Genomic DNA, 72,089 nt, shown 5'->3' with positions numbered 1-72,089 from the left:
GTGAAGATTTCTGGAGAAGCCCAGTTAAGACTTGTCTGTGGAGAAAGGGATGCCACTTCAAAACTATATGAGAAGTTGATTCCCAACCATTTTATTTTCTGCTTTAACATTTATACATTAGGGCACTCATCAAATAAACCTGAATGTTGACACCCACACTGATATCAATAGAAGCCATTTGATGAGTAGTATTCTTATTGAGAAAGAAAAGAAGGAAGAACACCTGAGTAATAGCATAATCTAGATTTCAGATCAATGTGAAATATTACCTTGTGAGAGGGGCAGAAACCTTAGACCCTGAAGGAGTTAGGAACTTGACTGATGCAGGCATAAGGGAGGGCTGGTATTTCTGCTGCTATGATCTTCCCAGGATGTTTTCTCTGTTCTACTAATGCCTTGGTGCATTGGGTGGCAAAGTCAAAATAAAACAGGTCCTTGTTTGGGGGAGAGAGGAAAGCTGGCCTCCTCCCCCATGAATCACCCAGTTGGCTGTGAGGTTGAGGGAGCCCTTTTTAAGACTAGGAGAGTGGAGGAGGTAAGAGAAAAACTGGAAGGCTATGCAGAAATTGACTCTCCTAAATAGCGCATAGGAAGGTGCATATGTGGATTTGATGGAGGCTTGGTGTTGCCAGAATGTTTGTAGAAAAGTGATATTTGGAGAGATATGCACCTAAAACAGATTGTTGAGGACATACAGGGCTGGCTGACAGAACTGCCCAGGATCCATCTGTGCGCATCCTTTCCCAGCCTCGAGAATATCAGGACCTGCAGCCCCACAGACACTCAACAGCAGCTGCCATTACTGTCATGGATCCCTAGATGGCCTCAATTCTACTTTGGAAGGGTTGTGGCAAAATACAGTGAGCTTCCTCTTAAGAATCCCAACCCATGTGTATCCTACCTGCCTCTTTCCAATTGTTTGGTTTTAGAAAAAAGTTATTTAACTTCTCTGAGCCCCAATTTTCTTATCAGGAAAATGGAGGCAATGCTCATCCTAACTCTTCACCTGTTGCACGAATTGAATCCAAACAATGAGAAACTATGTGGCCATGTATTTTTAAAGAAATAGTACAAAGGTGGATGATAGTGATGATGACGATAATGATATCACTAGCTACCTCTGAAATCTTATTTATCAAGCTAAAAGGATTTCACTTAGAGTATATGATGCATCCTCAGAGAAATCTCATGAAAAGTATTTCACAGTTGAGGGCTTTGAAACCTAGAGAAGATATTCAAAGTAGAGCAAGTGGTAAATTAGGTGTTGCACAAAGGTTTGCACTGTATCTTGTGCAACCTCTCATTGTTATTAGCTAATATTTATTGAGCTTTTACTATAACCCAGGCACTGCTCAATGCACTCTGTATATTTTACTCTATTTAATTCTCAGAATGGCAGTCTGAGAGATCAATTAAATATTGTCATCATCACTTTACAGTTGAGGAAATAATATCATCACTGTTGTTATTCTATTTATTGTATATGAGGCCAGTTCCAGGCCTTGGAGAGCTTTCTTCTAACTGGGTCACAGAGGGTTCCAGCTGCCCACCCACTACTGGCCCCACAGGGATCCAGGAGATGCTATTTATGTCTCCTGCCCATCCCACAGAGCCTGGCACCCAGCTCCCTGGGGGAGGACTGCTCTTTGGAATTCCTGGCACTGACTCTATTCTCCTCCTCCTCATACGCTGCTCATCTCTCCCAGTAATGCCTCTGTTTGGTTTGTCTTTTAGCCCAGGCACAAGAAAACATGGCCCAAGCTTAGGAGTCCCAAAATGGCTACTGAAATCTAGCCAGTACCTCTGGTATTTCCTGCTTTGGAAAGGGGACTGGAAGTAGATTATCAGAGGCAAGATCTTGACCTGCAACCAGTCCTTTGGGAAGGTTTGTTCAAAGGATTTCTCTACCTGCAGAGACCAGGTTTTCTGTGCAGCTGGGTTTGCTGTCTGTGGGGCATTTCCTTCTCCTTCCTGCAGCCCTTTTGGTGTTGGAGAGCTGGTAACCTAGGGAATGATGGGGTGTGGGGGAAGAGGCTTTGGTAGTGCTGAGTTGCCAGTGTGATTGTCAGCCTGGTGGGCTGACTCTGAGGTGGTAGGTGTGTGAGAGGGTGGGTGAGGGTGCTGTGAGCGTGCAGGCCTGGGTTGCTGGAATGCTGGTGCAGGGGTGTGGGTGTGATTGCAGTATGAGTGATGCACACTGAGGATAATTGTCAGGCAGCTCAGGTTTTTTCCCCCCCCCTCTGTCTTTTTCCCCCCTCTAATTTATAGTAGGCAAAGAAATCCTCCTCTGCATCGGCAAGGTGATATTTTTGAAAAGTTTCCAAGGGGATGAATTATGTGCTGTCTAAATCCCTCAGTGTTATTGATTCTCCAAGGCATGGTGACTAATATTTCTTAATGAGGGGGATGAAGCTTAGGAGGCTGGCTTTGTCCACTTTTCACCATCAAAGGGATACAAGTTCAATGATTTTAGGGAGGATCACTTGTAGAAGTCAATGTTCATTTTTTAAAATCCAACCTCAATGCTCCATCCCAAACTTTTGGTCGCTCTAGATCCAAATTTTGTTTAGAAATAATATCCCACCCTTCTTCTCAATGCATGAGTTTATGTAATATCTGATCCCCAAACTCAGACCCAAGCCCATCGGTATATGTCATGTGACTAGAGTGCTGGTTCAGGATGGGACTGAGACTTCATCAGATCATTGAGGGTCATATTTAAAACTGAACCATTGAATAATAGGGGGTATTTTTTATGTTGAAAGTAAAAGATGTGATTTTAGAATTTTTGGCAATACTTTGATAGGGAAAGAGTCTTTAGAAATTTGGAGTTAGTATTAAAGCTTTCAGTAAAAAGGAGAGAGACTGAGTCTAAGCACTATCACCTGAGCCCCTGGATCCAGCTATTCTTGAGGCTGGTTCTGTATTTAATTTGTTTTCACCATATAAACCAATAAGCTTCTTTTGTGTTGCAATTAGTTCAAGATGCACTATTTTCCCCCCTTACAAAAAAAAAAAAAAAAAGCAGTGTTTTTCAACTGGGAACAATTTTTTCCAGTAGGGGACATTTGGCAATGTCTGGAGATATTTTTGGCTGTTACCATGAGGGAGAGGTGCTACTGACATGAAATGGGTAGAACCCAGGGATGCTGTTAAATGTCCTACAATGTAAAGACAGCTCCCCATAGCAAATGATCACCTGGTCCAAACTGTACCCACTGCAGATGTTAACAAACTCTTCCACACATGAAGCTGCAAACATCTACATCTGCTACCTCTCTCCCTTCTTCTCTTCGGGGCACAGTTCCTCTTGCCACAATCAAATCTTGAACTGGAGACCTATGGGGGACCCTGAGGCTTCTTTGATGCCCAGAAGTGATGCTGTGTCAAAACCAGTTCTGACCTTAGCTCCAATGACTTTGGTTTCCGTATGATACCTGAAAATACAGAGCCCCTGCACTTTCTATATCTGGTCTGATGATCTAATTTCAATGCTTAGAGTAAGAAATTCTGCAGAATTTTTATTCTCCAACCATTGTTCATTTAATAGATTTTAGCTTCGTGATAGGTATAAGGCTAAACAATTTACTAGCATTTCTAAGAGCAGGCTCTTTGTTTTCTTGATCAAGAGGGGAGAAGAAAGTTTTAGATGAGGAGATGCCCTCACTGTATCCCCATCTGGGTGGAGAAATCTAAAGTCACACACTTTTCAAAGTTCTGGGGAAGGTTTGTAGACTTTTCTGTCTTGATAAGCCTGTCTTTTGTCCGTTTTTACCGCATGCATGTCTCTCCTTGAAGCATACACACTTTTGATTCTGGTAAAAGTCAAAGTCACTGTATATTCTAGAAGTGGCTAGAGTAATGTTCTCAAATGAGGTTAGATTTGGCAGTGTGACTTGAGGGAGAACACTAAGGTGCTATGAATTGCTTTAATGTGTGTGAGTGTGTGGTAGGGGGGTGACTTTGCCCTCCCATCATCTCAATCAAACCTGCCACATGTTCTTGACATAGGAAAAAGACATTTCTTCAATTGTGTGCAAAACACACATTGACACATGTGTCAGTGCAGCTTCAAGCAGCAATGGATCCACTCCTATCAGGTTGTAACCTCATTTGGAGATATTTCAGTTTTCCCTGCTTAGCTTTTCAATGGCCTTTCTCCCACTCAGTTACTTGTGGAACACAGAGGGGAGAGGTGGACACTCAGGTTTCTGATCCCATTATTAGATGGATGGGTAAAAATAAGAATGACCTTATACTTTTGCCTGTTGCTAATTGTTTAATAAAGTAGCTAAAATTGATCATCTTACCACCACAAGAATTATTTTTCCTCATCTTTCTGTTTTACAGGTAAGAAAACTGTGAGAACAATTGCTACTTCTCTAAGTCATTTAAGTTTATCTAATAAATAATAAAGGCTAGAGTCAAATCCAGTTCAATCTGTCCCCCAAAACTGCATTGAACCCCCCCATTTTACCCACAGAGCAGTTTAATATTTCCTACTTACAGAACTCATAATTATTGAGAAAGAGATTGAGTGAAAAGAAAAGAAACATCCTCAGGTATTAAATATTTCTATGACTGATTCACTGAACAAGCTGGTCTTGGTAAAATACAATCAGGAAGCAACAGCATTTTAAAAAATTACCCTTTTATTTCTACTCTGTTGACTAAGTATTGCCCTGTATAGTTTATGTATTGTCATGCAACAAATCATCTCAACATTTAGCAGCTTAAAATTATAAACATGTATTATTTCGTACTGCTTTTTGAATTCAGGAATTTGGGAATGGCTTACCTAGGGGGTTCTAGCTCTGGGGCTCTAATGAGGCTGAAATGAAGAATAATTTCCTCCAGAAATAAAACTGTTTGAAGACTTGACTGGGTGGTAAATTTCACTTCCAAGATGGGTCACTCTATGTCTCTAGGTAGAAGTCCTTCATTCCTACACATGGGCCCCAGAGACCTGCTTCAGTGCCCTTGTGGCATGGCAGCTGGTTTCCACTAGAATGACTGATCCAAGAGTAAAAGCAAGGAGACATGATGTCCTTTACGACCTAGCCGTCCACTGTCACTCTGCAACCTTCTGTTCCTTATAAAGAATTCTCTCCATTTAGCTCACTCTCAAGAGAAGGGTAATTGAACTCCATCACTTGAAGGAAGGAGTGGCAAAGAGTCTGTGAACACAAATTTTGAAGCCATAACACACCGATTTCCTAAATACAGTCTCAGGCATAGTTCACAACTCCTCTGGTCATTCTCAGACAGGAAAAGTATTCTGTAACAAAACCTCTTACTTGATTTTAAGCTTCTCATTAACCTTAACTTAGGCTTGTTCAATAAAGAAAAGGAAGAATGTTAGTTTTTCCCTCTTTGTTTTTGCATCTGTCTTCTCGTTCCTTTGCTGTATTGGAGGCCCCCAGGGTCGGGCATTGGTGAAGTGGTGCAAGAAGATTTAGAAGGCATACTCAGCTTTGCTGATGTTTGTGTTTGGTAATGCCAAAGCTGGGGGATGTTTTTTTTTGAATTTAACCCTTTTCAGGGTCCTCAAGTTTTCTTCTCATAATACGGGCCTCTTCGCCTGCTGATAAAAACATATAAATGAGACCTCTGTATGGTCACTCTTAACTTGATCTCAGTTTCTTTCTTTTACTCTGCTACTAAGGCCAGTCTGGCCACAGCCAACTTCTTGAGCACTTCTCTGAAAACTCTCCTCAGTTAGCTATCAAAGCGAGAGAAGTAACATTTTTCCTCCCAACACTGGTACTGAAGGTTAGTTATTAAGAACATTCACATCTAGTATACCCAGCACAGTGGAAAACCTTCCAGGTAAATTGTTCTTAAATTTCTGACCTCAAAATGGATGAACTAAAAGTTAAAAATCCAATATTGCCATCTTTAACATATGAATTAGGTGGTATGCTGCCTGTTGATTTGTCTTCAACTGTTAAGGCCTGTATCAAACTCTTAATAAGAGAACACGGAAAAAAAATTATACTTGCCATTCTATTATACTGTTTAAGGTGTCTAAGAATTCCTCAGACCATCGGTTCCAAAACAATAGCTTAGATAATTTTTCTCCTTGAAATGGAGCTGAAGAATTTTATCTCCATGATAGAGCAAACCTCTTAGTGTAGTTGTTAATTTTGGACTCAAATTTGATCATGGCCATGGATTTGGTTGGGGATGTATAAAATGCTGTAACAGTATAATCCTCAAAACATCTCAGCTCCCTTCTTACCAGCACAGTGATATCCAGGCAAAGATAATCGTCCTCTTTATGAAGAGTCCTGTTGACACTTTGAAAACCCTGGTTTAATCACAAGCCATCAAGTATTCATACACATTCATTATTGATATGGTACTTATCCCTCTGGCCTCCCACACTTTCCCTGAGAGAAACCTATTACCTCACCAGTTATGTTTACTTTTCTGATGGAAATTAACTTTGGAGGTTGTCATGAGAAGACAATAGTAGACTCAAGATCCTTCTAATGACTTGTAACTTTAATTTCACTCTTCCTCTGAGATATGGGCCTAAACATACGGCTTATGGATAAAAGTGTGTATCTTTCTTTCTCTGTGCTGAAATACTTGATTGATCTACTCAACTGCCTTTCATACCACTTTCATCTCTTTATTATAGATTTTTGTGCACGTGGCTCATTTTTCTAATAGAATGTATAGTTCCATATTTCACCCCAATTTTGTTCTGCTCTTCTCACCCCCTCCCTGTGTGTAGACACAGAGCAAAAGGTATACACTGAACCATTTAATCATATACGAACTTGGATATATAAGATGAAGGGAAGAATAAAATGTCCTAAGCAAATATCCTTGACAAAATGTCCTTCTTATAGACCCAGCTTTGGCCTGTCCTTACCCTGCTTCATCAAAAGCCAAGGCTGGGAAGGTACATAACTGGTCACAGATGATTAAAGCAAGGATGGTCAGCTGGCTCATACTGGACCAGATAGATTCTTCTGGAAATTTGGATTTGTGAGATAGTGATTCTGATCAAATATCTGAATGAGCGTTTTTATCATGTGGTGCTGATACAGCTGTCTTACAGAGAAGAGTAGAGACAGTCTGGGCCAGCCCTTGAGAGAAGGCCTTAGAGTCCCCCGGGGCTTTTCAATTCTTGGTTTCTGAGTTCGGTATTTCTGCTCATAAGCAGTCCTGTCCAGGTCTGAACGTGGCTAACTCTTTTTGTCATTCTTGTCTCAGCTGGAATGTCACTTTCTAGTGGAAGCCTGTCTGTCATGCTTTTTACCTGAGGTTGCTCAGCTATGTCTTCCTCATGCTATTGAACATGATGTGAGGTTTCTCGATGGAGTTTTTTTTGTTTATTATCAGATTCCATTCCTAGAATTGAGTACATGGCAACAGATACCCTTTTATTTGCCTTACCACTCTCTTCCCAACAGTACAGAAAGTGGTTCTACATCAGAGGGTTGAGTAAATCATTTTTAAATGAACAATAGGTATTATAAATACTCCTAATCACTCTGCCACTTACAGGAGGTTTCTTTTGTTCCAACCATAAGAATGTCAACAGCTGGCCACAGTAGCTGCAGGGCTTAGTGTTGCCATATTGGTAAAGCGCGTCCTGTGATGACCATCCACTTCAATTTTTCCACCAGCTCCAAGGCAGAACCCCATAAAGGAAGATCTCAGTCACATCTATCCACACCTGGCTTGCTATTTCTGTTCTTTCTATTTCCATTTCACTTCAATCATGGATTTCTATATTTAACCAGATCTATAGACCACAGGGGAAGGTTTCCACATCTCTCTTTATTATTTTTCCCCTTCTAATTGAGTGCCATCTTTATTATTATCCTAGTGCTCTGTGAATAGTATTGGTGAGGGTACTGCTTTAACTTGGTCTGAAATCTCTTTTTACATAATAGGAATAAATGATCACACAGGGTGTGAGCACAGTTCTCTCCTGCTTAATGCTGAAAACCTTCTGAGGGAGGCTCAGGGAGGTAAAAGATGTGCTTCCACGTACACATCCCATCTAGGAAGCATGAGAAATCCTACCTTGTAAAGGTCTTCCAGAAGTGTGGAGTTACTCCGAGATCTTGGTATGGAAGTGGTGATGAGCTCACTATGTAACTCATTTGTGCAGTATATTTGGTCCTATCGATCTCCTATTGGCAGAAAGAAGCCCACACAATTCAGGAATGAGGTGTGGGAGTGCATTGTTCAGTTCTAAGGTACTGAGCACGCGGGGGCCATGTGTGCTGTGGAGCAGGCTCCAAATGAGTCATTTGTCTGTTAGGAATGTTCCTTTGAAACTGCTGCCTGTGTTTTCAGGCTTATGTTACTCCTGAGTATCTTTCCTGTGCTGACATCTCACAACCTGGAATACCCAGGCTCCAGATGACCAAGAGAACTGAGTAAAGCCTCCAAAGATGATTATTGAGAGAGAGCAAAATGTTGTCACCTTCCCTGCCCCCCTTTTTGTAAAATGTGTTACAAAGTGGCAGAATGAGTGAAGAGTGAGTCTCCAGGGTGAGATGAACTGGAATTTGAATCTCAGCTCAGTCATTTCCTACCTGCGAGACCTTGGACAAGATCTGTCACTTTTCTTCAAGCATTATTATTTTTTTTTGTGTCAAAACACACCAGAATCATTACCTCCTGAGGTTGTAGTAATAATTGAATTAAACAATGTCTCTATCACAGTGCTGATGTGAATATGGTGGATGCCCCCATTTTTCCTGGAGCCTTGGCTTCCTTATTAATAACAACAATAAAGGTATCTTGTTTTCTTGAGCACTTGCTATGTGCCAGGCACTGTGGTAACTACTTTAATTGTTGCAGTGGGTATGGTCAATTATTTTTCCTATATCCATTCTTCTGTATCAACAGGCTACTAAATCATATGCCCCTGTTGAAAGCTACTTTTATTAACCTTTCTTGGAACAAAGGACAGCCATGTGACAATGTTCTGCCTGAAGATTTAGAGTCAGGAGTCTACTAAGGATTTCTGGGAAAGTCTGCTCTCTTTTGTTGCTGCTTCTTTCTGTTTTCTTCCTGAAGTACATATATATGCTTAGGGCAGAGTAGCCTTCTAGGTTCCAAGGGGCAATGGTAAGGATGCAAGGCTCATATTAAGGGTAATGGAGCAGGGAGGGAGAAGTGTGGGGCCTCTGTAGTACCAACCCTGGAACACTATAGACTTTGGGTTTATGGGCTAGATTTCCTCTTTTGGTTGATTTTTTTTTTCAGTTGGGTTTTACATACGTGCAGCCAAATTCAATCTTCAAACAATGTATGTGTCTTTTCTTATTTATTACCAATTTTTCACATTGTTGTTATCAAACCCATTTTATACTACGGAAATTGAGACATAAAGGTTAAGTAATCTGCCCAAGATAATACGTTATGCACCTAGCCAGTGAAGCAAGGATTTGAAAGCAAGCTTTAACAAGCAAAATATAAAATTGGGATGGCGTTTCTAAGTACTTCAAGTCTGTGACCTGATAGTTCTATTCTGACAACTTGCTCTCATTGAAAAATTCACTTGAAGTCTTCTCAGACAGCAAAAAAATATAAAAAAGTAGTTGAGGTCACATGGGAATTTTGGAATCAACTAGCTGTATGATCTTGGTTCAGTCACTTAACCTCTCTAGTCATTTAAAAAAAAAAACTGGCATGGTTTGAGTTGATAGCTCAATTTTGAATTCCTTGTGACTCTAGAAGGACAGTCTAACATATTACTAGCTATCAAGTTAGTTGATTGTCAAATTTTTATGTTATCTATCTGACTCATATATCCAGTAGGTTCTAAATAAATATCTTTTCCCTTGATTGTGCAAGGGACAAAGCAATCTTTTCTATTTATTTACTTTTCTTTCAGGTCATTGGCTTCTTCTTTTTTTCTACTTTCCATCCAAAACTCAACATCTTATTAGGTGGTTTGCAGAAGCTCATCCAGTTGAGATCAAACTTCCACCCTCAGAAAACAACAACAACAAAAAATCCAGTGTTTCCACAGTGTGATGCTTTCTTCAGTCAGGGCAGAAGCAAAGGGAACAAACCAAAGGCCATAAGAAAGTCACATGGGCAGGGGGAAGGCGGGGAGGGATGCAAATTTTTCCTTCCTTGAAGTAATATGGTTGGCATGTAGATTCAAAAAACAGTGTTCACCTATAATCCCAGCTGAGGCAGGAGGATCATGAGTTCAAAGCCAAACTCTACAACTTAGTGAGGCCTTAAGCAACTTTGTGGAAACTCTCTCAGAATAAAATATAAAAAGGGCTAGGGATGTGGCTCTGTGGTTAAGCACCCCTGGGTATCAATCCCTGGTACAGAAAAAAAAAATCTTCAAATATGAAACAGAAAACCAAAGAAAATTTGCTTGGAAAGAAGAAGAAAGCAGGGCATTAGGCAACTTTCTTAGACAATAAACTTTCTCTGGGGTAGGTTATATCAAGAAGTAATCTTAGAACTTGCTCAGCAGTGCTACTTGCTGTGGGGCAAGGTCTCCATGAAGTCCTCATACTTGATTTAAAACTTGAAGACCTAATAATACAGAGAGCATTAGCACAGAGGACATCAGCATAGGATAACAAAAATAATATGGATATCAGCATCATAGTGACTTTCTGAGGTCTTTCTCTAAATAGCTTGCTGACATCGCTGAGACTCAATTTACCTACCTGAAAATGAAGCCAATAATATGTGGTGACAATTTGCACTGTACAAAAATAACATATATAAAGCTTCTTGTGAAATTAATTATATGAGGTATTTGTACAATAAATATCAATTATTTCTTTTATAATATGTAACTTTTCTTCTCCTAACTAATGGGAACTTCAATTTTATTTTATAAAAGTCCATTTTTAGGATTCAATTTTCATGCAAGGAGAATCTGAAGGAAGAGTACATTTTGTTCACTTCTATAATGAAAGTAGCTTTAAATAACGCAATAAATTTCTTTCTCCACAGCATTGGCTGACTGCTTGTGTCATTTCTATAACCAAAGTTTTCACTTTCCGAGGACTCTGTAATTCATTTAGTGAAATTCACTTGACCTCTTTTGGGGGTTCTGAATGAACCAGATGTGAGGTACAAACACTAGTTCTCCAGAGCAAACAGGATTATTATACTATATATGGAAGGGAAATAAGTTCTCTTATTAGTAGCATCATAGATGTTCTCTATTTAATCTAAAATATGGAATGGCCAGAGAAGTCTGATTGAATTTCTTAGGCACGCTGTAGCACAGAATGCAATTATTTTATTAATTGCTCCCCAGAACCAAAGATTTTAAACTCTGAACACAATCCTTATGAGAAAAAAAAGGTGTAAAACACTTGAAGAATCCTTTGTTTGCTTTGTGAATTTTTTTCAGAACATTTTAATGTTAACATTACTCAGGATTACTAATAGAATTCTGTTGCCTTCTGTTGTGGACAATTGTACAATTGCCAGGCTTGATTCTGGGATATAGTTTTAATACACGTATAAATGTGGAGAAGATGGGTGGGGAGTAAATAAAAGGGACTTAGGATTTTATATCAAAGATTCTGTATTCTTCAGTTCAGACTCTAACAGGAGGAAATCTCGATACTGGAAACTTCTTGGCTATGGTGATTTGTGTTCTTCATGAGTTTTTAGTATCAGCGGAGTTGGCCTCCCAAATGGTTTAACCAAAGAAAGCCAGGAGGTACTCCAGAATCAAGGTCACTATTGTTTTTTGTGTTGAGTTCTGTGGTTAACTAGATTTGAAGAAATGTGAAACATTCCTTATTTTTTTCTTAGATACACTTAATTTATCACATTTCTCTTTTGCATTAGACAATTTCTGAGTGCTGGCTGGCCTGCTGAGACCAAGATGGATGAGGGTCTGTGCTTTCACAGTGACCCCAGTGCAGGGGTGGGAAGTGACACTAATCCAGGAAAGAGATGCATAAGTAAAATCATTTCAACTAGTGGTATGTGAGGTGACAACAATTATCCGGGATGAGAGAAAAGTGATGGAAGAAAGCAGGCACTCCATTTTAGGCTGCCCAGAGAAGGCTTCTCTCAGAGAAGGGAAACAGACTTAGTTAAATTTTAATGATTTGAAAGAGGAAGAGACAAGATGGTGAAAGATAGTAGTGTTTTAAGAAAAGAACCAGGGGAATGTAAAGGTCCTGAGAGGATAGGAATTTGGTCTGTTCAAGATATTGAGAAAATGCTGGCTAAGAGGCTAACGAGGAGAGTGGAACTGTGAGCTGTCACGGACACTCCCTTCAATAAAATTAGTTTCATGGAAGAACACTCTACGCTGTCATGGGAGCCAAGGCTCTGGGCCATGGTCCTCCCCTATTAACATCATCTAATCCTCAGGACCTTACAGACCTTTGGAGGTTTAATCTAGAAGCCTCTATTTTTAAAGAAGCATCCCAAATAATTCTAATGTATATCTAGTGATAACTATTACTCTTGAGATCTTTCTAGAAATCCTGCCATGAGACGCCTTTGGAAGTTATATGGAGAGAGTTGTACTCTGAGTTCCAGTTCTTAAGTAATGTAGACACAGAGTTTATGAGATACACCAAAGGGACCATAAGGACCTATAAAGTCTATGAAATGAAACCCACATTAGGAGCCACTGTGCTTAGTCATTATTATCATTGCTAAAAGCAGATGTTGCTGTCATCAAAGGCTGCCAATCACTGGGACCACTGTCTTGAGGAGATGCTTTACGTGTTATGATGATAAAGATTTCTGCCAGATCTGGGGACCAACCAATAGGGAGACTCTTCTAATAATGCTCATATTAGCAGGAATCATCTTGGGCATAAGATGGACAACCATGATAATTCAAATGAAAAGATTTAGTAGAGTAGATAAAACAAAATTCTCCATCCCCTGGTTGTATATTGTGGTGGTAAAATCTATGTGAGTATTATGATTTTAGATCAGAAAAGGTTCTTTCATAACAAAATCATGTAAAGACTGGATATGCTTGCCCAGTAGGATACTAGGGTTTTAGCAAACACAGAAGTGGGAGGGAAATTCATAAGGATTCATGTAATTTATTAAATAGCTAAGCATCTTTCAAAAGAAATTGATCTGTAAATAAATCCCTTTAACTGCACTGGAAGCACAAAGAGAAATTCCTTTACATATTTAGCGCAAACATGAATCCTTTGATAATTGGAGAATGTTCTCATGGGCACTTTTGTCCTGATATTAGTAATATATGTGACCCCGAGGGTATGATTGTTGTTAGGGATGCAAAGTTGAAGAAGTTATGATAAGATACTGTTTTTATTTTTTGTAGATTTTTATTAGACATGTGTTATATTTCTTAAAATAAGAAAACTCTTTAAATCCAATTATTTTTTTCATCAAAGGGATATACTGATATATTATTTAGACATAGCATTTTCCTAGAGAGAATCCAGTCTTCATCACCCACTCCCCACAGTTCAGGTCTATTGACAACATTCTTTGCCTCACTCCCTCCCCCAGTCCCAAGCTTCTGTGGCAATGGATCATGGATCACAAAGCTGAAGCGGTCAAATGTGCAATGTCTGCTGACATAGCCTCAGAGGATGCTATCTTACTGTAATATTCAATCAGAGAAGGAGTACATGTTTGAAACCAGCTCCCAAAGCTCAGAGCAATCTTCCTGCTGCTTCCAGAAGATCTATATGCCTTCAGCAATTCTGCCTCAGCAGCAGAAGCAGCATGGGAGAAAGGATAGAATTCTTGTTCTTTAACCTCCAGCTGAATTTTATTTTAGGTCAAGCTAAATTTTTTCCTGCATTCTGAATTATGGGCTGATGTTAATTTGTTAAGTTAAGGTCTGGTATAAGCTAATGACTAATTCATGTCAGAACGACATTCCTCTCTACCTCTGATAACTCAGGATTATAGTGAGCGATTGCATGCATTAAGATGTTTAGCTCCCTCCTCTGAGGCAGACATTTTTGGCTACTAGAATACGCCAGATGTTACGGCAAAGGGGATGATGGGTGATGTTGGTTCCTCATTTGCATATAGAAATGAATTTCTGTAGACAAAAATATGAGACAAAACAAGAATAGGAAGAGAGATACCACTCAGAATCAGAATACTGAAGGTAAGAAAATGTGAATTCCCATTAATAATTGTTTTAGCTAGAATTATATTTCAGTCCTCTTGAGCTAAAATTTTAAGTAGAGAAAAAACAAAATAAGTTATTTTCTAGGTGGAAAATTATCTAGAAAATACTTATTTTTATTATGTTTTAGAATACTAACTGTATCTTCCACAGAGGCAACACACACATAGAAAGAAAATAAATAATTAGTAAATATGGCAAGCTCCCTAAACTACTTCCAACTTCTCAGTCATTCTGTGCTAGTTGTTTTATTAATATGGAGTATCTATCCCATTTTGGCTTGTGAGATGGATAAAACAATTATTAAGTAGTAGTCACCACAGGTGTATGCATGTTGGATGTATTTTTAGAGACTATATTGAGAAATCTATTTTGTTGGGAGCTTTTCTAATTTATAATTGCAGACAAAAGATTCAGGTCAATAGAATAAATAATGTCACTTCTATCAAAGTGAACTAGATGGCTGTTTTGCAGGTTTTCTAATATTCTATGCAGCAGCTGTGGGCCACTAGAGTTGATATATACTTCTTTGCTTATATTAAAATATATGTTCCCATTTAATGCTATTTTCATGATTTTAAAGTCCAGTTTTGAGCTATATGCAAACTGGCAATTTCCTTTCTTTTTTTAGCTAAACCTTTCAAACTTGTGTTTGTTTATGAGTGGATTGAGAGGAAGGCATAACCTTCATTGCAGGCTAGATTTTGAGTTCATTGTTGACTGCCACCAACCAATTTCAAGTGGGGAGAGATCTCTCCCATCAAGCTTCACACATATGCACTGCAGCCACTCTGATTTCTTGCCTTACTTTTCTCTATACTATCTACAGACATAGGCCCACTAGGTCAGTTCAAGGTCATAAGAAACTCATTCATTTCTAAGTATTTATTGAGTACTGTATTGGATTGAACACAGCCCTTTTATCCTACGAATTCATGTCCACCCAAAACCTCAGATATGACCTAACTTGGAAACAAATTATTAATTGCATAATTAATTTATTAATTGCATTTAATTAATAAAATGAATTAGTATTAGTTAGGGAGGAAACTAAATCCTATAAGAGGGAAATTTGGAGACTGAGACACACATACACAAAGAGGAAGGCCACACACTGATGGAGGCAGAGATGAGAGTGGATGTAGCCACAGACTGACATATGACAAGGACTGCCAGCAGCCACCAGAAGCTGGAAGGCACAAGGAAGGAGTATTCTCTTGAGCTATCTGAGGGAGCAAGACTCTGTCAAAACTTTGATGTTGGATGTCTCACCTCCACAACTGTGCCAGAATGAATTTCTGTTGTTTTAAGCTACCCAGATTATGGTAATGAGTTACAGCAACCCTCGGGGGGAACTAGTACAAATATCCACTATGGGCCAAAAGATCTTGTCAGGCACTGGCTATGCTACAGTGGACAAAATCAGCAGTCCCTGTTCTCATAAACCTTGTTGCTGGAAAATATCATATTCATTTATTTGGAACTGTGCAAGCACAATGCAAAATAATATCCAGTGTTTATTGCATAATTATTTTCAGTATTTTAAGAGTTTACATGTATTAACATTTAAATTTTATAACAGCGCTGAGTGGCGAATATTGTTATTCCTGTTAGAATGTGAAATCCAAGGTCAATTTGTTTCTGTGGTAGGCTGTATAATGGCCTTCAACGATACCCAGGTTCTAAATCCTGGAGCTTATGACTATTGTCTCAGATGGGAAAAGGGACTTTGCAGATATGACTAAGTTGAGAACCTTGGTATGAAGAGACCATCTGGATTACCTGGGTGGGTGTTGTGTAATCACAGGCACACTTAGGAAAGAGATGGAGAAGGAAATTTGCTGTAGATGAGGAGGTGTGATGACAAAAGCCGAGATGCCTATGAACGAAGGGATGCCATGGCCATCAGAAGTTGGAGGAGTCAAGAACAGATCATCCCTTGGGTCCTCAGAAAGAACCAGCTGTGCCATCCCTTTGATTTTAGCCTCATGATTCATCCCTGACTTATGGCCTCCAGAACTATAAGAGAATAAATTTCTGCTCTTTTTAAGCCAATATTTTGTGCTTATCTATCACAACAGCAATAGAAAACTAATATACCTCCCAAGGTATAACACAGTTCATAAATGGCAGAGCTGGGATTTTTGTCACCATCTGATTCCAATAATCTGTGTGTTTAACCACTAAATCTTTTCTCTCTGAATCAATGAAGTTGAGATGATTCACCATGGTTTACTAAGATAGGGTGGTTTAATGCCATGAACACAGGTTTCAGAGTTAGTCTATAATTCAGACACTGAGTTTTAAATATAGTGGTTGTTTTACTTTGGGCAGTTCACAGGCCTTTCTGTGCTTCAGTTTTTGTAGTTATTAAACGTGGTTATAATGTGACCCAGCAGTACAGTTTAGAAACATTGCATCCCGAATGTTTAGCAAAGTGTATCTTACATTACAAGACATCTGACTAAGGTAGCATTATTAATACCAACCCTTGAACATGCAAAACTGTTCCTGCATGGAGCCCTGTTTGGAAGTCTCTGGAATGCTTACTTTGGAATCGTGCTTCTTTTAGGCATTTACCCTACTTTCATTGTCCATTCTTGAAGGATGGGGAATATTTAACCACCTGGGTTGCTTTAAGTTTTCTGAATGCACTTTTATCTTGTTTTAACATCCAAATCCATGTGTTTGGATTCTACATTAATCCCCTCTCTTTCCTCATCACTCCGCCTGTCATTTTCCATTTGCTCTCATGCCTCTTACCCTCCTGATCCTTTATCTGCTCTTAATTTCAGAGGACCAGCCTTTGCCGTTTCACAGGCTTACTTCCAAGCTGACTCTCCGCTAGGTGCAGTCAGCCAATGGAATCCCTGGCAAGAGGTTTGGGGGTCAGAGGATGGGAGTGAAGTGGCATCACTGCCAGAGGTTGGGTTTCCTTCTGTAAAGTCTCTTCTGTCCCCAGACCCAGGGCTATGTTAATAACCCCTTCTAGAAACTGTTCTTTGTATTTCCATCCCTATGTATTTTTGTGGATCTCTAGCGATTTTAATCTTAGGGATAGCTTTCAGTATATTCTAGATCTTTCTAGCTAGTTCATGGTATTAAAAATCCCCCTCTTGAAGTAGTACTACTGTTTGGCTGCCTGCAGCCTGGCAAACAGAACCTTCTTCCTCTTGAGCCTCATTAGAATTCTAGCATGAACCACAGTTTTATCTCCATGTCATCTGCTCAGCAAGTACCCAGGCACTCCTTCTGCACATGCCTGGTATTACTTTCTGCACTCACCATTATGAAAGCTCCTGTATTCTAGTTCTTGCTCATTCTGTTTGAGTGGGCAAACTCAAACAAGAGAAGGATGGATGAGAACCACTTTTCCTGATCCATTTCTGCTCTTGAATTCATTCTGGTCTCAAAAGCTTTGGGCTGGCACTTTTGGGCTTTTGGATCACTCATTGTACAGGTAGCTCCACAGAGTTCCATCCTTTGTCTGTTCATTACATGGCATCCCACACTCATCCCAGTCCCAGATCTGATCACATTTAGCTGTCTGTCCCCTTACTAGATGGCAGACAACTGAAGAATGGAGAAATCCTTTCAACTCTATGTCCCTAGAGCCCTTCACAATGAGTACCCTAAGTAAATGAATCAGTGTGAAGGTAAGCGATGGTTTAGTTTAGAGAGTCTGAGAGTAGACTTAATTACTATTTTTGAGTTATATGGAAGGTTCTTTCTTTCTTTTTCTTTTGTTTTAGTTTAATAGAAGCATAAAATCTGATCATTGGAGAAAATTCTAGAGACCCACCATATATCTATCTAGCAGTTATTTTGGTGTTTTTTTGTTGTTATTGTTGTTGGGAATAAAAATTAGCATAAAATGTAGCAATTTTTTAAAATATGGTTTCAAATGGATACATGGAGACCCATTATGAGGACAACAACCAAACACACCTGATGGAAGGGTCTTTCATCCTCCAATTCTGGTTATCTTGAAATGAAATATCGTATTGATATGAAAATATCATCCCTCTCCCCACCCTGGATTCCATAGGTATTTCCTTCCTAGGAGGCTGGCTGCTTTTGAGCATTGTCATGGCACCTGCTGGCTAGAGGTTTCTATAGCAGGGCTGAGCTTAGTCCGGTGGGGGAGAGATGGAGAACCGAAGAACTTGATTAGTCTTATAATTCCTAAAATTCCTAAGCAGTTAAATAGAAATATATGATAATTAAATTGAAATGTGATCAAAACAGTTTAATGAGGACTAAAACCAAAAGACAGGAAAGGGGACATGGCCACTTAATCTGTAAATATCATTTAAAAATTTTAATAGCTTTTCCTACATGTTTATGTACTTAGCTGAGGGCCATTTGAGGTTAGAAATGGCTTTTTTTTTTTTTTAAACACAGCAGAGAGGCAACATTTATCTTCTCCTTTTCAGTTCCTTTCTCCTACTGCTCTGAGAAACCATTTTAAAATGAGGCCCTTCCTGTGTCCAATGCACTTACCCGGTTGTCCACTCAGCCACGAGCAGGAGGCGTGGAGTGGTTCCATCTGCTGTGCCCATGCCAGGGATATTGCCTGTCGTGTCTCAGCCTGCTCCCTGGATCCAGCCCTTCTATGCTGTTCTGAAATGGAAAACTGGTGTTTAATGAAAGGCCAATCCCTGTGCCCATTAAATCAGTACTTCTAGGAGGCAGAAGGAAACCCGAGATGCAATGGGAAACAAAGGAACTTAACTTTGACAGTGATGCAGCTCTGTGGGCAAAGAGTCTTTGAGGCTGGAGAGCTAGGTTTGAAAGCTAGCTCTGCTATTCATGAGTTGTGAGCTGTGTGGCATATTGAGCATCCACTGTGGGCCAGATTCTGCAAGAAGGGATTTAATCAGCTATTTCTGTGAAGATTTTCATCCTCTCTCCTATTCTACATTTCAATCTTGCTTAAATCACCACTATCAAGTACCTAAGTTGAGAGAAGCCCTAGAGAAGAAGGTTTCCTGAAATCCCAGTTAGAAGTAGTCACCTGCAAAAATCTATGCATGTTAGTACACAATTTATAATTCTGTTTAACATCTGTTTCATTCTGCTTCCTGTTGGAGTTAATTGTTTCTCTCGGTCCTCACTCCACTACATCATGTGTCTTTTGGAGAGTAGTACCTATCTTACTCACTTTTCAATTCTTAGCATAAAGCCTAGCACATAATAAAGATTAACAAATATTCAAGAAATATGCATAATAAGGACTGGGATGCAGCTCTGTGGTAGAGCATATTGGATAGCATGTGTGAGGCCCTGGGTTTGATTCCCAGCTCTGTTTAAAAAAAAAAAAAAGTATACAGGAGTATTAAGAACTAATTGTTATTTGGTTTTTGTCATATATTAGGGGTAGTTCTCACTACTTTACATGCATGATCATAATGCAATCTATATGATACTTACTACTATTACCACTTTACAGGTAAGGAGACTGAAACTCAAAGAGTTTCTAATTAGTACATGACCTTTGTCAAGGAATTAGAAACACATTACTCTTAACCACTGTGTTATACTGTCTCCCAACAGAAAGAATAAGTCATCAGTGATTAATCCATACGGATGGGAAAGTAAGTGGATATCATAAGCTCTATTTCTAGGAGCTCCAATGATAGTGATTGGTTAGAGATTTGACTGACATTCAGAAACCTGCATAGTAAGAACTATGATCTATTTTCTTATTTGGTTGTTTATTAATGCATTCAATATTTAAATTATCCTTCCTACAACTGTATCTTATATCTTTAAAATAAAGTGACTCACTGGGTAAATGGAAAAGCCAGCATCCCAGTTTTCATCTTTATCACCCTAATAACAGTCAAGAAGAATGTGAGAGATGGGTGTGATGAGCTTAAGGCGGGCGGTTGTAGCTGTTATGACACGGATGGCTTACTCATTGCAATGACAACTGAACTCTTCAGATACCCACGATACAGGAGAAGTATAGCTGTGCCCTTGGGAACATTTAATATCACATCCAAGTGACTGGGCATTTGAAAGGATAGCATGGCTGGCAATGCAAGTTTTAGTATAGATGAACACATGCACATATTGTCTCACGAAATTGATAATAACATCATACCAAGCCACTATGAAACTCAGGGATTGTCACCTAAACCTTTAATGTGTCAAACATTCCATAGTGGTTATAAATGTCATAATATGAAAATACACTCTCTGTCCAAAATTGTTCAGAAAGAAAACTAGTTATTTTGTTTGTTGTTTGTTTGAACATAGGATCAAAAGGGCAGCATCTGAGATTTATTACAACTAGGGCAGGTTGGAAGGATACTCCTGAAATATTGTTCTCAAATATTGACATCTCTCAGTCACATAGTCATTGGGACAAGCATTTTAGTTAGAAGAAATCAGGTAAGTTCTGGGTATTCTCAATATACTCAGCTCCCAAGGATATTTACAAGTTGATGTTTATTTTGTTGATTTCATTCAGAGCCAACAGTAGTCCTATGATTAGGTGATTTGTGAAAACTTTAAAAAGTTGCCACTTCTGGGTAAGTGCTACCTCACACCAAGTGGAAGAGCTGGATTTTGTTTCCAGCTCCCCTACCTTGACTGGGTAATACACAGCACAGGCAACTGTATGCAGTAGTCCTGCCTTTACTGTGTGAGGTTTGGTCTTTAGATGAACAAATACATCATTCAGCACTATTTTGGTTGAAGTCAAATGTGAATTAGCATTACATCAAAGAGAGGATGATTAGAAAGCTTGCCTCACTGAGGATAGTAGGGTAGTCATATGGCTGGAACAAGAAATAAGTGCCATACATAAAAACTTGATCTTTTCTTTCCCTCATTTCTGCCATTCTCTGTGTATAATTTTGATCATCACTATATCCTGTCCACAGGATGGAGACTGTGGCTTCTCATGGCTCTACAGTTATCTTGTACTGTTTTAGGAAAGACCAATGTACTCTAACTCTAAAATCCCAAGATAAAATGTCCTAGTAACAAGTTTTGATTGGCTTCATTGGCAGCAGGTGTACATCTTTGGACTAACAGTTTTTCATGTTAAATTGGATATTTTGATAGTTCTCTCAAGGGTCAGGTGCTGACCATGACCAGGTAGATTAGATCTCCAAAAATTATGGAAGTTTCCACTCAAAACATAGCTTAGAGTGAGAAGAAAGAAATATTTCCTCTATAGAAGGATTGCAGAAGTTCACTTCTGAGCCAGGAAAGTTAAAAAACAATAGATGCCCATTTCACGGGTCCTTAAATTCAAACTTGTTAGTATCACAGTTCTGAAGTCTTGATACAGACATCAACTCTGATGCTCCAATGGAAGTACCACCAGCTCACACTAATAACTCACAGGACATTAAAATGTCAATAGAACCAACACAACATTTCCCTGAAGAAAAAGCTCAGGAAAAGCCAAGTTATTAAGAGTTACTGGTAGATGTGGAAGTAGACAAGGGATAGTAGCTCTATGATTGCAATTCTTAATAGCCTCAGCTCAAGGCAGGCTGCCATGTCTATTTTCACACCAGAGAGGAATCTTCTGGGGAGAATGAGCAATGTTTTCTGGACTGTACTGCCTTGTGGGAGTCTACTAGAATCTGCCTGTCTGAGTTACCACCCTCTGTACTTCCTCTTTGTTTGGAAAGCTGGTCCTGGTTCTGAAGGTTCAAGTTCTAGCTCTGTCATTTATGACCTTTATAAACATTAAACAAAGGAGTTGTTTAATGACTCCAAGCCTGTTTTCTCATTAGTAAAATGGCACCATAACAATAGTTCCTAATAAGGTTTAGTCAGAATTAAAGGAAATAATCATAGAAAGCGGTTTACATAATATCTGTACACACTCTTTAACGGTTTGCTAGTTTGCTCCTGATTTATTACTGTGGTCATTGTACTTTTTACTGTTGACAGCCAGTTCTGTCTGCCTGAGATGACTGCCTCACTCTGCTTTGATGCCTTTCTGTGCTGATTACAAAGTTTTACTCTCAAATGGTAACCTTATTTCCATCTTTTCTATTTCCTTGGGAGGTAGCAAATTGTTGCCCCACAGAGGCACTGCAATTTTATATACTTAGAGAAGTCACAGTCAGATATTGGATTTCAGCTTTGAAAATTGTGAAAACAAGTTTGTCACCTGCAGTACTTGGGAAGAATCTGTGCAAAGATTTTCGCCCCCGAAAGACCCTTTTCTTGTTGAGCATCAAGCATTTCTGATTCTGTGGGGTATTACAGGCTGGACAGAAGCAAGGTTTCCTAGAACAAGTTTGGGACCATTCTTGTTTGGGGGTTGGTAACAATATATTTAGATAGAAAAAGCGATGACCTTTCTGTTCCATGAAACTCAATTCAACACAAGCTTAAAATTTCCCCTACCTCACACACACACACAAAAAAGTAAAAAAGCAATTCACAGGAATTTCTGGGTAAAAAGCTTGAAATGCTTTAATTATTGATACAATAAACTAAAGTAAGAGGATCAGGCAGAGAATACTTGGAAGTAAAGCCAGTATTATATGGCAGTTGATTGAAAATGCAAGTTGCAGTATACAGTAGAAGTGAAGGGGAAAATTGAAGAGACTTATTTTTATCGAGAAAACCAATTATGGAAAACTCCAGGTACTTTCTTGAAAGAGGAGTTATTATCAGTTCAGTCTTTGCTCAGTCCCCAATTTTATGTGAACAGCAACTGCTGGGGCCGACGTGATTTAGTCAAGATGGAAAAGACGTTCAGCAAATAATGGTACAGCCTGGCTGGGGTGAGTATGCAAAATGAAAAGTTAGAAGATGGTAAAGGAGGAAAATGCTGAGGCTGAGAAATAACAAATTAATCATGCTGAGAGAACTTTGTGTCATGATATCCCCAAGTTAGTTTTACTTCTACTTTTGATTCCACATTTTATTTATTAACTTGAAAGGAAAGGTGTTTACACATAATGTCCTGAGGTGCAGGCTTGTTTTTTGAGGTGCCTCTTCATTTTTGTCCTGGCCTCTCACTTTTGTGATGGAGGTTTGACATCTCAGGCATTCTGACTTTTTGCTGACAAAGAGCCATGGATCTTTCTCCATCTACAACTAAAAAAAATACTAAAGGTACCAAACTTACTAGTTCTAGTGTTTCAGGTAAAATAAATATTTTCCCTTCAGTTTTCTGTATTTCTAAAATATGGGTGAAAATACTATCTACTTCATAATGTTGTAAGAATTTAAAGTGATAGCAGCAATGGACTGAATGAACCCAGTCCAATGGATGATCTTTCTACCATTGCCTCTCTAGATCCATTCTCCATTCTTTTCGATGATGCTTGTGCCAGGAGGTTAACTGTCACAGATTGCTTACCCACTAGTTGCCCCTTGGACTCAGCAGGAAATTTTTGGAAATGAAAGAAGTAAAGCTAGAAAATTTTCCCACAGCTTGCAACCTGTTAGATGGCGAGTTGTCAGTCCTTTTGGTTTTATCCTGAAGGACACATCTCCTAGTTGAGAGACTTCTCCTACAGATATAAGCCCAGTCTGGATCTAAGAGGTCAGTCAGTGCTTCCAAGTGTGTCCTTCAAGGATCCTGTGTTGGCAGTTAATCCCCAATTCAACACTGTTGGGAGGTGGGGGCCTAATAATAGATTAGAAAATAAGGGCTCTTCATTAAGACATTAATGTTATTATTACAGGAGTGGGTTTGATCTAAGTTCTGCCTTCTCTTTTCCCCATCTCCCATCTCTGTCTGGTGTGTGTTCCCTGCTAGGTTATAACCAGCAGGGAGTCCCTTGCTAGATGGCAGTGCCATGGTCTTGGCCTTTTAAGCCCCCAGAAATTTGTAGAATAAATTTGATTTTTCTTTCTATATCACCCAGTTTGTGCTACTCTGGCACATCAGCAGAAAATGCATCAAGATACTTCCTAACTACACAGTTAAGTAATTCGAGGTACAGCTGAGTGGATATAGAGAAATGGATCTTAGAGTGGCAACTAATAAATATCCAAGGTGAAAACCCCAATTCCAAGTCTGAATGTTTTAGGAAATCGAGACTCAGAGAAATTTAGCAGGTGCACAGGGTAGCATAGAAAGTAATGAAGCTGGAATTTAATCCCATATATTCAAATTTCAAAGCCTTTACTTCTAAAAACGTATACCTTTAGGTTGGATGTCAGTGTTCTTCCCAGTTCTCTAGGATTCCAAGCACTTGTTATAATTTGGAAGGTGCTACAACATCCAGGTTAAGAATATAGGTACCAGGGCTGGGGCTGTAACTCAGTGGTAGAGCGCCTGCCTTGTATGTGTGACACACTGGGTTTAGTCCTCAGCACCCCATAAAAATAAATAAATAAAATGAAGATATTGTGTCCATCTATAACAACAACAACAACAACAATAAAAAGACTATAGGTACCAAACCTACTAGCTCTAGGGTTTCAGGTAAAATAACTATTTTTCCCTTCAGTTTTCTGTATTTCTAAAATATGGGTGAAAATACTATCTACTTCATAATGTTGTAAGAATTTAAAGTGATAGCAGCAATGGACTGAATGCTTATGTCTGTCCCGACCCCCCGCCCCCCCTCGCCCTGTTCCAATCATCTGTTGAAATTCTAAACCTTTGTGTGATTCTATTTGCAGGCAAGGAATTTGGGAGATCATTAGGACAGGAAGGTGGAACCCCAGTGAGTGGGATTAGTGCTCATATAAAAAGGGACCCCAGAGAGCTCTCTTGGCTCCTTTTTTCCGCATGAGGGTTCCAGTCTACAACCTAAAGGAACTTCATCAGAACCTGACCATCCTAATATCCTGGGCTTGAACTTCCAGCCTCCATAACTGTGAGAAATTAAAACTGTGGAACCAACCTAGATGCCCTTCGGTAGATGAATAGATTTTTTTTAAATGTGGCAGATATACACAATGGAATATTACTCAGCAATAAAAGAGAATAAAATCATGACATTTGCAGGTAAATGGATGGAGGTGGAGAAGATGATGATAAGTGAAGTTAGCCAATTCCAAAAAACCAAATGTGGAATGTTTTCTCTGATATAAGGAGGCTGATTCATAATAGGGTAGGGAGGGGGAGTATGAGAGGAATAGATAAACTCTAGATAGGGCAGAGAGGTAGGAGTGGGAGGGAGGGAACTTGGGGTTAGAAATGATGGTGGAATGAGGTGGACATCATTATACAAAGTACATTATGAAGACATGAATTAGTGTGACTATGCTTTGTATACAACCTGAAATATAAACAATTGTGCTCTATATGTATAATATAAATTATAATGCATTCTGCTGTCATATGTAAATAAAAAAAAGAAAACTCTTTGAGGACAAAAAAGGAAAGTAATTGTTATGTATTTAAATTTAATATATCTATATTCAATTATATTAAATTTACTATAATTAACATGTTAAATACATCATTGATTATATACTAATAATATTGATTGTATTACTGGATTAAATTTGATTTAATTAACATAAACTGAATACTTAAAGAAAAAAGCTAACAAGTCTATGGCAAGTTGTATAGCAATCTCAACCAACTAAGATAGGATAATTGAATAGAACAATGCCTAAAATATAAGTACAAATTTTAACTTAATTCCCGTCCTTACCAACATCATCATCTTCATTTTTACCACCATTAATTCATAAGGTTTTTGTATTAAGTGGTATATTAAAGGTTATGATAAATGGTTATATTCACAATATATGATGGAATTGTAGGTATAAGGTTTGAATTAAGAGAGAAAGGAAGAAAATCTAGGATGACCTCAAAACCTTTGGTTGAAGCAACCATAAGAACAAAGATTTGCCAGGAGCTATGGTGTACACCTATAAAATTCCAGCAACTTGAGAAACTGAGATAGGAGGATTGCAAGTTCAAGGCAACTGTGATAGACTCCTTTTCAGATTGGCACCAGGTATCCAAGGTATAATATAATAAATGCCATCATTAATGTAGACATTAAAATCAAACTAGAGACCAAAGGAATAAATCTTCAAATTTACATGATACTGTTTAGTTAGTGTGCACCTTAACTTGTTCTCATTCATATAAGCACTCTTTTTATTATGAGAGGACACACTACTAAAGAAATTATAGCATTTTATATCAAACCAAAATCAACATGGTCATTCCAACTATGTTCTTTCTTTCTCTAGTCATTTAATAAGAATTTTTTTAAAACCACATCTGTGAAAAAAAGAAACAGAACAGCTATTAATTCATTCAGTTATTTATTTACTCATGAGTTCAACAATATCAGATATCTGTCATATGTCAGACTCTACTATATGCTGAAGCTCCAAAGATATCTAAAGCATTATAGTTTGCTCTCAGTGAACCCCCAGGATCAGAAATGTCAAAAAGTAATTGCAAATAAGTCTGATAGGGTACATAGGTGAAAATAAGTAGGAAGAGAGTTATTATTAAGGTGGGCCAAGGAAGACATAAGGGACAAGGAAAAGAGAGGGTTGGGTCTTGAAATAAGTTGAAATCTACCCTGTAGAGAATGGGGATTGAAAGCATTCATTATGAGCTAAGTGTAGAGGTAAAACATCTGGAGGAAGTGGAAGAATTTTAGACATATGTAGGACTCTTTTGGAAATCAGGAGATGAAGTTGAAGAAGTTTAGGGTCTGTATTATATAGAATTTTGATATGAGTTTTACAATCACATAATAAGCAGGAAATAGAAATAAGAAGCCAGAATAAATGAACAATATAAAATATTTTGATCTATCAAGATACAGATGCTTCTCGACTTGTGATGTGGTTATGATAAACCCATCATAAATTGAAAATATTGTAAGTTGGAAAATGAACTTGATACATGCTGGGAGCCATTAGCCAAGTAGGTATGACAATTTCCTTGCCAGCGTACCCCATGTTGCTTAGTGGAAGGACTCGTGGAAATAGGACATTTTGCAGTGACATTGCAGTTAGGTGACCTTGCTCAAGGACCAGGGCGGATCCGGGATTAGGGTGTTCCCGGTTTAGGATAATCGGGTTTAGGGCATTCCAGGTTTAAGATTATTCCTGCTGGGAATAGGGCGTATCCTGCTGCCTGAGTTCCCCTTGAGTTCTCACGGGATTCAGACAGTATTTTTTGGGAGACAGAAGCCCAGTGGAGGTGGATTTGGGCAGAGAACGTGGATTTCCCCAGAACGTGATTGTAGACGGCTGGTGTGAGTTCGGGAATAAAGAGTTGCTGTTTGAATCTACAAGCTGTGTGGTGGCTCGTGATTGTGTGCCCAGCCAGACTGCGGCATTTGTGCCCAGCCAGACTGCGGCAGATACATACAATTTATTGAATATCATAGCTTAGAAACACAATGGTACACTGTGCAGTATCGGCTACTAATCCTTTTGATGGTGTGGCTGACTGAGTTGCAAAACTGATGCTGCCCATAATCATGAGAGAGTATTGGACGGCATATCACTAGTCTAGGGAAAGACCAAAATTCAAAACTTGAAGTATGTGTCTACTGAATGCATAGGGGCTTTCACACTGTTGTGGGGTTTAAAAAATTATAAATTGAACTATCATAAAATGAGGACTATCTATAATCAGTTTATGCTAGGTTTTGCTGCTATAACAAAGTATTCTCAAATCTCAGTGCCTTTCAAAAAGAGATTTTATTTCTCACTAATACTATATATGAGCAATATCTCTGCTTCTTGCTTCTTCATACCAGGATCAAGACCAAAGGAGCAGTCTTATCTGAGCTCTTGGCACTCTGAGACAAGAGTGATAATGGAATATGTTTGTTTGCAATATCCATTGCCTCCTATTCAAATGTTGTTCCCCCTAACAAGTTACAGTGTTCAACATTGATGTCAATGGAATGAGGGGATATGTACACCTGCCATGGGAAGAGGAAGAATAAATAATTGAGGAGAATAAATAATTTGGAACAACCATACAATTTGTGGCAGTGTATGTATTGTACACAATTATTTATTTCTGGTTTTCACTCAGAAGGCAAGTGTGTGTGTGTGAATGTGTTGCTGTATTTTATAGTAGTAGAAGAGATAATATACATATCCCAAACTCATTTTCTCCCTGTAAGAGTGATATGTACATTCCACACAGCTCTGCACACCCGAGTTACTCAGAAAGTTAGCTGATTGCTTGGTTTACTGCTATTAAAATGTAGAGAAGGAAGTAAGAAAAATGAAGCATCTTTGGCCTCATGGTTCTTCCCCCAAATGTTTTCATCAGAAACTCAGTTTTCTTCTTCCAACGACAACTGAAAATCCCTTGGCAAGTAAGTTAATTCCTTAAACAAGGGCCATGAGATTCACCCTGTGCCCCCAGATACTATCCCCTTGCAAACACTAGTGCACTCTAACCCCAAAGCTTCTGGCTGCATGCAGTTCTCTCTCTCCTTCCTTTTTGTGGTCAATTATACATCATATTATTCAAGAAGCTGCGAACTGAAATGAAAGAGAAAGATACAGCACAGAGAAAATAAGCTATTTTCTGCTTGAGAGAACCATGAGCCTGTGGATTTGGAAATCTCAGAAGGGAAGTCAGAGGCTGGTATTTGTTACCACCAAACCCAATGTTCATTTTAGAAAAGCAAAAAACAGAATGAGGATATTAATCTTTTCCTTATTGCTGTGTTACTCCCAAGACCTTGGATAGATGGGCTATCATTCTAGAGAAATAGATTAGTATTTGGGCTTTTCAAAAGCAAGGCACCAGAGGAAGTGACTTGTTTTTAGCAACATCATAGTAGTTTCCTGCAAACAGAGTAGTTCACCTCAGGAGAAGTACTATTAAATGTTATTGGAGGCCATTCATAACTGTTACATGGTCATGTCACTCATTTTTGCAAAAATATAGTTTCATACTTCATGTGTCCAGTCTCACTTGATACTGCATGATATACATTTGGGAACTAATTTGAGCTTTTTCAGGCCGTTTGCCTATTTATAGAGCTTACTAGAAGGAATCTCTAAAGTCAATGAGTATAGGTAAATATACTCTTTCTCCTAAGTTCATCACACACCTTTGTCTCAAGTGTGTGAGAGCAATTAAATTATGATGATAAATTAAGCAGAACTTGCATGTATGCTGCATATGTTTTAGGGTTTGTTAATTCATTACATCATTCAACAATATGCAATTTATACACTAGACTGTGCAAATTGAGCAAAAATAGATGAAATTCCTGACCTCCAGGAACACAGGTAGTATTCATGGCAGAGAAATTTAATCTACAAAGTTAGTGTTTTCAGCAATAAACAAACCCATTTTTCATTTATTTCACACATTCTTTCTGAGAACTTCTAAATCTCAAAGAATCAAAGGGGGAGGATTTGGGATACAAAGAGGGATAGGTATAATCCTTGCAATTTGTAGGGATTATAGCCTTGATTAAATGTGTCAAAAAATTTTAAAGATATAATGTGTTCCATCAGGGAAATAATCATAATAATTGTAATAATATTGATGATAGTGGTAATAACAATAGAAGCTAATGCTCATTTTTTCTTACTGTGTGCCTGACATTCTTCTCAGAGCTCTCCATGTTTTAACACCTTTCATCCTATAATAGCTATACAAGATAAGTATTTTTATCTCTATTTTACAGTTGAAGTAATTGATGCTATCTCCATTATCTGAAAAGTCTAGTGTTTTGCTGAAGTCCACAGGGCTAGCAGGTGGCAGGACCAGATTTTCAACCCCAATCATAAGGCTTCAAGACTTGAATGCTAAATAAACCAGGAATAAATAGGAATTTCGTTTTGCAGAAATAGAGAATTTATTTATAGTAAAAAAATAAGTTGCTTATTGAAGCAGAAAAATATGAATTATTTAAGACAGAGGTAATTAGCAATTCTTAGAGAAGAGGATGGGGTTGGATTTGCAGTGGGTTTTATAACATGGGCAGGGCCTCCGAGCTGTGACATCAGACAGATCAGTAAGGTAAATTTCAAAGCATCTTTTTAAGTGACATTTAAGAAGCCTTTTGTACCTATCTTCATGAGTAGGAAGGTCTAATTAAGTTTGGAGAATGTCTTGCAGGAACATCTGAGAGTGAAATATGAATAGTCCTACCTTCCAGAAGGTTTTCTGTTAGGAGCCTCAGAGTGTGAAGAGGTTTCACTACAGAGGGAAGACGTGGTTCCAGGTTTACCAGATTTAGAAATCACATGAACTGCTGAATGTAGAGCAAATTTTGATTCCTCCTTGGTCTTTCTTTACACTATTTATTAGATCAGTGTCAACGTTCCTCATCTTCATCTGTCCTTCTTCTCTTCTTTTTTTTCTTTTCTCATTCTCCCTTTCTCCATCTTTCTATTCCAAATGTCTCTCAAACAGGAAATGGTATGTAAAACAAAATAAAGTTTTAGCCTTATGTAATTTGGAATGGATAAGGATCTAATTTCTGAATCTAACTTTCCTAGAAATGAGCATTACCTTTTGAATAAAATTAGAATAAACCTATAACTTCATGGAGCCCACAATATTTTAACCAAAGATTAGAGTCACACTGGATTTGGGTAGAACTTTATGTTCAGCTATAGGCCACTGGTTTCTGCTAAAGGTTACTTAATGTCATCCATTTCTTTAAAGTTCCAGAGACTAAAAATAACTCCTGAGTTTTGGTGCATTTGCATGACTACACTGCATAGCATTTTCTCTAGATTACGCAGCACTGGGCTTGGTATTTATGTAAGCAGTATTGTAAGAATACACAGTTTCTTACCCCCGTAGAATTGCAATGTGTTCAACGGCATAGATCTACTTTAAGAAAAATTGAGATAGAAACTTTGAGTACAGACAAACCAGAAAGTTCCAAAACCATATTTGGCTTTAACATAACTCTATAATAAAACAATTTTGTATGCAATGACATATTCACAATATGATTCAATTTCCTAGACATTACTTTTTTGCATGTAAGATTTTCATATCACACCTATCACATGAAATAAAGGATAAAATTCAGAGTTGCTTTTTTACTTTAAATTGTTTTAAAAATAATCAAGTGATATTCCAAGTTCCAGGGTAAAAAAAAAAATAAGTAGATGGGAGCATTACGGAACTCGGTGTTTCAAACATGATTTATAAGGATAAGGATGTAATATGTATAAATGGAAAAGTTTATCAGAACCATGATCACAAAAATCCAACACCAGTATAGATTGGTTTTTATTCATGGTTTTTATTCCAGGAAAGGAGAACTTAGCCCTCTAAATAGGATGTGTATTTTCCCAAACCCATAATTAACAGAAAAAAATAGTTGATGCGGATTTTCTGAGTCACTTGGATATGGTCTTCAAGTCATCTTTCTAATTAGCTGGGGGCATCCGTTGGGATGCTTTGCTAAGTTAAATGATATGGTGCAGTGTTAGGAGTTTGACAGGTTGACTCAAGTACATTTCACTGGGAAGATTTTTTAACAAAATAAGGCTTCAAAATATTATTTTATAAAAATGGTTGAAATGAATAACTTCAAAATTTCCAGAGCCATACTTACTGGAGAAATAGGACAAATGTCTGCCTTCTTGGTGTTTGATTTTAATTTTGATTTCTAATTCATGCAGCCACTTCAAAATAGACATTTGTTATATCAATTTATGGAGAGGTAAGGTGAAAACTATGGAATGAACCAAACCAATTGGCATCTCTTAATTCTTCATTTGTCCTTCCACTAAACTATTAATCATTTGGTTCTTCTGATATGTAGTTTCTTCCATGAAACTATCAAGACAGGGCACACCAAGGCAATAGAAGGAGACTGGCTTGCCCACATTCATTTCTCAGGAATGGGTAACTGGAGTTCATTCTAGAAATGTTGTGACAAAGAAAGTTAATTGCTAAGGATGAAGTCTCTAAGGTCAGACAAACTTCAGACTAAATCATCCCCTTCTACTTGTTAGTGGTATGACTTTGGGGAAGTTATTATTTCTAAGTCTTACTTGTTCTAATTATGCAATGGAAATAAATAACATATATTTCAGGATTTTTGAGGCTTAACTACAAAGTAACCATCACTAATTGGTTACTATTAATATTACTGTTGTCACTCTTGCATTTGTTCCAAATTTTCACTACATAAAATTGATCCTCTGAAATTCTAGAAAATGACTGAATCATTATCAATAATTGTTAAGAGAAAATAGAGGAATAGGTAATTGTCCATTATCTAGACAAAGGAGTATTTATGTTATGAAAATCACTTCTTGCTGCACTCATCCACTATAAGGTATAACTGAAGAATACCATGACTATGCTATGGAAGAAATAGTCAGCTGATGCTCTGAAACATAGCTAGTTGGGTGCCTTGCTTAGAGTTTGTCATATAGACCCCTGGGTTTCAGACATTTTGCTGATAAATGACTTATATTCGGGTTAGCTGGTGTTTTCTGTGTAGTCATTGACACATCAGAGGATTCAACTCACTCATCCAGCAACAAAGTAGCAGAGAGACTAACCCTGCTTCAACTACAATTTAGGTTCTCTAAATAAACTTCTGCTCAGAAAAATCTTGACAATGGTGAAAATATGGGTATCATGGGTCAGTGTGCTTCAGCCTACTTTCATCTGCCCTTGATCAGAAGGGGAAGAACATGAAAAAGAGAAGGAGACCCGATATACAGAAGCTAGCCTGATACTCTCAGACAGGACTTAGGGTTGCTACAAGCTGGCTTATTATTGAAAGGTAACAAAGCATTGGTGTTCTTCTGTTGAAACTAAAGACTTCCCAGAACATTAACATCCTACAAACCACTCTGTCATCTTTCTGATCCAAGACCAAAACAAGGCCACTTTGTAATCATGTCTGAACAAAGAAAAAACAGGAACATCCTCTAAACCTCAGAAGGGTGAAAAATCTCCTTATTCTGGCTAATATGAAAGACTGTTGCTTCTTTATTCAATGCCTCTTGCTGAAGTCTCAGTCTAGTAATCTTCCCTCCTTCTAGATTTATTAAGATACCCAAACATAGATTTTCCGTTGCTCCTTAAACTCTCCCTAAATTTACCTCCCATAAACCTAAATCTACAAGATTTTTTCTGACACCCTTTCACTGCAATGCCCCCTGCTGAATATTCCCCCTTATTGCACCAACTTCTAACAAACCCAGTCCTTAAACTTTGGGAGATTTCTGGTAGTCTTTGGCTGGGGGCATTGACAAAAGTGAGAAACTGAGCTTTCTGCATGCTGTTGAAAGTGTACCTGTGAGTCAGTTGTGCTGGAATGAATGTTTAAACAAAAGTCAACTGGAGTGACAAACGTTGCCCCCTTGAGCCTCAGAGCAATTATTCCCTAGCATTAGGAAGGAGGACTTGGAGAGAAAGAAGAAGAATAGGAGAAGGATGATGTGAAATGTTCAGGAATATTTTAGGAAAGTAGAATATATTATGAGGTCTGGAGAGTTGTGTGTAACTTTGACTTTCCAGGAGTTGGATTCAAAAAAGCTCACAGGGAGAGGTAGAGCTGGGTGTATACTATGATGCTATTTGGGAAGAAATCAGAGATAAATGTGGGTGAATGGATAAATTCATGGCTTATTCTGAAGAATGTTTAAGAAACTAGTAAGACAACTGGACCTTTGGGTCAGAGAAGGGAAGCAGTGATCCATTCCTGGGAAATGAATGTAAATAAGCCAGTCTCCTTCTACTGGAACAGAAAAAAAAACCCTTCTGCGTTTCCTAGTCTAAGGTTGTGGTTATCATTATGATACTACATTCACTTTCATCTTGAATCCCATTACAGTTTGATTAGGTTTATATCCTATTTAGACATTTGAAAATAGGATCTCTCATCTTTACCCTATTTGCTATATATTGCTTCTCTTATTTTGATGGGTGATTGAACACTTTGTTCCAGAAAGTTGTTATAGGTTAACTGGAAAGTATTAATGGACCTTAAGGTAGTAAATGAGCTTCAGATGGGGTGTCTAAAATACACACCAAAAGTTATCCCTTTACTGTATTTCTGGGCCATGGCTTGAATTTTTTTATCATTTTTTGAGTTTAGATTATAAAGGTAGGAAACCAAATTGACAGGAGGATTGAAAAGATACTGTTACCGGACATAAACAACTTGGGACATTTTCTCCCTTACGTCAATTCTTAGTCATCATATTAGGTATTTTGAGGGATGGGGGCAAATGTCAGGAAGAGTTTCTGGTGAGTTTCAGTAAACCAGAGCGGTCCTTGTTAACTTTGTTATCCTAAGAAAACCATTTTCATGGGCTACATATCCTGTTAAGGATATGAAAAATATTTTATATTGAAGGATATTCACAATAATTTATAATTGTAAAAAATTAGAAACACGTTATAATATTTTTAGCACTGTAGTACATGTAATCAAGAATAGTCTAGAGATATTAACATTCATGTTGTATAATGTTTAGTAATATGGAATATTTCAATGATTCCATTATAAAGTAGGTTGTTGTGGAAGAGTATATATAATGCACTTTAAAGGTAGAGAAAGGCAAGTTATTTATATGTTCTCATGAAAAAGCCTACCTAAATATGCCAAAGCATTAATATTGCTGACCCGTAAGTGGTGGTTTTATTTTATGCTTTAGTTTTTCTGCATTTTGCAATATTTCTTCGATGGATAGATAATGTTTTAGTAACCAAAAGTAAAAATGGTGAATAAAAGCATCTATCTATTTTATAAAATAAACAATTCAGTTATGTGTTGACATAAAGGTGAAATCATGTGGGGGGAAAAAAGTCTTTTTGCCTCTTGTCTTTAGCCATGATGACATTTGAGGCTGCCATTCCCGTGTCCATAGAGAGTATTAATTTATGTATGCGAAAAGATGTCCATGTCTTCTAATCATAAGATTATGATAAGCATTGATAATGGTAGCAAAGATAACAATAAAAATTGCCCATATTTATATAGCAATTGTTAATTAATAAAACTTTTTCAAAAATTGCCTATGGTCAAAAATTGCCTCTGCTCAAGGAAAATTTTCACATGAAGCACACTATGAATATTATATGAGGCCAATCTAGACATATACATGGCAAAAATAATAACATGAGCATAGAATTAAATGAACATTTTTCTGTCAAATAGAAATATATAATTTAGCCTCAATTGAAAAAGACAGATTTGAGTTCTACCCAGTGGAAGCTACTGTACTCCTGTTATTTGAACATGGTCTGGTCTTCCCCATCCACCTGCTTCTCCTCTAAGGACACATTATACCAAAATGTGAGAAAGCAAAGAAAATACACAAAATGGAGACTATCTGACTGCTTTACCAACCTACTGCTCCATAAATATTCTACATTTATCTATTTAATTTTTTCCTTTTTTTGTGTGTGTGTGCTGATGGAACACAGTGCCTTATGCATGCTAGGCAAGCCCTGAGCTACTCCCACCTGTAGGTCACAAATATTCCACAATTTTAGATACAAGAAGAAGCAAGTTTGGGTTCAGGCAAGGAGAAAATCAGTGAGAAATAACCCGAGAACCAACCTTTCCCAGAAATGACATACCTTGCTCTTGGTTTTATTGTGTGCTCTGTAGGATTGTACCATGCAGGTTTATTAAATTCTATTTATTAAAATATACATTTCCACTGGAGTGGTAGTACACACCTATAATCCCAGTGGCTCTGGAGGCTGAGGCAGGAGGATCGCAGGTTCAAAACCAGCCTCCACAAAAGCAAGCAAGGTTTTGCTAAGCAACTCAGTGAGACCTTGTCTCTAAATAAAATACAAAATAGGGCAAGGATATGGCTCAGTGGTAGAGTGTCCCTGAATTCAATTCCCAGTAACCCCCACCCCAAAAAAGACTCCTTTCCCTGTTTCCAGTATTTTAAAAAATTTTTACTCTTAAAATGTATTATCAGTTTTCTTTTTTGCCTTGAATCTACTCCAAACAATGTGCTGAAATCAGTCAGGGTAAAGGAAATGAATTCAGACAAAAAGAAACTTTAAAAGTTTTTTTTTCATATTTATTGAACATCACTCTGTACATCACTAAAAGCAGAAGGAAATTATGCATATTATAATAAAGAAAGAGTTTAACATAAACTAAAATGTAACCGAAGCATCAGAATTGAGCCGGTGTTGGTTGTTATCTTCAGAGAGACCACTGTGAAGCTGTGTTTAGTCAGAATAGATTTTTACCCAGTGTCTTCAGCTGATTGAAAGGGAGACAATGTAGAAATTCTATTGATTTTTGAGTAAAATTGTGTTTCAGGCTATAATGAACACTGGCTTGAAGCATGGGCTTTGAATTTTGGAAGGGCTTGTTTAGGATCTATCACTTTTTCAGCTTCAGTTTCCTTACTTGTGGATGGGGTGATCCCAGATAAATAATCTAATGGGGTGATCCTACTCATTTTCTAGTGTGTTTCAAGAATTACACAAACTTGGTCTTCCTTCTATGTATTTATTGTTTTGATTGGTGCTTTATAGGTGTACACATAGGTGGAATTCACTGTGATATATTCATATATGTACATAGCACAACTTGGCCAATTTCATTCCACTGTTTCTCCTCCTTTCCCTCAATCCTCCTCCTCTACTCCACTGATCTCACTTCTGTTTTCATGGGAACCTCCTTCTTCACTGTTTCCCCCTTTATTTTGGCCTAGCTTCTGCACATGAAAGAAAACATCTGATTTTCTGAGTCTGGCTTATTCACTTACCATGATGTTCTCCAGTTTCATCCATTTACCAACAAATGCCATAATTTTATTTTTCTTTATGGCAGAGTAAAACTTCATTCTGTATCTAGCACATTTTCTTTAGCCATTAGTCTCTTGATGGCCGCCTAGGCTGGTTCTGTAACTTGGCTACTGTGAATTGCACTATTATAAACATTGATGTACCTATATCAGTGTGGTATGCTGATTTTAATTTTTTGGATAAATACCAAGAAATGAGATATCTGGGTCATATGGTATTTTCATAACTTTTTTGAGGAATCTCCATACTGCTTCGCAAAGTGGTTGTACTAATCTGCAGTACCACCAATAATGTATAAGTGTACCATTTCCCCAAGTCCTCCCCAGCATTTATTATTTTTATTCTTGGATGATTTTCACTCTAACTGGAGTGAAATGAAATCTCAATGTAGTTTTGATTTGCATTTCCCTGACTGCTAGTGATGTTGAACATTTTTTTTTCATAGATTTGTTGGCCATTTGTGTTTCTTTCTTTTTTGAGAGATATCTGCTTAGTTATTTTGCACATTTATTGATTAGGTTATGTGGGTTTTTTTTTTTTTTTTTTGGTGCTTTTTGAGTTCTTTTATATTCTGGGTACTGAGTCCCTGAATGCCTACATAAAAGAAACAGAAAGATCCCAAATAATGAATCTAATATTTTACCTCAAGGCCTTAGAAAAGAAAACAAACTAATTCCCAAATCAGTAGAAAACAGGGAATAATTAAGAGTTGAGCCATTATTAGTGAAATTTAGAACTACTTTTAAACTTAAGTCTTTACTAAATAGTTTGGTATTTTCAATTCCCCCCAACTTGGTTATTTCCTTAGACCTAGGACTGTGCCTAATATAGTTTTTTTTTTCTATTTTCCACAATACTTAATAGAGTAGTAGACAGATGGTACATACTCAAAGTGTACATGTACAGATACATATAAATGTATCTAAAATTATGCTGCTAGTAACTGTCTTGTGGTATGTACTTACTATTTACTGGGCAGTGAGATAAACTATTACCTTCATTGTCTTTAGTTTTCTGAAAAACACCAAGCATTTGGTACTACTATTTACATTTTACAAAAATAATAATAAATAAATAATATAAATAAATGACAACTGAATCTTAACAAGACTAAACAAAGCTAGATTCCAAGGATATACAAGTAGTATGACTAACCTACCTCTGCTTCTAATGTCTTCACCTTTATCAATGATGTTACATTGATTATGTGAAATCAATATTTCACATACTACCGAGGGCTTTTGAGTGCTAAGTGTTAGGGTATAATTTTGTGGGGAAAAAAACATGAATTTAGAACTAATGTTAGTTTGATTGTCAATTAATTAAATTAATTCCAAAGGCCTTCAGCCCTTCTCTCCCCAATTCCCATCCCTTCCTCTTATGTAGTTCTCATATCTGCTTAATATAGAAGGAATTATCTGTACTTAAAAAAAATTAAGCATTGACATTTGAAAAATCTTTACTAGGACTCTTGCACTTCGGGAAGTAATTAAACATCAATTTAATGTTAAAAAATAAGTTCAGTACTTAACAGCTAATATCAATAACACTGTCAATAAAGAAGAAATAAAATCAATAGAGAAGCTATCTTCAATATTATGGACTTCATCTATAACCAAGAAGTTGGTTTCTTTGATCATGGGATGTGAGGAACTTCCACAATTACATAAATATTTTCCTTCATTGATGTTATCAACTCACTCTGACTTTCCTCAAATTAGATGAGAATATTCTACATGTTTGTGTATTTTAATTGGCAGTTTTCTTAAGACACATATTATATGTAATATGGGGAAATTGGTATAAAGCAGGCACCTCAGCAAGTTGCAGGCAAATGAAATCAACCTGGATATTATATAGTACATTTTGTTGTTTATTCTTGGTTGGTAATATCCTATGCTACTCTTATTTCAATAAGGTTGAAAATAGTATGTAAAACCACATAGAAGTGAGGAAATCCGGGTGAGTAGTGAGAAAGGATAATCAGCAATGGAGATGAATAGTTGAAAAGAAAGGAGAAATATCATAAACCAGTTGTGAATCCTTATACACTCTTGCACCCAAGTTTTTAATAATCAAGAGAAAAATCCAGGCCTGGTGATGCATTCCTATAATCCCAGAGACTTGGGAGACTCAGGCAAGAAGATTTCATCCACTTAGCAAGACCTTGTCTCAAAAAAAAATTTTTTTTAAAGGAATGGGAATATAGAACAGTGTTGAAATAACCCTATGTTCAATCCCAGTACCAAGTCAATAAATCAATCAAGGGAAAGACAAATATAATCAGCTACATGAATTATGAATTATAGTGGGGGTGGGACCACCAGTTCTAGATCTGGTTCTAGGTCCTTTTGAATGAGTTCCTAGTAGAACCATACATCATAGTCAACAATAGCTTCAGAGTACAGAAGACAATGAATTCCAAAAGGCATTTTTTTTATATCATACTTTGCTGTGGCCCCTTCACTTGTGACCTGTGCAAAATATTAAAAGAACCTCTGTGGGCATAGATTGAATATGGAGGAGGCAAGTTTCAAAAAACTCATATATTGTTGCTAATTATGTGCATTTTTCTCTAAGGTATTTTGCTATGAAATTTGGTTACTTGGCACTGTGAACCATGGCGTGACCTGTTTTTAATTGGAAGAGGGTTCAGGAAGCATAATCATGTTCAGCATTAAAGACTCTGAAAACAAAAAAGATTGTAGGAAAGCATCCTACGAAATCCCTTTAAACAGCCTCTGCAGGATTTCTTTCTGTATTGTTTATTCCAGACAGCAGGTAGAACTTGGAGGCTCCTGGCAGTTTGCCTTTTCATTTTCTAGTTTTGTGACTGCAAAGTGAGATGAGATCTGCCCTGCATGTTGTGGTGTCATTGCCATCATTTAACAAATTCTCATGGAAGGAGGCTTCACCAGCTAAGGAAAGGAAGCTGTTTGTTAAGCTGCCCTCATCAAGAAGTGGACAATGTGGTAAGGTGAAAAGAGCTTGACCTTTGGGAATAGTCACAATTAACACCATTGTACAGTAGCTATCGGAACCGGAACCTTTTAATCTGAATTTTAGTTTCCTCATCTAAAACATTATGCTGATGAAACCTATGACAGCACTTAGGATTCCTTGGTTGACAGTAATGCATATGCAATGATAAACTTAAGAGGAAGGTGATGTTTGGGAAACTCACAGGGAGTATAGGAAAGCAGTTTAAGCGGGATTACAGACAGGTAGGGAGCAGAGCTGCGGTTGGGGATGGGGAGGCAGAAATACTTCATAATCTTCTTATATAATACTACTGGAGCTCCCATAATTTCCCTCCACCCTCAAGTTGCTCTAATCAAGTTTCAAGTTTCCTAGAATGAGTGTCCAACAGGCTTCACATGACAGAGCACAGGAGATTTCAACTTACAAACTTGTACAAAGGGGCAAATAAGTGCCAATCACTCAAAAGCCTAAGAGGACATCTTCTCCACTATACCAACCATGATAGGAATGGTGAAGAATAAATGACATGACATTCATAACACACTTGGCACATGCCAGTCTTCTCTGGAATAAAATATTTATGAAGGCAAAATGCTTTAATCAGTGCTGCGTCTGAAGGGTCTAGAATCATAGCTTGCAAAACTATGTTTCCATGAATAGTTGTTGAGTGTGGGCTCATAGTGTGCTTTTGATTCTTTCTAGGCTTTTCCTATCTTAATTTACTAGTTATGCTTGATAGAAAACGATCATTTCTTCTGCTAGAAGTCTTCCCCAATTAATTCCAGGTAGCAGTGTGTGTTACTGAACTCAACACCAGGTTATCACACTGTCACGTGACCTTTGTCTATTTAGTGAGACTTTGAAGTCAAAGGGAACCATCTACAGGGCATTGGAGTGTGGTGACCTTTCTCTCAATGCCATTCTTCCATCTGGAATGTCTGGTCCTGTCAGAGCTCTCTTGTTCCATCTTCTCTGCGTACTGTTACTGCTGATTTTAAATCTCATCTCCTCTGGATATTTTATCTGACACCATGATGATGATAACTTATTTATTTTCCTGATCAAAGGAGCTGAGTATTGTTGAGTGTCACAAAATTTATCCAGAGCTTGGAGTTGCTAGTAAACTATCTAGAAATGAACTCTTAAGGAAGATAGCACCATTTGTGTTCATATCATTTCATTGTGCTAAATATTGTGAGAAGTTGTCTGTCTTTTAATGATACTGGGCAGGAAATACACAGGTCTTTAAAAATAATTCAAAGGTTACCTGGATATATCCAATTGAGTATTGGAAGAACTTGGAATTATATTGTCCAAACTGGATGAGATGATGATGGTAACTTATTCTGCACATCTAAAAGCATATATGCACAATGTTAGTGGACACTTTGTGTGTGGGGTGGGGGTGGGGGTGGGGTTAGTGGCAGGAAATAAAGCAAGCCAGACTTTGAAGTGAGAGGATCTAGGCTTGAATCATGCTTCTCATATTATAAGTTCTATGACTTTGAGTAAATAATTCTCCTCCCTGAACTTCAGTTTTCTTTCCTGAAAAATGGGCATATAGCTGCCTGGGTACTTGATTGAGCCACTAAGGAGTTAGTGGGTAAAATTCACTTAGAAGTGGAACATGGAAGTTGTTCAGAAATACAGATCCATTATCCTTCAACACAGTCTGGAAGATATTTTTCTATAGGCAAGGGAATACCCACTTATGTTTAGCACGTTTAAGGCTAAACCCTGTTTCCATTATTGAGTAGCTATGTGAACTTGAATAAGTCATTTAAGTGTATTTGAACCTCGGATACCTCATGTGTAAAACAGCAATGAGAACCCCTATTCTTTCCAGTTCACAGGGTTATCATGAGAATCCCTGAAACATGTAAAGACATGAGTAGGGAATTGACAACATTCAGTTAAACAAGAGTTTTTCATTTACTTTGTGCCTATTTTGTGCTGGACCCAGTATTAAACTCTTAGTTTGCATGATCTCAAATTCATGAATCTGCCAATCATGTTCTCCTATTTTGTGTTTGAGGAAACTGGAGATTGAATAAGTAAGGAATATTCCCAGTTTTCTGTGGCTGTTATAACAGAACACCACAAATTGAGTGGCTTAAATGAACAGAAATTTTTCGTCTCATACTTCTTGAGGTTAGAAGTCCAGAACCAATATGTTGACAGGGCCATGTTCCCTCTAAAAGCTGTAGGAGAACATCCTGCTTCTGGTGGTGGCAGCCAGTCTTGGATGCTTCTTGACTTGTAGATGCATCATTCCAAGCTTGGCCTCTGACAGCACATGGCATTGTCTCTGCATGCATGGGTCTCTCTTATGTTCTAACAACATCAGTCATACTGGGTACAACCCCCCCCAAATGACCCTTTATTAAGTTGATTACGTCTTCAAAGACCCTATTCCCAAATGAGGCCACATTCACAGATACCTAGAGTTAGGGCTTTAACATATCTTTTAGGGGGATACCTTTCAACACATAAGTCAGTGACCTCAAAAATGTTATAATTGAGATTTAGTCTCTAGCACTCTGTTCCTACAACTTGAATTCTTAAGCAGTAGGATTATAGAAATTTATTTAGACAGTAGCTAAGCCAGAACTGGTATCTGAGCCTCATTATTCTCAGATCACTGACTTTAATATTGTGACTAGCTGCCTCTTAGAAAAATATTACAAACTAGAAGAAATAGTAGTTTTTAGTTGAATAGACAATGATTTTCTATTGTATTTGAGATAATGTTTTCTAAAGAACATGTAGTGAATAGCAGGTTATTTTAGTAAATAGAGAGGAATATATCCCTTTTTAACTCAATTTATGTTTTTGGATAGGGATGGCCCATCCCTAATCCTATTCCTTTTTTTTTTTTTGGTACTGGGGATTGAACCCAGGGGCACTCAACCACTGAGCCACCTCCCCAGTCCTATTTTGTATTTTATTTAGAGACAAGGTCTTACTGAGTTTCTTGCCATTGCTGAGGCTGGCTTTAAACTTCTTGATCCTCCTGTCTCAGCCTCCCGAGCAGGTGGGGTTACAGGCATGCACCACCGCACCGGCTCCCAATCCTACTCTGATGGTGAGCATAGGACACAGGCTTGGTCAATAAGAGTATTTTACATCTTTGGCTTCAGCTGAGGGTTCAGCAATGGACAAGGATAAACAACCAGATCCATGGGCTCTAAATTCAGAACCCAAAGCCGAAAATATTCAGAAAAATGTTGCTCCCCATCCCAAATGCAGTTTTTAAACTATGAAGAGATAAACCTGATAGTGGTGGCCAATGTCCTAGGATAGTGTGAGAAACTGGCTTCAGCATGAGAAACCATAAGAGAAGAAAGTGATGTTGAGAAATGTAGGGCATCTGGATTCAGATATTGTTGATGTTGGCCTATTCCTGAACTTTGAATTATATGAGACAAACGTTTTTATTTTTTTCTAAATATGCCAGTTTAAACACTTATTGCTTGCAGTCCTAATTCTGTTGTTTATTGGAATTTGAGTTCTGCATATTTGGAGATCAGCATGCTCATTTAGAACTGTGTCTTCTTTAGGGCTGATTCCCTCTGGGATAGAAAGAAGAAGTAGATTCTCATTAGAAAAATGTCTGATCTCAATATAACAGCAAAAGAAAATGCTATTATTATGCAATTTGAATATCTTTTAGGCTATTATCTTGGGGATAAAATTTGATATTTATAGTTTTTAAGTGTGATCAAGCAGACAACTCACCAACCATCATGAAATCTATTTGTGCTGATTGCCCTATCTCAGACAAAGATGTTTCTTGAAACCTCATTATAATGGATGTGTCCTTGAATTATCCATCACTACACACTATTTCATTCCTTATCAATTCTCCAGTTATTTTCTGAAAGTTTGTGAAGCAACTTACTTTTAACACTACACAAATTTCACTGCAGAAAAGGATTGAGGAAATATTATCGATGAATATGTTCTTTAAATTGCTGATTATTTCACTCTCTATTAGAACTGATAGATAAGAAGCAGTGTCTCAGTTGCCAACCCATTTGACAAATTATAATAATAAAACCCAAGGAGTGTGAAGGGTCTTCTGAGAAAATATGTACAGCTATTAGGAAGATGTATAGTTCATAGTTTTAATCACAAATGAATTGTTCATAACAGTGAAAGAATAGAGGGCAAAAGTGAAAGTCTTGCTAAGACAAAACCCTAGCCTTTCTTTAGACCAGAATGAAAACAAGACAAATTACTTGATGAATGTACATTTGAGATGGGTCCTTGGGTAAAACCCTGCTGCTTTTGTTTTGTTTCATTTTTTGGTATTGGGGATTAAACCCAGGGACACTTAACCACTGGGTCATTTCCCCAGCCCTTGTTTGTATTTTATTTAGAGAAAGGGTCTCGCTGAATCACTAAGTGCCTTGCTAATTTGCTGAGGCTGACTTTGAACTTGCAATCCTCCTGCCTCAGCTTCCCAAGACTCTGGGATTACAGTGTACGCCCCCGTACTCGGCTCTGCTTTTTTTTTTTTTTTTTAAATATAACTTGGTCTAGTTTAGCTTTGTTAGTCTTTCCAGCCATGTAAAATAATTTGAATAATTTGGAGAATTAAGGTGAAGTTTCAATAACCTCAAATCATTCACAGTTTCCAAGTAATTAAGAGCATAGGCTCTGCAAGAAGACTTACAGGAGGTTTAGTCCACTATATTTGCCAGTGTAAGCACTATGAGCCTGTGACAGTCTTCTAATATTTCTGAAAATCAACATCTTTATTGGAATAGAGAATACTAACAGCACCTGTCTGATAAGGTTCTCATGGTCTTGAATGTTGTACACATAACAGGACAACATTTTGGCCTGTCTGGTATGTTGCAAATTCTCTATAAATTATAGCAATTGCTAATATTATAATGACATTATTAAAAATTCAGATAATTGTGGTCAACCAAGAAAAGCCCAGGACCAGATGGATACACAGCCGAGTTCTACAAGACCTTTAAAGAAGAACTAATACCAATATTCTTCAATTTATTTCAGGAAATAGAAAAAAAGGGAGCACTTCCAAACTCATTCTATGAGGCCAATATCACCCTTATTCCAAAACCAGGCAAAGACACATCAAAGAAAGAAAACTTTAGACCAATATCTCTAATGAATATACATGCAAAAATTCTCAATAAAATCCTGGTAAATTGAATAAAAAAACATACCAAAAAGATATTGCACCATGATCAAGTGGGATTCATCCCAGGTATGCCAGTTTGGCTCAACATATGGACATTAATACATATAATTTGTCATATCAATAGGCTCAAAGATAAGAATCATATGATCATTTCAATAGATGCAGAAAAAGCATTTGACAAAATACATCACCCCTTCATGTTTAAAACACTAGGAAAAACTAGGGATAACAGGAGCATATCTATGCTAAGGATATCTATGCTAAGTTCCAAGCCAACGTCATTCTAAATGGAGAAAAATTGAAGGCATTCCCTCTAAAAACTGGAACAAGACAGGGATGCCCTCTTTCACCACTTCTATTTAACACAGTTCTTGAAACACTGGCCAGAGCAATTAGACAAAAGAAATTAAAGGAATACGTATAGGAAAAGAAGAACTTAAATTAGCACTATTTGCTGATGATATGATTCTATACCTAGAAGACCCAAAAAGCTTCACCACAAAACTTCTAGAACTAGTAAATGAATTCAGCAAAGTAGCAGGATATAAAATCAACACCCATAAATCAAAGGCATTTCTGTATATCAGTGACAAATCCTCTGAGAGAAAAATGAGAAAAAACTACTCCATTTACAATAGCTTCAAAACAAATAAAAAACTTGGGAATCAACTTAATGAAAGAGGTGAAAGATTTATACAATGAAAATTACAGAACCCTAAAGAGAGAAATTAAAGAAGATCTTAAAAGATGGAAAGATCTACCTTGCTCTTGGATAGGCAGAATTAATAGTATCAAAATGACCATACTACCAAAAGCACTATACAGATTTAATACAATTCCAATCAAAATCCCAATGGCATTCCTCATAGAAATAGAAAAGGCAATCATGAAATTCATCTGGAAAAATAAGATACCCAGAACAGCTAAAGCAATCCTTAGCAGGAAGAGTGAAGGAGATGACATCACTATACCAGATCTTTAACTATACTACAGAGCAATAATAACAAAAACAGCATGGTATTGGCACCAAAACAGACTGATAGATAGGTGCAGAATAGAGGACACAGAGATTAACCCACAAAATTACAATTATCTTATATCAGGATTGGCTTATTTCACTGAATATGATATTCTTCTGTTCCATCCATTTACTGGCAAATGCCATAATTTCATTCTTCTTTAAGGTTAAGTAATATTCCATTGTGTATAGGTACCACAGTTTCTTTATCAATTCATCTGTTGAAAGGCACCTGGGTTGGATCCATAGTTTAGCTATTGTGATCTAAGCTGCTATAAACATTCATGTGGCTGTGTCACTGTAGTCCTTTGGGTATAAACCTAGGAGTGGGATAACTGGATCAAATCGTGGTTCTATTCCAGGTTGTCTGAGGAATTTCCATGCTGCTTTCCAGAGTGGTTGCACCAATTTTCAGTCCCACCAGAAATGACTGAATCTTCTTTGCCAATATTTATTGTTGCTTATATTCTTGTTAATTGCCCTTCTGACTGGAATGAGATGGAATCGCAGTGTGGTTTTGATTTGCATTTCTCTAATTGCTAGAGATGTTGAACATTTTTTTTTCATATATTTTTGATTGTTTTCTTCTTCTTAGTTCCCAAGCCCATGTATTGATTGGGTCATTTACTTTAATAATTAAGATAAAGATAAAGCTATGAAAGACAATTTTTGGCAAATTTATTTATTCTTCAGCCATCCACGTGATTGCTGAATTGAATAATCCTCTTTTGAATACCAGAAGACTATTTTCTTGCTTTTTGGGCAATATATAATGTAACAGCTACAGATATAAACCACTTTTTAAGTTTACTCTCCATTCTTAACACTTACACCACTTTTAATGTACACAAACCCAGACTTGCTTTAGAGAATTTGCTTGTTTTTATGATGTAAATGCTCACAGCATGGTCAGTTTCAAGCTACCAGTGTGCCACCCAATAAACATAAAATGTAATGCACAGAATCTATTACTATAAAATATTTATTATGCAGAAAACACAGATATAAATAACTTCAAGAGCACGGTTAATAGTAGAATATACTGATGAATTTTCGACATTTATTACCTTTTTAATATAATTTTTAGTTGTAAGCTTGTACATATATGATATGCTTAAAAGTGGTTGATATAATTACTGAAAAATTAACTCTTGGTTCCTGGTACCTAGTAGTAGCTGCCACTGTGAATTAGCACAGGTAAGATAATTCACCCTTCATACATTATCTTTTGATAGACATCATAAACATAGCATCTGTACTCAGCAGCAGAAAGATTTGATCCTTAAGCCTTTGCTTATATTCTTCCCCATAAAGGAATAAATTAATTCCTGTCTCACACATCTCACTATGCTTTTAGATTATTTTCTTGAAATGGGAAAAAAAATAAGCAATTCTTTTTTTCTTATTTCTTTCAGCCAAAATTGGAGAAAATAACCATGTGCACTAAAGTACATTTTTCAAAATCCTTTTTCTGTTTGTAGGCTTAGGTGCTTCATGAGAGAGTATGTAAAATTTCAGCAGAAAACATAATACAAGCTGGTTTTATCAATCCTCTTTTCTACCCTTTATATGTATATCAAGTTCCTCTCAGCAACAAACTCAAGATTGTCAAATCCTGGGGTTAGCCTAGTTTTTTTTTTTTTTTTTGCCCCGCCTTCTTTTAATTTTTCTAAAGCTGCCTTGCAAAAATATCCATAGTCTATGATCCATTTTAGTTCTATTTATTTTTCTTCTTCCCAATTTTTAAAAGAATATTTTTGTAAGAATTGAATATAGTTATGGTAACTTCATGAAACAGCGACCACCATTACTATCTATTTTTGGATACCTTTGGCCATTCTGAACATGAACACAAAGATTTGTCCAACATACTGATGTAAAATCATTCCATTTCTAGAACCAGAAGTACCAAGGTGAAACAAATACTTTTTCAGAGAATTTCTTATTCTCGACTGGATAAGTGCCTCAATTTTTAGGATATTCATTGAATTTCACACGATTTTGCTGTTGTGAGGCCTCAACTTTTTCAATAATTTACTTCTGGAAAGTTTTCAGTCTAAGTACATGATTTGTGTGACTGAGTATATATATGTCAGTGATGTTGAAGTAATGGTACATTAATCACATCCCAAATAATGGAGTTATTGGATAGGAAATAGGAAGTATGGACTTTGTGCTTTATAAAGAATGCTAACAGATGACATTTTGCAGGCTAATCATTTAAAGAACCCCTATTTTCTTATAGGTATTTACTAGGCTAAAAACATGACATTCTGTTTTGTGAATATACAGAAATTATATGAACTGGAAACTGCTTACTTTGGGATAAAAAATGCCTCTTATTTTCCTCAAAGACTGTTCTTCATATTTTTCAAAGTATTGCATTGAGTCCTTCTGAGACAATATATCATTTAGTCTCTTAACATTGAGACTTTGTGTAATGAAAGTAAGACAAGCATTAGTTGGACCCAGAAAAATGGATTTTAACAATTACAATGACATATGATTTTTTTTCTACTTGAATTTCATGTAGTTAATTAGGATTCTAAACAGAGTTTGTGTATAACTCTACTTTTATGACAATGAGATTGTATAAGAGAAAAATCTGTTGATAACTGTAGAATTTTTAAAAAGCAAATCAACCAAGAAAACTTCCGTGGATTTTCTCTATGGTTAGTAGACTGTATACTTTTAAGCCATTCTTGCACACATGGGTGGTAAAGAGCCTGGCTTCCTGACACCATGAAGCTACCTTGACAGATTGCTGATTGGTGGAATTCATTCTCTAGATTTTTTTTTTTTCTCACAAATGACCTTAATTGTAACCAGGACACATGCATTAGGATTAGGTCAGATGATTCTTACAAAGCAGATAGGGATGTTTTCAGAATCCTTATTGTATAGATGAGGAGAGGGTTGCGGGGGAATTGAAGAAATTTGTACAGGTAAACATTGTTTTGGAAGGAATTGGACAAGGATCAGAATCCAGGCCATTCTCCTCTAGGGCCTTGTAACTGTTGTCCCATATGGGAAATAAACAAGGAGATTTAGCTCAGCCCGTCTGAAGAAAGCTGCAAGTGTTGACAGTATTAATAAATACAAAATGACAGGTACAATCCTTCATAATTTCAATGGTGCTTTATAATATATATTCTAGTTACCACATCTTCTAGGCACTACTCTAAGAAATTGAGCCTTGGTGATATTGAGGTCTCAGAAAGATTGTAATGTTGTGTGAAATGTTAGGGTCAGTTTCAAAATTTAATGAGAGCAAGAATTGTTCTCATCACAGTGATTCAAATACTATCATGAGTAAGGAGTTATGGAGAAATTCTAAATTGTAATAGATGCTTCAGATTTTCGAATTCCTAATTTCTTATTCTTAATACCAGCACTTGTTTTTTAGAGCATAAAAACTGGTAATGAGATGATTGATAGCTGAATGAAAACATTTGGTCAGAATGCTAAGCTTTTTGACACTAGTTCAGAGAGGTGAGATGATACTTTTCTGGATGAAAAATATATTAATTTCTCCAAATACAATCTTTGGTCTATGCTCTGTTGTTTTTAAACCAAAGTTGCTTCCTTTATGCTCATTCCCTTTCTAAATCATATCTGGTCAACTATTTTATTCTAGATCTCTCAGAACCTGGTTGCAATCTCACTTTTTCTATAAAGATTTTTCCTTCTTATCTGGCCTGTTATACCTCTGTCCAGTATGAAATCTGATGATGGTCCATTGAGTTTCACTTTTTGCATACAATTCGAAATCTTTATCCATGTATTTCTGGCATGCTATTTCAAGGCACCAAATGCTAGGGTTGTGGATTATCCCTCTCCCCTAACTTTTTTTCTGCTGTGGCTCCAGATTTTAACCAGATCTCTTTGCTCTATAGAGATCTAGATATGATTGGCTTCAATGCCACCTCATTTTATACCTACAACTGCATCATTTTATACCTACAAACTACAAATTCTCATTTCTGAGAATTGTCTTCATTTACATGAACTTCTGTTCTCATGCTCATCTTCCCACTCTGACATATATGTATTCTTATCTTTTAACCTTTGTTCAGTTCACACAAGAAACATACTTATGCCACAATTTTTATGAATTGGTAAACTTAACTGAAGATTGGGAGGTGTGGGAAGGACAATGGGAGATACTTCTTCATGAAGCTACCATGAGGCTGACAAATAAGCAGTTCCTAAGAATATTATATGGTAAAAATAAGTTTTATGAATTAAGCAGTAGACATCCAAAAATTGTCTTTCTCTTTGAGAACAGAACAGAGCTGGGTATTGAAAAAAGGACAGGAGTTACCTAAGCAAATAAAGGTTGCATTATAGAATGAAGAGTATCCTAGGCAATTGAAAGGTAATACAGATAATTGTGGAGATCCAAAAATACATTAAGGAAGTGCACACACACACACACACACACACAGAGATGCGGCTCAGTGGTTAAGTGTTATACAGGGGCACCTAACTACTGAGCCACATCCCCAGCCCATTTTATTTTTATGTTTAGATTGGGTCTTGCTATGTGGCTGAGGCTTGTCTCAAACTTGGGAATCCTCCCACCTCAGCCTTCAGAATTGCTGGTATTACAGGCATGCACCACTTTACCTGGCTGTTCACCAATATTTTTACATATATTTATCTATAAATTATTCACATTTGCTATTTTCTTGCATATGGGGAAGCTAGAGAGTAAAACGTAAAATAAAGATGGGAAGGTGGGGATCTGAAAATCTAAGGAAAATCAGTAGAGGGAAGGGACAAGGAGATGGGAAGGGGAGGTGGGGAGTGCTAGGGAGTGATATTGACCAAATTATGTTATTTTGTGTGCATGTATAAATCTGTAACAACAAATACCATCATTATGTAACTATAATGCACCAATAAAAATGTGAAGAAAAGCATATTCATGCTGTGCAAAACAATCTACCAGTATAATACAGTCTCTATCAAAATATCGTGACTATTCCTTAGAGAACTAGGAAAAAAAGTCTAAACTTTACATAAAGCCACAAAGACCTCCTGCACAGTCAAATAAAACTTGAATAACAACAATAACAAAAGCAGGGAGCTTAATATCATTTGACCCCAAAATATACTACAAATCTATAGTAATCAAAATATCATGATATTGTGCAGAGTTAGTTAGATAGGAGAATCAAATTTAGGGGTTCTATTGTGCAGCAGAGTAACTGTAGATTACCATAATATAGTATATATTTCAAAAAGCAAGAAGAAATTTTGAATGTATTTACTATAAGTAAGTGATAAATGTTTGGGGAAATAGATAGGCAGGTTTAACTTGATTTGTACATCATACAATGTATGCATGCATCAAAACATCACATGGTACCCCACAAATATGTGCAATCTTTACATGCCAAAACAAAATTTTATTAAAAATACAATATTCTCCTAGTACTTGTAAAACCATAAAATATACTCAAATAATAAAACTGGTAGTATTTGTTTCTAACCTAATCAATAAACTTATGTGGTATTATCAGAAATCCAGTCCTGAGTTCCCTTTCTAACCTACATTTAGTAAATCAGAAACATGCTGGTTAGAGATGAAGACTCGGGAAATTCATTGAGGGAATGCCAGTTGAAGTCTGATAGTTGTCTAAACCCTTCACAAGAAGCCATATTGGGGTTGATGTATATGATATTTCTGTCATAGCCTGTTCCCTTTTAGTTTAAAGGCATGGATGCCTCTAGTTTGCATTGTAGAATGATTGGGCTTGTTATTTTTGCTTTTGACAAAACCCCAAAGTGGTAAGGTGAGCTTACAGAATCAAAAAGGAAAGTAGCAGAACAATAGTATGAAGTAGACATAATTCCTTTGTACTTGTGCAGGTCTTGGGAGAGGAACCAACATAGTTGAATAGATACTTTTGTAGGACCGTAGAGGGACACACTTATGAAATAGGTCATGGTATTTTTAATAGAGACAGGAGATTAGTTAAAATAAATATTTGGCAGGGTTAGGGAAGTGGAGTGGGACCAAGGTGAAGAGAGTGGACAGCTGTTGAGTTCAAATCAGGGCTAATTTGTCATCTGTTTAGAGTCACAATGAAAGTGAGAGATTGAATGAATCTGAACCACTAGGGTCATTGCCTCCAGCTTGAGTCACTCATATTTCTCTAGCTCTGCAATGAATCTCTATTTACTTTGAAGGCAATCTGCTTGTTTGGGGACTGAACCTGGAGAAAACTGGCAAAAAGAAGGCGACCAACAATTACCTTCTTATTACAGTTAAGATAATTAGAGTTGTCTCTAGAGAAAGACATGTCTGTTGCAGGAAGCTGTTAAATTTAATTTCCCCCTTCTGTCCATGGAGTCTATGCCACACTTTTTATTTCTCAGAAAGAAGGATCATAAATACGGAATGACTTGGCAGTATATACCTTTTGAAGTTGGAATACCAGCATTTGTTATTAGACTGGCTTCATCTTCCCAGCCAGAATGAATCAAAGATGTTATCTTTAAGCACTTTAAAATTTGCCATGAAATGACAAAAGCAAGGGACTTCAAAACAAAGGTTGGTTATTTTTCCTAAGCTTATGATTCTGAGGTGGAAGAAAATGCTATTTAAAAATGGAAGTTGCATAACATCTTGAATTTTCTGGTGCTAGTTAAGCACATAAATTGTCTTCATTTTTTTTTTCCATCACAACTTCTGTTTTAAATAAATGAATAAAGATGATCATAGAAATTGAATTTCTGAATGCTACTAAATGTGTCACAGATCAGTAATGAATGGATTTCATTTTTACTCTTTGTTAGAAAAGCAGGTATGATTCCTGAAATTAGGTTATAGCTGTGGGTTCTCTTGGTCTGAGCCCCAGCCTGGAAATAAAAAGTTCTGGCTTTGAAACTGACTGGAACATTATCTTCCCCATATCATTTAAGCTGTTCAAGACTCAGTGTTCTCTGATATGCAGTGGGAATCCTAACTATCCCTTCTTAACTCACTGTGGTAACAAGAGCAATAATAACAACAGAAAGAAAAAAAAATAACTATAACTAATATCTTCTGAAAAATTATAAAATATATCCATCACATAGGTAGCCATTACATATTTTACCTAGCTTAATAAAAATAAAAATATACTGCTGCTAATTCTTCTTAAGAGTTTTGTTTTTTTTTTTTTTTTAAGAAGGAGATGCTATTGTTTTTGCATCTTCTCTCAACTACTGTGATCCCTGGGTAAATATGTAAAGTTGATTTATTAATCCAATTTACCCAAATCTTCACTAAGTACTAGTTAGACCCAAATCATGAGGTTGAACATTGTCTAGGCTTTGAAGTCATTCCCAACTCATAATTGTTTTTACTGTTTTATAGTCTGTGGAGCATAGATAAGGATGAATTCTGGAATTGTAATGCTGTGATTTGAAGGCTAGTACTTTCACATTCGAGAAATGTGACCTTTTTCAAGATATTCTTCTTTGCAAGATAATCATTATCATTTTAGTTTCTTCATCTGTAAAATGGAGTGATAATAGTTTCAAACTCTCAGGGATATTGTAAGAATTAAATAAAGCAATGCAATTGAAATGTTTATAAGTGTTTGCCATAGAATAAATGTTCAATTGCTATTGCTACTAGTACTATGGGAAAATGTTATATATTAAATAATGAAATAACTATGATAGGGTCAATGGCCAATGAGAGGTATATCTGAATTCCAAATAAAGCTCATGGTTTCAGGTGTTCAGCACATGGACTCCATTGCTTTGGGCCCAAAGTGAGTCAGAACATCATGGAAGAAGGGCGAGGCAGAGGAGTGTGCTCCACCCATGGTGGTCAGGATGCAGAGGGAGAGAGGGGAAGGGATTGCTGGGAAGATGCATCCTTCCAAGGCATGTCTGCAGTGACCTATCTCCTCTGGTCATGCCCAGCCTGCTTACAGTTACCACCCAGTTAGTTCATCTAAACTAGAATGGACTGATTGGATTATAGCTCTGGTATTCTAATCATTTCACTTCTGAATACTTTTGCATAATTTTTGTTAATGCAAAACATATGAGATGTTTTTGGTGGACATCTCATATCCAAAACAAAATAAAAGGTTTCAGAAATTTCTTTCCTGTCACTCATTGTTTATAAAGAAAGTAATGGAAGCACTGAAAGATAGTTCTAATACAAAATAAAAAGAGAAAATGAAAAACCTAACAAGTTGCACAATTGCATCACCCTAGTAAGATTTGCAATTTCAAATGCATAATTTGTATTCCCCAGGATTCATCTGCTCCAAGATTCCCTGCCTTACTACTTTTCCCCTGATATACCCAAGGTTGGTTGAATAACTATAATCTGTTTGTATCACCTACTCTGAATAAATTCATCAGAACCTTTATTATATATACATGATAATTATTATTGATATTCTTGAGGACAAAGATAATTATAGCTTCTCTGGTATGATTTTGAGTATTATTTCTGGCAAAAACCCCATATTTTAGTAAAAGTGTGAAATGAATGACTGCCTTTTCAGTGTGCTCTCCAGCATCTTCATAGAAATAATCTCAAGTCTTCTGGGCCTTTCTTTACATGTCTTCACCATGGAAGAAAAATATGGGTGTAAAATTACAAATAGAGTTTATTATCAGGGCCTCATTTGGTTGCCAGTAAGAGAAAACTATCCTGAACTAACTTAGGCAAAGGATTGCAATTTATTAATTATATATGGGGTATTTCAGTTACAAGGCTCAACAACCAAACTACAGGAAAGGCAGGAAGCATGCCACCCTCAAGGTTAATTACAACCAGGCTGAAACTCTGCTGTTGTCTGAGTCTATAAGTCCTTCTTTGATTAGATTTATTCTCCCCTAAGATATACAGGATCGTTTGGTTGCTGTGGGAAATACACAGCCACTAAAGATTCCAGACTCTAACATCATCACAAATTATGTCCCCAGAGAGAAGCGGACTAAATCCCCAATTGCAGTTCAAAGAATCGTGAAGAAAATCTCTGATAGTCTCAGCGTGGGTCAGGAAATGCTTCTCATCCAATAGACTCCATGAAAAGTTTTGGATTCTATATGAGATAGTTTGGATTATATCTTACAAAGACAGGTTTCTTGATTGTGTGTGTGTTTGTGTGTGTGTGTGTGTGTGAGAGAGAGAGAGAGAGAGAGAGAGAGAGAGAGTGTGTGTGTGTGTGTGTGTGTACCGTGCATGTGTGCCCTACACCTCCTTGGTAGTCAAGGCAAACCTATGTTTGCTTTCTCAGAATGATATTTTTAAATGATATGAAAAAAAATCTGTTAGAAATTCAAAAGAAAGATGTTGAACCAAAATATTTTTTAAATTGTAGTATCATAATATATTATTCTTTATTGGTTCATTATATAACAAGATTTAGTTGAAGGCCTAATAACGAACATAATTACAAAAGATGGTAATATTGATAATATTTTGAGGTATTTTCATGGATGATGTATAAAAATATCTGTGGCTTCTATTGTGACTGTTAGAGGTATTATTGCTCATATGCTGTGGTGTTTTACCTACATTCAGCATATGCTGAGGTGCATTAGAAGTTGGTGAAAATACATAAACATTTTTTTTCTTATCCATGTTCATAGACACTCAGAATTTGATCTCTGGCCAACTTATGGCAGAATGAAGAACGTTGCCACATATGATGGGGACTGTCAAAAGTTTGTAATCAAGGGTGTGACTTGATTCTAGAAACACCACGTCAGAAGGATTAAGAACATGAAATTTGGCCTCAGAAAAATATGGAGTCAAATCCAAGTTCTGTGACTTTGCAATTATTGTGGAGTGAACCAGTGTCTTTGCTTCTCCTATGGACATTTTTCATCTACCAAATGGTTATGGCTATCACTAAACCACATTGTAAAGATAATGGAACAATGGGCATGGAGTCATCAGTGAGGCTTTGGCAAGAACATTTCAGGTTAAAAATCATCATTGTGGGTATTGCTACTCTTTTTTACTTCATACTCTTTGGCTATTGACATGCTTTGATATGCAATTTGTAGAAAAATTATTTGGTTATCTTCTTGGAAAGAGTGCTAGACTATTGCACATTAAACCTTTCTTGGAAGGAGATGGGGGAGAATGATATTTCCTTTTCCTGTTAGTTTGGGGTTATAGGCATAAATTCAGTGACATCTTGGAAAGAGTGATTTCTCATATGGATGACAGATGGGGCTGTCATGTTTCTTAAAATACCAACAGCATAACCAGGAAAAGCTCTATTCTAAGTTTGGGATGTAAGCTCAATCTTTTGGATACAGCAAGCTGTGCCTTCCAGCCTCTTGAAAAGATTCCTGCTAGCTAAAATAACACTGAAGTCGCTAAAATTTAAGTTGATTTTGTGTCCAACACCTGGCTCTTGGTTGAATTGTTTATACTCATGGGTTTAATTTTAGATTTAAGCTTCATGTTTTTCTTACTACTCCAGATATTCTTGATTTTTCTTAACTGAATTTAAAATGTTTATGATTTAGCATCAGATTCTGTAGTTTTAGCCCTATTATAAATATGACAAATGCCACTGCAGCCCCTTGGTATGAACTGGCTGGTCTGTTCTCCATCTGTTTTGCCAGGATGTACATTTTCATAAGCTTCCCCAGTTGCTTTCACAGCAACCTCTTACTCATTTTGACAAAGCCGGAAGGGACATAGGTAATGAAGTCAGGTAGGTTTCATTTTGTCACTCTTGTTGACTGACAGTTTACCAGTTTTTATTTTATTAGTCTTGAAGATATTCCCACAGGGTTGATGGCTCGGACTACAAGGCCTCACTGGCTTCTGTCAGTATCTTTCAAGTTTCTCACAAAGCCATTCCCTACTTAGGAATTTTACCTCCTTTTGGCTTTTTACAGTCTTTTATTATTATTATTATTTATTCTAATTTGTTATTTATGACAGCAGAATGAATTACAATCCATACTAAACATATAGAGCACAATTTTTCATATCTCTGGTTGTATTAAAAGTATATTCACAACATTCATGTTATACATGTACTTAGGTTAATGATGTCCATCTCATTTCACCATCTTTCCTTCCCCCATGCCCTCTCCTTTCCCCTCCCATCCCTCTTCCTTATCTAGAGTTGTCTAATACCCCCAACCTCACTATCAGTCAGCCTCCTTATATCAGAGAAAATATTCAGCATTTGGTTTTTTGGGATTGACTAACTTCACTTAGCATTATTTTCTCTAGCTCCATCCATTTAACTGCAAATGCCACGATTTTATTATCTTTTTATTATTGAGTAATATTCCATTGTGTATATACATCACATTTTCTTTATCCATTTATCTACTGAAGGGCATCTAGGTTGGTTCCACATTTTAGTTATTGTAAATTGTGCTGCAATAAACACTGATGTACCTGTGTTCCTGTAGTATGCTGTTTTTAAGTCCGAGGAGAGGGATAGCTGGGTCAAAAGGTGGTTCCATTCCCACTTTTCCAAGGAATCTCCATCTACTTTCCATATTGGTTGCACCATTTTGCAGTCCCACCAGCAATATATGAGTGTGCCTTTTCCTCCACATGCTCGTCAACACTTATTGTTTTTTATAGTCTTAATAGCTGCCATTCTGACTGGAGTGAGATGAAATCTTGAAGTAGTTTTGATTTGTATTTCTCTAATTGCTAGATATATTGAACATTTTTTATATATTTGTTGATTGATCGTGTATAACCTTCTGAGAAGTGTATGTTCAGTTCCTTGGCCCACTTATTGATTGGGTTACTTGTTTTTATGGTGTTTAGCTTTTTGAGTTCTTTATGTACCCTAGAGATTAGTGCTCTGTCTGATGTGGAAGTGGAAAAAATTTGCTCCCAAGATGTAGGCTCTCTATTTACCTCACTGATTGTTTCTTTTGCTGAGAAGAAGCTTTTAAGTTTGAATCCATCCCATTTATTAATTCTTGATTTTAATTCTTTTTTAAAAAATTTTTTTATTATTGGTTGTTCAAAACATTACAAAGCTCTTGACATATCATATTTCATACATTTGATTCAAGTGGGTTATGAACTCCCATTTTTACCCCATATATAGATTGAAGTATCACATCGATTACACATCCACGTTTTTACATATTGTCATACTAGTGACTGTTGTATTCTGCTACCTTTCCTATCCTCTACTATCCCCACCTCCCCGCTTTTTACAGTCTTCATGAATGATGGGAAATACTGAAAGTAGAATTTTGTACAAAATATCTGGGGGTGCAATTATGTGTTACCATTTCTTGCTCCCTCTTGCCCTACTCTGTAGAGATGAAGTGTGACCTTCCCTTTCTTTATTTCACTGTAGGTGAACTTCTTTCTTTAGCTCTACCAAAAAGGCACCAATTCACTTTTGTAGTATAACTCCTGAATTCAGGATATTGAGATACTCCTTTGTTCTGCTCCAAAGACCCTGCATTTATATGAATAGTATCACATTTATTATAAACAGCGAAAATATCTACACCAATTTTCAAACTAATCAGAGAATTTACACTTATTTTTCAATAACTTTTCAAAATTTGTTTATTGAGCACTTGTCCTATATCGGGTGAGTGGGAAGTTTTGTGAATAAGGACAGGATTTCTAATCTCACAAAATTTAGAGTAGAATGGATTTTTATTCCATCCTCCAATACTTTCCATCAAATTTGACATAAAAGAGATAGCTGGTAAATGTCATCAGAATAAATAATGAAAAACCTAATTTGTGGTTAACAGCCTTGTTCAAATAAATGACTGAACTTATTATAATCTTGTTATAATAAATAAAAGTTAACCTGAAAATCTAGCCAAAGAAAAAGTGTCAGACTAGTGAAGTGTTTTGAGAAAAATCTTTCTCAGGCAAGGCAAGATTTAATTTTGTAAAAGGCCACTCCATTGCCAATGAGTTTAGAGGGAACAATGCACCATTTCTACAACTTTCCAGGGATGATTTATGAAAAGTAGGCTTGTAGGTATTTCAGGCCTTTTTCCAATTTTTTCATTTCTAATAATTGTATCTGGATGGGTATTCATAAGTACACATTGACACCTTGTTTTAATGGAGTGTATTTCTGTTACCTGAATAGATTTCAATGTTACTCTCATTTGATAGATTTACCCATGAAAATCTAATCTACATCAACCTACTTTGTTAACTTTGAAATGACAAGCTGTAAGCAAAAGTAGTGTGGAATGAATATTCCTGATGGAAAATTTTATAAGAAACGCATCCAAGTATGATATGACGAGTAGCTTGTATATGTTAACTAAGTCCAAAATGAAGAGGGAGCGAGGGAGAAATTTTAGTATATATTTAAATAAAAAGGAGGGCTGGGCTGTGGCTCAGCAGTAGAGCACTCACCTAGCATGCGTGGGGCACTGGGTTCAATCCTCAGCACCACATAAAGTAAAATAAAGACATTGTGTCCACCTATAAATTATATATATGTATATATATATAATTTTTTTTAAAGGAGAAATTCAAATCAATGATCATAGAAGTGGGTATCTTGTGAGACAGAGAGAAAGTAAATCAAAGAGTTGAAGAATAGGATCATGGACAGGAAAACAAAACTGTTTAAAATATAGATACACTGTTGCAGTCAGATTTTTTTTTCACTGCTGTAACCAACAGATCTGACAACAACAATTTTAGAGGAGGAAGAGTTTATTGGGACGGGGGGCTAATGGTTTCAGTCCATAGACAGCCAGCCTCCTTCCTCAGGGCCTAAGGTGAGGCACAACACCATAGCAGAAGAGTGTGGTGGAGGAAAGCAGCTGGCAACATGGCACCAGGAAGCAGAGAAAGAGAGAGCTTCACTCAGCAAGAAGAAAATATGTAAACCATAGGCATGCCTCCAGGGTCCCAGCTCCTCCAGCCATACTCTACCTGCCACTTAATCCGCATCAGTGGATTAACATACTGATTAGGTTAAGACTCTAATAACCCAAATAGTCTCACTTCTATGCTTTCTTGCATTGTCTCACACTTGAGCTTTTGAGGAACGCCTCATATTAAAACCTTAATGCACAGGCATTCTCAATTAATTGGATCTACCGAGTAAAATGGTTTGTATTCTCTTATGGAAATTTAAGAGCCTGGCTTAAGAAATCTATTTTTAACAGAACTGCAAGTCACTGACTCTTAGGGACTTTAGGCAAATCATGTGACATTTCTGGATATCAGTTCCCTCATCCTTCTTGTAAGGCCATAGAGAAGGTAGTCCTTAGTTACTAAAGGCAGTAAGAACTTACTTTGGCTACTAAATATTATCAATAAAATTCATCTATCAAAATAAAACTAAACCCTCCTTAGTTTTATGCTAATTTTACTAAATACTTTATATATATATATATAAACTCAACTTTGTTGGAACTTGACAGTAGGCATCAGAATTATGCATCTTTTTATCTATTAGGAAAAAGCAGCTTTATGTTTTATGTAAAGTGGGTGCTTATTATAGAAATAAGTGCTTATACAAATATACAAGTATATGAGAAGTAAATGTCAAAAAAGAGGTAGTCAGAGGGTCAGAGTAACATTTGCTAATGAGTCTGCCTGATGTAATGGTGTCAGTAGAGAGGTCAGAGCCACGGTGGACAGCAAAGCTGGGATTTTTAGGGAATGTATGGAAATTGCTGCCTTGGAGGAAGCTGTTTCTTTCACAGAGGTAAAGCTATGCTTCTGTGGATCTGCAGCCAAGTCTCCAGTGTTGAACTTGGGATTTCAATTGGCATTGGCCAGCTCAGCCTGCAGTCATGTACTAGCTGGATGTGGAGCAATGGCAAGCATGGCCAAGCTGGCTAGGTTTTCATCTGTGCCTTTTGTGTTGCACTTCACATCTGACTGAAATATCTTTTAGGGAGTAATGACTCAATTTCACTTCCGTTTTCCAAATCACATGCATGTACCTTCTTCAACCAAATGTAACCCTAAAAAGTTAGATAATAATAAAGAGACTTGAAAATTTTAAGCCTTTTCAAATAGAAGGCAAAGGTAAGACAATTTTTAAAAGCACCATTTAATACAATAAGGTGAACAACGATTAGTAATTTGCTTGTTGCATTACAATGGACAAAATATATTTAATTATCATTACATATGATGCATTTGTGGTTTAATGTATCATTATATATGGTTTCAAAATTATTCTTATAAATCAGTAGGATAAGAGTTACTAATCCTGATGATATATGAAAAATGTGGCTAAATTCTAAATAATTGTCTATGATCACACAAATAAGAGCCAGGAATGGAGTTGGTTAATATTAGAATATTCTGACTAGAAAATCCTTTATGAGATTTCGAGGATTCTAATAAGTGCAGTTGTGTCACATGTTTTTCTTATCTTGTTTTTTTTACCTTGAAGATTTTATTATGCATCATGAAGACTTTATAATGCACTTCTTAGGAATAATAATGATGATGACGATGATGATAATAATAATAATAATAATAACTAAAAGCTACCCTTTCCCAAGTATAATCCATTTTGGTGTTCACAATAGACTTTCAATTTTTTTTTGTCTCATTTATTCTTCAGAAAATATTTAAATGACTGATTTCTATTTTTTTATGTTTTTATTATTTTAATTATATTTATTTATGGCATATGGCATGTACATTTTACAAATTAAAAAAATAAGTCTCAGTAAGACCAGGTAAGCACCTTACTCTCATTCTGATTTGACTTACTAAAACAGAACTCAAACCCAAATAATTCACTTTGAGTTCAGATCTCTTTCTAGGTTCATCACTGCTTCTTACTGCTGGTCATGGAGGAGATACTGAAAATACATTTTATTCATTGATTTATGAATGAATAATAGCTTAAGCTGAAAGGTTTTTTTCTTACTAATTGAGGCTCAGAACAGAAAAGTCTATATTTCTTTTGATTTTAATATTAGGTAGGTATCCCCCAAAAGCTCATGTATGAGACAACACAAAATTTAGAAGTGAAATGATTGGGTTATGAAAGCCTTGACATAATCAATGCATTCATACCCTGATAGGGATTAACTGGGTCGTGACTCTAGGTAGGTAGCATGTGGCTGAAAGTGGTGGGTCATCAGGGGTGTGCTTTTAGGGTTTATGTTTTGTCCATAGTGAAGAGAGCTCTCTGTCTGACTCCTTGTGCCATATTCTGAGTTGCTTCCCTTTACAACACTCTTCCACCATGAAGTTCTCCCACACCTTGGGCCCAGAGCAATGGAGCCAGCCATCTATGGACTAAGATCTCTGAAACCATGAGCCCCCAAATAAACTTTTCCCCATCTAACATGGTTCTTGTTAGGTTATTTGGTCACAGTGGCAAAAATACTGACTAAAATAATATTTAATCCATCGGCACCAGGAAGAGACCCTGAGAAAGGAGCTATAAATTTGGGATCCATGTTAAGGGCAGGGATTAAGGGAAGGAGGTGGTACAGAGGGTACAGAAGCCCTGGGAATGGAAGTGCTTCACCAAGCTGAAGGCAGAAGACGATGACCAGTAAATTAGGAAAAACTAATATTTCCTTTGGGAAAATGAGGGTATGGAGATAGATAATAATGGAACAAATGACATCTCATTTCCATTCATATCATCCTTTCAGAACATGGATGGTAAAAGATGGTCATGGGTATCATAAGAGGTCCTTGAAAATTGGCACTTTGAAACATATCTCATATTTATTTAATATGTATTTTAAAATGGTTTGGGAGAATAAGGTTATCTGATGATAATTTTGCCAAGTTATTGTTTTAATATGTGAAACTGCTATTTCAGGTCCATCTCTGTGTTCCTTGTGGTATAACAGAAAAAGACATGCATAAGGATAGAGTATGATCTGGTAGAACACAGAGGTTTTGGGTTAAATTGTTTTTAAACTTCTTCCCTGTTTCTTTTTTACTTTCTTGCTGTCACATTTTTTGACCCACCGAGGGACTTTACACTTTTATTTTGAAATTTTGGGATATACAGTGTTACAGATTCTTCATTCCCAAGTAGTAAAACTTGTCATGGGGCAGAACAAATCTCATTGAACTATCATCTAGAGATGCTGACTGATACATTTGGAATCAGTAAGAATGGAGACCAAAAGGTGAGAAAAGCTACCATCTTGGTCAGGGAAATGGATCCTGACCAATAATAAAAGACATGGTTGTTTTAACATCCCAAGGAGAGAAGAAGATGCGTGGAACACAAGTGGTCTATTCATTCTCTTTGTTTTCTCTTGCACAATTGTGACTGAATTATCAAGTGAAATGAGATGTGAATGATTACCAGGAAATTAATTAATACCTTCAGGACTCTATCAAGACCTACCGAGGTGATAACTGAAGAAAAGAGGAATCGAGAATGGAAAATAGAGAAGGGAAATGATTATCAGCTGCAATGAAAGACCAGCTAAGCTAAAGATTACTATAGTTTGTTTCATTTCTCTCTTATGGATTTCCTTTCAAGAAGAGAGAATTAAAGTTGGAAGAATTGCTTTAAAACTCTATGGAGAAGTGGATCATCTGTGCAGAACAAGGAGTGAACCACAGCAGCAACAGAGTTCTGCTGCTCAGACATCACTTTAAGACAGAAGATCCCATGATGAGTCCTGTAATAGACATCAGTTGCATGGCTACTGGAATCTGCTGCCTTCCTTACACCACAGCCAGATTCCCCCATCGATGACTGAGTGCATTAGTGCCATTTCTGCTTAATGCAGGACTCACCTAGAGAAAAATTTCCTCTGGTCTTTTTGCTATTGGACTTTCTCAGGACTTTAATGTGACATCTCAAAACCCTAGAAAAAGAAGAAAAAAATAAACACCCCAAAGAGCAGAAGACAGGAAATCATTAAAATCAGAGCTGAAATCAATGAAATTGAAACAAAAGAAACAATTAAAAAAATTGACAAAGCAAAAAGTTGGTTCTTTGAAAAAAATAAATAAAATTGATAAACCGTTAGCCATGCTAATGAACAGAAGGAGAAAGAAAACTCAAATTACTAACATCCATGATGACAAAAGAAAATAATATTAAGACAGACACTACCAAAATACAGAAATAATTAGAAATTATTTTGAAAATTTGTACTTCAATAAAATAGAAAATATTGAAGGCATCAACAAATTTCTAGAGGCATATGATATGCCCAAACTAAATCAGGATGATATGCACAATTTAAACTGATCAATTTCAAGCAAGGAAATAGAGGACACCATCAGAAACCTACCAACTAAGAAAAGTCCAGGACCTGATACACAGCCGAATTCTATAAGACCTTTAAATAACTAACACCAATGCTTCTCAAACTATTTCCTGAAACAGGAAAAAAGGGAACACTTCCAAACACATTCTATGAGGCCAATATCACCCTGATTCCAAAATCTGACAGACACATCAAAGAAAGGAAACGTCAGACCAATATCTCTAATGAATATAGTTGCAAAAATTCTCAATAAAATTCTGGCAAATCAAATATAAAAATATATCAAAAAGATAGTGCACCATAATCAAGTAGGGTTCATACCAGGGATGCAAGGTTAGTTCAGCATATGGAAATCAATAAATGTAATTCATCACATCAGTAGACTCAAAGATAAAAATCATATGATCATCTCAATAGATGCAGAGAAAGCATTTGATAAAATACAACATCCCTTCATGTTTGAAATGCTAGAAAAACTAGGGATAACAGGAACATACATCAACGTTGTAAAGGCTGTCTATGCTAAGCCTCAGGCCAACATCATTCTAAATGGAGAAAAATTGAAAGCATTCCCTCTAAAAACTGGAACAAGATAGAGATGCCCTCTTTCACCACTTGTATTTAACATAGTTCTTGAAACTCTAGCCAGAGCAATAGGACGAAAAAAGTTAAAGGGATATGGATAGGGAAAGAAGAACTCAAATTATCACCATTTGTAGATGATATGATCCTATACGTAGAAGACCCAAAACATTCCACCAGAAATCTCCTAGAACTAATAAATGAATTCAGGAGGCTTTTTCTACAGTAATCTTCTTTCCCCTCTCCCTTCACAGATTTCAGATCTGTGTCAGTCTTTAGACTGTTTTTAAACAGTCCTGCCTGCTTTTCTTTCCTCTCCTCTTTAGTTTCCACTGGCTTTTCCCCACAAAATCTCTTTTATTTCTAATTCTGCCCTGTCATTTGTTTCCTGAAGAAGCTGAAGTAACACAGCAGCTAGTTTAGTTTTTCCTCCTCTTTGAGGCCTTCTTCTTGAGGGTGGAATCCATTTACTTAAGAAGCCGGAACAACAGAAAATAGGCAATGTGGGTTGGAAGGTAAGCAGGATAGAACACCAGTAATGGGTCTGTCCTCTGTGACAGTATTTTATTCTGCCAGCTGCTCAGAAACTGCTGTTCTGGTCCTAGGGAATGGGAACCAGAGAGAGATCTAGACAAAATTTTCTTTTCCCCTTCACTCTTGGCAACACATACACTTACCTCATTATCAATGCATTTTAACTCATCAAGTATTCTGCACTTTTGAACTTGACAGTCATTGTTTCACATGATATGACATTTCTCATATTTTGTTTATTTTTTCCACTTTCCTTTAATAACCATAGCCTCCCTCTCAGCTGACCCATTTCCATGCATAGAACTTTACAAAACTCAATCATGCCTCTCTTTCTTCTAGACAAGTTCAATATTAAGTACTCACTTATTCAATACATTTATTTAAATGAAACCAATTTTTTTCACCTCAGTAAAACATTCAGATTAATTGTGGATATTGGCATCTCTGTTGTTGTATATTATAGATTCTGGCCATTCAGAGCCATGGGCTAATTCACAGTGCCTGGATATTTCCAAACAAGTATTTAATGAATGTGTTGATAATTGGGAAAGGAATGTATTCAGAACAACATTGAGTCTGGTGGTGAAAGATGTGGGAGATATGGTCCTTGCATTGACAGAAATATTTCTTGTTTATTTGAGGTAAATGGATGAGTTATACTGCACTCCTTTGAGAACAAGACATTTTCCCTTGCCTTTTTAGTGCAATCGTGTTGAATAAATGTTTATTAAATGACTAAATGATAGACTGGTAAAGGAAAGTAAACAATTTAGAGCTATGTGATGTAAAATAGGAGATTCTTATTATAAAGCCCTGATGGAAAGGGACTAAAAATTGCTAGAAGGAATAAAATCTTATGACATATATTAAATACTAATTTAAAAGATTGAATGAAATTATGACTTAAATTGTACCCTCACAGAGAAAGCTCTGACAGGATGTGGCACACATACCTGTAATCCCAGGGACTCAAGAAGCTAAGGCAGGAGAATTTCAAGTTCAAGGATAGCCTCAGCAATTTAGTGGGAAACTAAGCAACTTACTGAGACCTTTTCAAACAAAACAAAAACACCCGACTTCAATGTGAGCTATGTTTTCTCCTTTTTAACCAAACCCATGGTTCTGTTTACTGATTTCTGAAATTACTCTTCGGGTGTCATTCCTTGAGTTCTTGCCAGAAAAATATTCTTTCTTGGTAAGTTCTAAGTATCCCTTCATGCCCCTTTAGAATCTGTCTTCTCTGGATTGTGCCTGTGAAATCACAGATTATTGCTGGTCAACAGCTTGTAAACATTCAGAATTAACCTCCCAGGCATAAGCATTTTATCTTTGTAGAATTCCTGTGTCACTCTGGGCACTCACCCTAGGCAGGAATCCCTAAAGGCTCCTGATGTAGGAAAGCAGGAACAAGTGTGGTTGTTGACAGGGTAACTAATTTCTTACATCCCAGGCTTCCCCTGTGTAAGCCTGATATCTTCAAACTATAGCTACCTCTTGTATTGCTAAATCAGTTGAGTCCCAAGTGGACAATATATGATCAGCTTACCAGACATATGAATAAGTGAGGCATAAATTACTCTTGCAGTCATAAGGCTTATCTAAATACTGACAATGAAAGTTTTAGTCTTTCAGGTCAGTTTGAAAGCAATTTTGTAATTTATAAGATGCAACCTCCCCTAGTGCTGCATTTGCTTTGTTTGAATAGCCTGAATGAAATGTTTTCCTGACCATGCTCCGGGACATAAAATCTTGAATTTTTCCTGGAACAATGAACTTGACTGGGACTTAGACCATCTCTCCAGTCATGGTTAGCTTCTCTTCCTAAAGCTGATTCTTGGTTAGGCCAGTATTTTATTAACTTTTAAAAAAAGGTTCCAGACATGGATACTTCCAGAATCTCCTATACTGATTAATAAAATTTTAAAAAATGAAAAAAATCCTCAAGATCACATCTTGAATATAATTATACCATTAAATTATGCTCTTTAAAGGTGTGAACCTTACGGTAGGTAGTTATAACTGGATAAAACTATGATTAAAATAATTGTATCTTGATTTGGGTAATCTTGAAATACATTCCAGGACCCAGTAGCAGACTTATGAAATCATAATTGCCATGTGTAAGACACTGAACTTTGCAAGTCAACAAAGTTTAAAATTTGCAAAAATTTGAGAAACACACTAAAATTTGAGAATATTATTATAGATTGTGCATCTACCACTGAATGTTGCACCCAAATCAAGAAATAATTATTTTAATAATAGCTTTATCAAGTTATAACTGTGAACCCAAAAGTTCACTACTTTAAAGAGTGTAATTCAGTGGTTCAATTATATTCAAGATTTGAACTTGAGGGTTTTTTTTTTCCATTTTTTTTCTTTATAATTCATTATTCCAGGGACTCTCACTATAGTACCTGGTCTAGCAGGTTAGATTCCTTTAAAATCAATGAATGAGTTCAAAATATCTCTGAACATTCCTAATTTGATTGCCAATTAACCACCTTGGTGTCCAAGTCTGCTTCTGGGAGTATTTCTTTGGATACAGATTTTAGTTTCTTTTCTCTCCAACCAGCTTTCTCCTATAGAACTAGAAAGCCTTTCAGCCAGCCCTACTTACAATATGCCATAAGAGGTATCTTTCAGAGACAGCTTTGTCTGAAATAACAGATAAATGTTTGAAAAAAAAAGTAACATCAGTTTGGGTAGAAAAGATGGGGTCATGTTAATATAATGAGAAACTAGAATTTACATCAGGTTTGGTAGAAAATAGAGAACCATTGGAAAATCAACAATTACATATACCTTGTGGGTGTTTGTGTAAAAACTGTATGGCAAGCGTTTGCCAAATGGAACAGAGAGAAGTGAGCCTAATAGCAACGAAAACCAGAAGGAGGAATATTGAACCAAACCAGGAGTTAGGTGATGAGGACTGTGTTGGAGCCCTATCAGTCAACATCTAGGGGATGTATTGCTAACAATTGTTGAATAAATGGTGCTGAGAAAGATAAACTGCCTAATACCATGGCTTGGTGGCTGAGAGGCTAGTGATGCCTCTGAGTGGCAGCAAAGTTGATAGAGGAGCTGATAAAGATGAATGAGAGCTCTAAGTCCTGTACCTCACAGCTGAGCCCACGTTGCCATTGCAATTTCTCAACTACAAATGTGATTGATGCTAGGATGCAGAGCTAAAAGGGGGTGATTATCAGGTGTTGGTGGGTGGTATAATGAAGTACAAGGACATAATGCTATGAAGTTTGAAAAAATAATATCATTTCTGGAAAGTGACAAGATGAATAGTGCTGGCATACTTCTATTAGAGTCACATGAGACATTTATACAGTTTTTTTTCAAAGCATACTTTCTTCAAAGAGACTCAGTTTTACATTTCTTTTTTTTTTAACTGCACTTTGCTCTAATTAATTTTTTGTTGTTGTTTTGTTTTGTTTTTGAGGAGGGGAATCAATCTTCTTTCTACTTCTTGCCAGTAGAGAATTATGGGAAATGAAATATTGAAGATTAATTGAAAATATTACTGTATTAACCTGGACTTAGTATTTGGTTCTCCCAAATTTCTTGGATGTGAAAGTCATTTCATTAATTTTAGCCAATGAAAGCCGAACAGAAGTTATTTGCATAAAATCTAACCCAAAGTATTTAAGAGCAATGCATCTCTCTTTGGTGAAACTTGGCAAGCAACACATTAAATCAGCCAGGATTCTTGAGTCACTGTGTGGAGAAGAGCAGCCCTGGTGAACTGTCTGATTCAAATAAAATTTTGAGTGAGTGAGAAACAATCTTTATTATGTTGAGCCACTGAGATTATATAGTTTACTTATTACAGAAGTTTTATCTTTACATCTTGCTTGTATTCTAGGTCACTGACCAATTTCCTTGAATGTAGTTCATACTATTGCAAAGTTTTTGCCAAGAACTGTTTAAAGTGATCTCCCAAATGCAAGAAATTATTCATGCAAATTGTGGGGAACTAAGTAACCCAAATAATAGCATGATTGTTGTGGAATTGAAAATATTACTACAAAAAAAGTGATTTCTCTCTTTGACAATTCTTTTAATTATTTTCTGTATTTCATTCTCTGTACTAGGAATGTAACCATGCTATTAATTTTATAATTACACAGTTACATTCTAAGTATTTTACATACTAATATGGTTGTTAATTTTCTATAGACCTTTCCCCCTGTATATAAGTAACATTTTAGAAATATGTTGAGAGTTTTGAGTTGGGCCATAACACATTATATTTTTTTTCTTATATGAAATATTGAGAAATAGTCTTCCAGGTCTTCCTGGTATTGCTTTGTTTTGTTTGGCTTTTTCCTTCTTTATTAGAGTATCTGATATTTTAAGATTTCTCTCCATATGGAATAGCTTTGCATTTCTCAGCTGTCATCGTGGTATTCTACTTAGATCCACTTTAATTTCTCTCCTCAAGAATCCTCTGCTTCCTTCATTTTCCAAGGCATTGGGCTGTCTACACTCTTACACACAGAGGAGAGCAATAGAAGAGTGAGAGCCTGCTATAGTTTGGATCTGAAATGTCCTCAAAGGTCTATGTCTTGAAGGATTGGTTTCCAATTTGTTGCAATTCAGAAGTGGTGAGCCCTATGGGAAGTCTTCAAGTTATTGGACTGAGGGCTCTTGAAGGTGTGATGGGACCTTGGTCTCTTCTTTGTCTTTCACATCCCAGCCACAAAGCCAGTGGCTTTGCTTGAATGATACCAATGCTGCCTTGCCATAGGCCTAAAAGCAGTGGAGCCAACTGACCTTGGATTGAAGCCCCCAAAACTGTGAGCAAAAATAAACCTTTTTGCCTGTAATCCCAGTGGCTCAGGAGGCTGAGGCAGGAGGACTGCAAGTTCAAAGCCAGCCTCAGCAATAGTGAGGTGATAAGCAACTCAGTAAGATCTTGTCTCTACATAAAATACAAAATAGGGCTGGGGATGTGGCTCAGGGGTTGAGTGCCCCTGAGTTCAACTCCAGTACCAAAAAAGTTAAAAGGTTTATTTTATTATTTTTTTAATTTTTATCTTTTAAGTTGATTATCTCAGGTGTTTTTATAGTAAAAGAAAACTGATTAACACAGGACCAGAATTTAGAAATATCAGCATCTTCTAGGGCTGATTTTAGCTGTACATCAACATCAGAGGTTTTCATGGATTCTGAAAATGTTTCTTAGACAATGAACTTAATTAAATTTAGCTCTTTGATTTTTACTTTATGCATATTTATGGATTATATATATCATAAGATGGCTTAACGTAGAGCACATCTCAAATAACTGATTTGTTTAATATTTATTCCAATTTGTGAATGGAATATAAGGGTTGATAATGCATTATAAAACAGAGCATCTGAAATGATTGTTTTTCTCATTTTCAATTGAATACCAGCTTTTCTTTCTGGTTTATTCATTTATTCATTAATTCAACAAACATACATTGACTTTTTACTATTTGCCAGACTTAACCTGACCAAAATATTTCCCCTTGGAAGGATGAGTCTTAGCTTGTTGATAGAAATTCTCTTTATTGATTTATTTAGAGCTGAGATTTAAAGGGATAAAAAGGAATTTATTCACCTCTTTGGGAACAAAATTCTGAACACAGGTAATCACGTAGCTAGAGAAAGCTAGATTTTAAGATAAAGGCTATTTAAATACTTAAAGTGAGGCTCAGTAATAAATAGTCATCATTGAATACTTACTGTGGACCAGACATTGTTAATGAATTTATAGGCAATATGTCTTTTAATCTTCCTTATAATCTCAAGAGATAGTTATTATTACTATACACATTCTATAAAAAGAGCATTAGAGAAATAAAACAATTCATCCATGATTACTTAATTAGGGCATGGGAGATAGAATGTGTAACCAGCTCTGCCTTGAATGATATTAGAATTTGCATAAATACATAAAACCTTTGGGAAAACATCACAAGTAAAGACAGGAAGAATACACATGTAAAGTGAGATTAGAAACCCGTTATTAAATCAAACCAACTGGAATGAAAAGTTTGTACAGGGAAGGTATCACAATTCACCTGCCAATTAAAGATAAAAGTTTTGGTTATCTATTGCTGTGTAACAAACCACCCCAAAATTTGGTGGCTTAGAACAATAATAGGCATTATTGTAATTCAAAATTTTAAAGGTGTACTTGTCGCAACAGGTGGTTCCTTTGTTCCATGTGGTATCAACTGAAGCAGTGGTAATCCAGAGGCTTGAAACAGTTGGAATGTCCAAGACTACTAAGTTAAATATTTGACAGATGGTAATGGCTCTCAGCTAGTAGCTCAGCTGGGTGTTGATGGGATGTATTTGTTATCCTCCACATGGTCTCTCCATATGGCCTGGACTTCCTACAGAATGGCATCTGGAATCCAATGGAAAATGTGTGAAAATAGAAGCTACATATATCATACATTTATACTGCATCATTTCCCACTGCATTCCACTGGTCAGAGCAAATCTCTGAGCTAACCTAGATTCATATAGAGGGGGAATGGACTCAACTCTCGTTTGGAGGAGAGTCAAAGGATTTTTCAACCATCTGCCACAATGTAAAGAAGCAATACCAGACAGGTGTGATATTAAAAGAAAATAGTGGTAGGGATCTTGAAGATCAGAGAGTATCCTTACCATCCTGTACACTTTAGAGCTCAAATATTTAAGAAACACTGTTTAGGCCACACAGAATATATTTAGGAGTAAATTTTTTTTTTTGCCATTGTCCAACTGTTTAGAAGACTTGATGCAGTAATGTTGGAAGATATAAATTATATGGATA

The sequence above is a fragment of the Marmota marmota genome, unplaced genomic scaffold (assembly GCF_001458135.2).
Source record: "Marmota marmota marmota unplaced genomic scaffold, marMar, whole genome shotgun sequence".
Taxonomy (NCBI): domain Eukaryota; kingdom Metazoa; phylum Chordata; class Mammalia; order Rodentia; family Sciuridae; genus Marmota; species Marmota marmota.
The sequence above is the reverse complement of the archived record's forward strand: the minus strand, read 5'-3'. Positions refer to the sequence as shown.